At 40.9% G+C, this 72,089-nt stretch overlaps 1 protein-coding gene across 1 annotated transcript; it reads left to right on the top strand.

The window, feature by feature from the left end:
* Positions 1-13,965: 13,965 nt before the first annotated feature.
* INO80C (INO80 complex subunit C) lies at positions 13,966-47,689 on the top strand. Its single transcript, XM_069853395.1, has 5 exons — positions 13,966-14,146; positions 36,382-36,492; positions 39,421-39,532; positions 41,256-41,323; positions 45,978-47,689. The coding sequence occupies exons 1-5, from the start codon at positions 13,994-13,996 to the stop codon at positions 46,107-46,109; spliced, it is 576 nt and encodes a 191-aa protein (XP_069709496.1). The 5' UTR covers positions 13,966-13,993; the 3' UTR covers positions 46,110-47,689.
* The last annotated feature ends 24,400 nt before the right edge of the window (positions 47,690-72,089 follow it).

Raw genomic sequence — 72,089 nt, 5'->3', positions numbered from 1 at the left:
CCCCTGGACTGCTTTTTACGTACAATCATTCATGCACTTCTATGTAGGTATATAGAAGTTTTATTTTTATATGTATATGTGTCTGTGACTTCCAGTTACATAAGTAAACATTAAAATCTCTCTGTATTCATATATAAATACTGAAGTTGAATCTATCACTGCTGTATAGTATAATATGAGAACATGCAAGCTAAAAAAAGCAAGGGGGCGGTTAGAAGACAACATCTTTCATGTAGGTTGCAACTTAATTCAAATAAGACATTGTAGGTCTCAATTCCACTTTTAGAATCACATATTCCTCTCAAGTATTTGAAGTAACTCCTTTTTCTGGAAGAATTCTGGTGTCTGATATGGTCAACAAAGAGTCTTCCTCTGCTTCCAAGAGGAATCAGCCCAGGCTATGCTGCATCCCTACATAAATCATTCAGACAAGCCTATGGTGTCCCTGCTGATGCAGATGTTGGGTCTTGTGGTTACATATTTTAAATCACTGGATAAATCATGATCACCTATTAAGAGGTAAAAAAAAACCAACCCACAACTCCCCACACCCAAACTTATCTATTTCTTATATGGACTGTTTCAGATGTAGCAAAATATCCTCTTTCCAACCTATAGTACAGTTTAAGAGATCAGTTAAGAGTTTGATGAAACCAGGAAAGCAGATACTGACCACTGCTTTGGTATTAGGTGGTTTAACATTCTGGCAAAACAAAGTATTAAACCTAAAAATGACAAGGGATTATAATCTGCAGGAAACCCGTACATCTCACCATGGCATTCAAAACTGTGTCTGGTATTAATAACGAGCTCCTATCAGGCTGGGTTTTTCTTTTGTTCTTGGGATTTATACAAACATCCCTGAAATAGGACAAACTTATTATATCTTTTAAAGTATGAGACTGAAAACTGCCCGCATGCCTACAAAATCTTGCTCTATCAGTTTAAATTGCATCCCATATTGCTCTAATTTAATCAAAAGCCAATCTTCTTAAGTTATTAAAAAGAATTGGCTTCTTGACCTTAGCTAATGCCAACATTAAACAAACAAACAAAATTAATAGCTCATCCAAAATTTAAGGCAAGTGTGAAAAGGCAAAAATATTTTAATATAATTGGAGTAGACTCCTTTCTTCAAGAAATAAAAAGAAAATATTGGCAATTTTCAACAAGCATTAGCAGAGTACACATTAAGAAAAACCACTTAAGATTTCATCAGGATAAAAGTAAGATAGCATCAATATTTTAGATTTTGTACATCTGTTTACAGTCAAGATTTTTTATTTGAAGTACTATAAATTGGCAATTGTTTATGTACAGTAATGGACTCAATTACTGCTTCCCCAGATTATGCAATGAGCATATTCAGTAACTCAGATAATTAAGCAATAAACATATACTTTGAGCTACAGTAAAGCCTTGCCAGCATTAATTCTGCCAAATCAGAAGACATGTACACATTGTAATGCCATTTATTTACACTTCATTTTGCAGTACTTTAGCCTTCACTTCTGTAATGCTAATGTGCTATTGCTTTGAAAACAGCTAAAATGATGGTCTGACCACGTGCAGTTTGAAGAACTAGGTGTGTAACCTTCAATACCACACAGAAACACAGATTTCCATTAGTTTCTCATGCTTTTTTTGTAGGCCCAAAACTTAAGTTGCTGATGATTGCCTCTGAAGGCCTAAACCTCCTTAACTTTACTAAAGCCCATGGGAGAACAAAAATGCTTCACACCAAACTTGCATTATCTAACATCTCTTAGAACTCACTAATTGGGAGAGACAGAATGTCACTGCAGATTAATGCACCTACTTTCTCTTTGAGCACCTGAGTTGAATCTAATCTGCACGAAAGTGACTAAAAATCAATCTAATCTGACAGTGGTGAAATTATTAGGTATAATTACATGCATTCTCAGATCCTTAGCTGGAGAAGACAGGTTCCTTGAAACCTTTCAGGTATTTAAGTGATAGCTGTAGAGCTTTTAAAAATCAAAATAATGCAGAAAACATTTGCTTTCAGTCTTAAAAGATGAAAGGTGATAAAGACAATATCTTCTGTTGATATCAGCCCTTAATATTTGCTACAGGAAACAACACAACCCCATGCCAGACGCTTGTTGGAGGAGGAAGGAAGGAATTGGGGGAAGGGAAAACCTTGAAAAGTACTCAGATGCACCATTTTTAATTACACAATAACATGCACTACGTCTTTAATGATGGGCTCCTCTCCATTAAAGGAGCAGGAATCTTAGTTTGCTCACATAATAAAATAATGAGCAATGTTCCTCATTTGCACAGGGCTGTACGTATCCATCTAATGCAAGCAAGCAAACTCATCCCTTTTGCCAAACTCCGAGGAAAGGACATGATCAGGGGACCACAACCCTGACTTGGAGCTACCTTTTCATTTTCCTTTCACTCATGTTTGCTGAGCCTTATTCAGCTACAAATTAGGAAATAAAAAGAACAGTTTAACAGGCTGACACACTTATTTTTTGTCCTTAATCTCCACAATAATATAATACTAAACAGTGCTGAAAAGGAATCTAGTTTGTTTAAATACTGATCATGCCAATTGAAAAGTTTAAATGCATTCACAAATCTTTTTATTGTATAATATGACATACTAAACAGCACACTGCTAATGTTCCTCATCAAAATCTTTCTTCCAGCAGTAAAATTCATCCATTTATAATTCCAGTATTTCAAAAACGAAGACACAGATTATGATATTGTTGCATTCTGAGCATTCAAAGTCTGTGTATCCGAACTAGAAAAGTAATACTGTGATTAAAATAACAAATTTGTATTTGGTGAAAAGAATAGTTTCCCATGTGAAAGAGAATCACATTGTTTACTACAGTGATATTTTTATACCCACAAGCATATGGACAGTGGAAATCCAGCTGATACACTCTATCTGCTTAAGAAACCTAAGCACCTACCAAAACCAAAAAACCCGAAGGTTCTTGCACAAAACTTGCCAAAAAATAGGGTACTATCACCAAAAAAAGTTAGGGAAGTAAATAGTCCTCACACAGATATGTCCTAGGACTTCTGCTGCTCATTGTATTTATAAGCAAGCTAGAAAAGGGGTGTAGCAAGGTGACAAAAGTTGCTGATGCCACTTCATTATTTAGGATAGTGAAGGTGAGGGCTTATAATGAAAAACTGCATACAGACATTAGGTAACTGAGTAATTAGGCAATAAACCAGCATAGAAAATTCAATATAAATTAAGGTAAAAAGATGCACAGGAGAATAAAGCTGTCCAAATTTCAAATATACAATGAGTTGACTAGTATTACTCACAAGAGAGACCCTGAGGTTATGACAGATAGATTATGAAACCATAAGCTTAGTGCTCAGGAGCAGTCAAAAAAAGAAAAACAATTGTTGGAAAAGGAATTGAAAACAGAACATAACAGAACATGTCTTTGCAACCGATGGAGTGTGTGCATCTTAAATACTGTGCAGAGCTTGTTCCCTCCATCTAAAGAATATACAGTAAAGCTGAAAATGTTCCAAACAGGACAACAAGGAGAATTCAAGCACCATCTTCCACGTAAGAAATAGCTAAGCAAACTAGGACTCTTGAGTCTTGAAACAGAGATATTTAAGACTGAATAAGGTAAAGTTCTATGAAGTCTTTAGTGGCAATAGAAGGACCATATGTCTTTAATGTCTCTCCAAAAAGCAAGAGCCCAACTGAAGCTAGAAGGAAGTCAGGTTTGAAACTAAGAGATGGGTATTCACACATGGTTTACCTGCAGGAACTTTTGGTTGTGGGATACTGTGAACACTAAGAGCTCAGGCTTATTCAAGGGCGGCACCAGATAATAGAACTGGAATCTACTAAGAGCTACTAAATACATGGAAAACATCTACAGAACAAGTATCATCCTGTGTAATGGCCCTGTTTGTACAGTATTCCTCATACATCTGCTTTCAGCTCCCACAAAGATGGCATACTGGGCTAAACAGCCTGAGCCTGGACAGCCAGCCTCACATTCTCATTTCTCTGTGTGAAAGCACATGCCTTTTACAAATAACGATGGAATTTACTGAATCACAGAAAACAGAACCTGAAAAATTCTTGAGAGGTCATCTAATCTACTCCTCTGTCTCTTGGCTGAATCAGTTGTGTGTGATCCTTTGCAGCAGATGTCTAACCTGTTTTTCAAAACCTTCAAAAGCGAGCTATTCCAGTGCAAAGCTGGCCTTCTCTGAAAAAAGCTCTTTGTAATATAACCTGAATCTTCCTTGCTGCAAAGTTAATCCCTTTATTTCTTCATTGTTACAGACATGGAGAGAGATAGTTCCTCCTGTCTTGCAGTGGCCTTTTATATCCTTGGACTTATCTACCAAAATGCAGAAAGAAAACACAAGCCCTCTCAAACTGCAGTCAAATTATCACTGAAAGAAAATAAACATTTCCCTCCCTCCCCCAATTCCTCTACATATTACCCACTTGAGAGTATCACAAAAAGTAACAGAACAGATTAATTGAGGAGTAAATAGAGCTAATCTCCAACAGGCACAGAAAAGAGTTCTTCCTTTCCTGCAGAAATCTCCTCTAGCTCCCTTTTCATCCTCATGCCACACATGTAACCCAAAATCTCAATCACTCTTCACAGATCACACTTCCTAGATCTCAGAGCATCCTCTTATTCTCTTCAAGAAAGACAGGAAAGATTTGGAAAGAGTCCAGAACTGTAATGCCGAAAGCTAGACATAGCATTCAAATTGAGCCTAACCAAAGCTCTGACAAGTGAGAGGATTACAGCATGTGCCTTGCAGGCTTCCTGCTCGTGTGACGTTTATGGTTCAAGGCACTGCAATACTGCTGGTTCATATCCAGCTCATAATTTACTCAAGCTCTGCGACGACTTCTACTGCAACTGCTATCCACTCATTTTTACCCCAGCCAGTGATTTATGTTGTACCAATCATTTTCATTTTTTTTCTGTCTTATAGACCACTTTACCCAAAACGAGATAATCTCTTGTTGAATTTCACAAAAATTACACTGATGCTAAGCAGTTTCAATCCGCTTCTCTTGGTCACCTCACATAGTCCCTAAAGATTTCCCAGGGTGAACTGACAAACTCTTAAACATAACTGGTTGCAAAAATAAAGTATGAACTTGTGCTTGTCTGTGTTGATTTATATATACGTATATGTATATCTATTTTAAAACAAACAAACAACCAACCAACCTTTTCTCTAAATTTGGATTCTCCAACCTCACTCTCCTCTTGTTTAGTATCATCTGCAAATTTAGTTAGAGGGTTAGTTTTTTTCTGTCCCATCATCTGTTTTGCACAGTAGCAACTCAGCAGACTCTCACAGACCTTGGCTAAGACACTGGGCGCAGTCTGACTAATTCTGCACCCACAGGGGTGGTTCATCTAGCACCTGAATTCCTAGTTTGCTTTTGAAAAAAAAAAAGTGACACTGACAAACAACTACCTAAGTCAAGATGTTATCAAAGCAGATGCCACATATTGGTTGCACTTTGCATCTCCATCTTTTGTTCTTTTTTTTCCTCTCATTGAGAAAATACTAGTGAGCAAAGCAGGTAACACTCACAGATTGCCCACTAATGCTTAGTGATACTGCTGGCAATATTAATACTTAAATTTATATCCTAATTGCAATAAAAATACAACAGCCCTAATCTACAAGCAAATGCAAAATTGCACAAGAACTGAAAGTGCTACAGCACCTGAAGACTTGCTCTAACAGCAGAGATGCGTGAGCTAGTCCATGTGAGCACTTTATTCAGTGACTTCAACCCCTGTTCTGTTAATGAATTAAATGGGACATTTTTATTTCTACAAATTTATTCTTTATTTAGAATTACTAATAAATTAATTATATGACCATGCTCAATCTCCAGATTGCTCACAAACTATTTGGCATCCCAACAAGATCTTGTGTTCATAAATCAGCTTACTTATTCAGCTAATCCACACTTTTTTCAGTCTACAAACCTACAGCATTTTCAAGGTGGTTACTGCATTAAAGATTATGCAAATTATTACCATGACAGTTTTATCTTTCTCAGCTGAGCATTCCAGAAATCAAGAACTTATTCACATGAATAACTGCAGAAACCATTTATCAGTATCTGAATGCAAACTAAACAGGCAAGTTCTTAACCCATTTTCACTCTCAAAATGGTTATGATACATTAATTCACAAATTTTTGAGACAGTGGGTAAACATCTTAAATATAGCATAATGAATAATTACCTAGGATAGCCAGAATGCAGGGTTCCATTAACTACACAATGGCAAGTTTCTTCCTTTCACAGTGTATGCAGAGAGATTAATGTTTAAAATCAAAGTCAAATACTACATGTCATAATTTGTTCCCGGTGTAGATCTGTATTTTACCACAGTGAAATCTGTATTTAACTTAACCTTTTGGTTAGATTTCTCTTGCCTACACAGTATTTTGGTTAAACTTGCCAGGCACAGCACACACAACTTTTGGTCAGAAGTCCACACCTCAGGTAGCAACACTGATTAACAGCAAATGTCCTGCCTACATAACTTTACTGAGTTAGTAGGAAAAAAAATCAATTAAAGTACAGCTAAAATGCAAACAGAATGACACTTTGACTCTTCTCTTACTGCTCATTTCTGATGTGTCAAATTCATCACATTTTAAAATAAACTTTCAGAAGGAAAGGCTACTAGGAAAATGCCACAAAAGGCATTTCTACAGACCCTGCTTCTCTTTTTGTATTATGAAGAATATAGAAATGGCTTTTTCAAAACTTCTAACGGGAAGATTGCATTGAAAGTTAGATATTTGATGTGTGCAGTAAAAAAGCCTTTAAAATTACAAAAGTAGTCTCCTTAATCCAAAGTTCAAATACCTATTTTAAAGGCATTCAGCATTATATTTAAACAAAGCTAGTGCAGTGCCTGCAGCTGCAAATTGCAGGGAACAAATGCAAATCACAAGAGTTCACACTGTAGGCTCTGAAAAGTCATCAAAGCCTCCAAGCACTTTTAAAGAATAATGTACAAAATGCCACCAGACTTCACAAGCTACCCTACAGGAATCCATTGCTTTTCACCTGATAGAGTAATGAAACTAAGAACCTCAATCTTTTCTTTTTCCAGAGCCTCTATAAAAATGGAAATGACATGCAGCAGACACATACACAACTAAATTTTTTTTAAGTAAAACTTAAGGGTTTTTTTATAGAGTTTAAAACTTGTCAGACAACTTTTCTGTTAATTTATCCATCTTTCACAGCACTGCACAGATGCAATTTGTGCTATATTTTCTTCTACAATTGCCAGGAAATTGTAGTGATACAAATTACTATATAACCATCATTATTTATATTTTCCTACTGCTACAATTTCATCCACCGAGTTCAACCTACCATCTAGCAAAAAGTTATCCCTGCTTTCTAGATATAAAAATAAATGCAGACAGAGGTTATGTAATAATTTAACTCAGTGGCATGCAGTGGGATAACGTATATTCTCCTGCACCATTTTAGATACCTAACAATTTTATAAACTACAATATGGCCAATGAGTGAAGTCACAGACAATTTCATTTTTAATCCCTCTCCTCATTTTTCTGGCAGTGCAGAAGTAACAATAGCAGGAATATTGAAAGGTAAACAGCCAGGTGGGATACAAACTACTGAGAGAGAGAGGGCATTTCAAAGCTTGGAACAGAATCCATTCACAGTTGTGGAGACTGGCCTTTTCCTTTTGATGGAGCAGAAGTGTACCAGTGTATGGTATCTGCTCCCACAAAGCCTGAAGATAGCAGTTGTGTGGCGTCCCACTGCAATCAGCTGCTTTGCTGGGCCAGTTCGTCTGCACCAGTAGGAATGGAACCTGCACAACCCTCTCCTTGCTAGGAAGCTGCTCCTGGGGCTGGGACAGGGACCAACTCTGACAAAGCATAAGCTGCCCCAATTGCTTCTGGCTATGAATCTTCTTCATCAGCTGTCCCTGCACCTCCAGACAGACATTACTGATGCTCATAATGGTAGGTCATCCTCCTTTTCCACTTCACTGAGACTAAAAGGCATGAGAATGACTGCTCCCATTAAAGAGTATGCAGAATTACTGCTGAGCTGTATTTAATTTTCTTACTAGCAAGGCAGCTGAGAGGGAAGTGAGAGGGAAAAGGGTGTTCACCTCGAGCAACGTTCAAAATGAACATGAGGAAGAGCCAGGTCACATCAAGCCACTCTAACAACTGCAATTTGCACCTCTTCAGGCAAGCCCTTGTCCATGCCACAAAGCCCATTTAGGTATGTAGCAGGAACCTAGCAAGTTACATATTGCACTTATTCACCACAACATCACTCCTTAATTTTCAGCAGGGCTGGGTGTGAACAGCCCCTCAAGGAGTGGGGAAAAGGCAGCCTTGCAACTCCACAGCCCTTCCCAAATCCCTAATTCTATTACTCATCCCCTGTGGACACTCTCAACATTTGTATTAGCATTATTGCTTTTTTTTCCCTATGAGTTATGAGCCCTCTAGGATTCGAAAGCATTTGGTACCATGTAAAATTGCATTGTACTTAACATTGGTGCAGTACACATGGGCCTTCTGATTTTGTTTTTAGTAAACCAATTGATAAAAATGGGTACAGATAAGAAAATGTTTGGCTAAGTGCTACTTAAACACTTTCACTGATGCAGCACATTAATTCTCTGCAAGATTCACATGCAACATCTACTCTGCAGCAGCATTAAAGATACTCCTCTCCATAAAAAAACATTGCTATGATAAGGTATGCTTTCTTTTTAATTGGGCATGAGGGCTGAGCACACAGCATGTGCGTGGGAAAGAGATGGGAACTAGCCCTGGGAATGAAGAAAAAAAAGCTGACTAAGACAAGAACAACGCTTTGAGCACACAGCAAAGCAGATTTGGCTTTGTCAGGGGACACGACTCCCCTGCAACTCCCAGTGCCCCTGCTACTTTCAAACTTGGGTCACCACAATCAGAAAAAATGCATACCACGTAGCACACATCAGCCTAAAACAATCACTAAGGGCAAATGCAATCACGTTTACCAGTCTGCTCTGCAGTGCTGCTGGCAGCCTGCATGCTCAGATAGAAAGACAGCAACAACAGCCGGGAAGGAGAAGATGGGGCTTGAATGTTTGTACAAGGCCTTGCTTATGCCCCTGGAAAGCAAATTTTGTCCTGCTTTTCTATTACATACACAGGTGCCTGGAACACAGCCTGGAAGTCCAGGCTTTTGTTCTCAACTCTCTTTCAGGCCACCTTCAAAGCATTTGTTTTACACAGCACTGCCTGGCACCCCTACTGTGACCAAGCTCAGTCCTCATTACAGCACCATCTATAAATGTGACCTAATTTTTATGCCTGAATATCAACTTCTTGGACCTCCGCCCCTCCACAAGGCACACACTGGGGCAGGATCTCATATAACTGCAGCTAGAAACCTAGTAGTCAGGTATTGTATGAAGGTAGCTCAAACAAATAGGGTAATAAGTTGAACAGTATATTGAATGCAGGTGCATGCAAGCATAAAGAAGCTAAAAACAGTTTTATCAGCCATCAAGCAACTCGAGAACTATCTGCAAGTCCATATCACCACCAAACGGTTCTCTGGCATAGGGTATGAAACAGCACAGACAGAAAGAGGACTGTGAAAACACACTGGAGAACAGTCCGAATCACCACAAATCTATTCTGATATGTTGCTCCAGAGCAAAATTACTCCAGATTCCAACAAGAGGAAAAATTGCTGGGCTGGTGCCCTAGCCACGTCAAAACAGGGTGAAAGCAACCAAATCTGTAACTGTACAAATTACCCAGAAGGACATTCACTATCAGTTGCCTGTAATCATATTCTGAAAACTTTAACGACAACTGTAATGACCTGCAACTCACATTTAAAAAGACTATATAGTTTAAGAGTGGACAAAAATACAGAATACTTATCAGTAGGCTCCTCAGAGCTCATGATCTTAGAGCTGAAGGACACAATTAAAACCAGCTGCATGTTTTATCTAGCCAACTGGAAAAAGCTGACATATTTGAGAATTTGACACCCTTCTCATGGTGTGAAAGCGTTTTGCATAAACTTTACCTCACTTAGGGCAGACTTAAGACAACAATTGCCTGCAAACACAGCACTGTCCTCCAGTGTTCACACTGTGCATGAGTACAGTCCCCCCAACTCTCAAATTACAGCTTGTATTCAGTTGAGTCTAACAGCTTTTGACTTTACATTTCCCAAATGACTGCACACGACAGGACTCAAAAGCCTCTGTGACATATGGGACTCAGCAACAGCATTCTTTCCAGCCTTCACAGAATCACAGAATGGGTTAGGTTGGGAAGGACCTTAAAGATCAGCTTGTTCCACTCCCCTGCCATAGGAGAGTCTTCCACTAGATCAGGTTGCTCAAAGCCTCATCCAGGCTGGTCCTGAACACCTCCAAGGATGATACATCCATGACTTCTCTAAACAACCTGCTCGTGTGCCTCACCACCCTCACAGGAAAAAAACATCTTCCTAATATTTAATCCACATATCCACTCTTTCTGCTTATAACCGTTCCCCCTTGTCCTGTCACTACATGCCCTGATAAAAAGCCACTCCCCAGCTTTCTTGTAGGTGCCCTTTAAGTACTGGAAGGCTGCTACAAGGTTTCCCTGGAGCTTTCTCTTCTCTAGGCTGAAGAACTCCAACTCTCTCAGCTGGTCCTCACAGGGTAGGTGTTCTAGCCTTCTGATCATCTTCACGGCCCTCCTCTGGACTTGCTCCAACAGATCTGTCTTTCTTGTGTTGAGGACTACAGAACAGAATGTACAACTCCAGGTGAAGTCTCGTAAGAGCAGAAAAGAGGACCAGAATCACCTACCTTGGCCTGCTAGTTACACTTCTGATGCAGGCCAGGGTATGTCTGGCTTTCCTAGAATCATAGAATGGTTTAGGCTGGAAGAGACCTTAAAGATCATCTAGTTCCAACCCCCTTGCCAATAGCAGGGATGCATCCCACTGGACCAGGCTGCTCAAGGCCACATCCAACCTGGTCTTAAACACTTTGAGGGAGGGAGGATCCACAACTGCCCTGGGCAATTTGTTCCAGTGCCTCACCATCCTCATCGTGAGGACTATCTTCCCAACGTCTAATCTAAATCTTCCCCCTTCCAATTTAAAACCATCCCCCCTCATCCTATCACTACATGGCCTTGTAAAAAGTCCTTCTCCAGCTTTCTTGTATGCCTTCAGGTACTGGAAGGTCGCTATAAGGTCTCCCTGGAGCCTTCTCTTCTCTGGGCTGAACAACCTCAAATCTCTCAGACCATCCTCGTAGCAGAGGTGCTCCACTCTAAGCAGCCTGATCTAGTGGGAGATGTCTCTGCCCATGGTAGGGGGCTTGGAACTGGATGATCTTTAAGGCCCCTTTCAACCAAAACCATTCTATGATCATCTTCATAACCTTCCTCTGGACCTGTTCCAACAGCTCCATATCCTTCTTATGTTGGATATATTCCAGAACTGGACACAATGCTCCAGGTGGGGCCTCACAAGAGCAGAGTAGAGGGGCAGAATCACCTCCCTCAACCTGCTGGCCATGCTTGTTTAGATGCAGCCAAGGATATGGTTGGCTTTCTGGGCTGCCAGCGCACGTTGCTGTTTCATGCTGAGCTCCTCATTCATCAAGCGTGCAGCCTTGCACTTACTACCTCCTATAGTTACCAAACCCAAAGCCTGCTGCATTTTGTAACCTCCCATGCACGCTGGGGTCAGGCCAGGCCTGAGGCCACACAGCCAGGCAAGGTGAGTCACAGCCACCCCCCTGGCTTGCTCTGCCACCACCGCCAGGCCTCCAAGAAGCGGAGCAGAAGTGCGGAGCAGAAGTGTGGAGAGACACACACCTCCCCCCCACCCCCAGCGGAAGCAACAAGGAGGCAGGCTACTTCCTATGAGCTTTGCCCCAGCTGCTAAAGCACCAGGCTTGCCTGCCCGCAGTGGAAACTCTTACAGGCGGGGGCCAAACCTGCTGTGACCAACATACCCACTTGCTTACAGCCTCCCTGACAGAGCTTGGCTGGGCAGTGAAAGGACAAGCAGCAGTCACACTGATAACAAAAGTGGCAGCAAATAAATGCTCTAAGACTCATTTAGGAGTTTTAGAAAGCAAGCATCCTTTAATCAGGCCTAGGCAACATAGAATCATAGAATAGTTTGGGTTGGAAAGGACCTTAAAGATCATCTAGTTCCACTCCCCTTGCCATGGGCAGGGACAAGTCCCACCAGACCAGGCTGCCCAAGGCCCCATCCAACCTGGCCTTGAACACCTCCAGGGATGAGTCATCCACAATTTCCCTGGGCAACCTGTTTCAGAGCCTCACCACCCTCATTGTGAAGAATTTCTTCCTAAGATCTAGTCTAAATCTTCTCTCCTCCAACTTAAAGCCACTCTCTCTCATCCTATCACTACATTCCCTTGTAAAACATCCCTTCTATCTTGTATGTCCCCTGTACAGTGAGACAAAAGCTGGTTACAGAACATATTTCCCACTTACATGCATACGTATAAATATTCCCAGAAATTTTATACATATTCTATTACTTTCCAAGGACTAATTTTAATGTTATTATGAACTTCACAAGGCCAAACCTCTTGCTAATTTGGAGCTTTCGTGCCAGCACTTTGGCTGACCTTGCATTTCAGATAGAAAAAGGCTGCAAAGAGAGATGATTGAAGAAGACACGTCTGTTCAGCACAGAGCTTAACACAAAACACGATCACAGAACCACAGAATAGTATGGATTGGAAGGAAGCTTAAAGATCATCCAGTTCCAACCACCCTGCCACGGGCAGGGACACAACCTAATAGACCAGACTGCCCAAAGACCCATCCAACCTTGTCTTGAACACTTCTAGGCAGGGGGATCCACAACTGCCCTGAGCAACCTATTCCAGTGTTTCACCATCCTCATTGTGAAGAATATCTTCCCAATGTCTAATCTAAATTTTCACCTCTCCAATTTAAAGCCATTCTCCCTCATCCTATCGCTACATGGCCTTGTAAATGTCCCTCCCCAGCTTTCTTCTACACCCTCTTCAGGTACTGGAAGGCCATATTAGGTCTCCCTGGAGCCTTCTCATCTCTGGGCTGAACAACGCCAACTCTCTCAGTTGGTCCTCACAGCGGAGTTGCTCCACTCCTCTCAGCAGCCTGATCTAGTGGGAGGTGTCTCTGCCCACGGTAGGGAGCTTGGAACTGTATGATCCTTAAGGTCCCTTCTGACCCAAAGCATTCTATGATCATCTTCACAGCCCTCTGGACCTGTTCCAACAGATCCGTATCTTCTTATGTTGGGGATTTCAGAACTGGACACAGTAATCCAGATGAGGTCTCACACGAGCAGGGTAGAGGGATAAAATCACCTCACTGGCCTGCTGGCCACGCTTCTTTTGATTCAGCCCAGGGCACTGTCGGCCTTCTGGGCTGCGAGCTCACACTGCCGGCTCCTGCTGAGCTTCTCATTCACCAAGCACGCAGCCTGGCTCATTTACTACCTCCTACCGTTCCCAAATCCACAGTTTTCTAGAGAAAGCGCTGGCCGCAGGACGTATTTCCCACTGGCACGCACACGTACCAATTTTCCCAGAAGCCTTACCCACAGCCTATCACTTTCCGAAGGGCTAACTTCAAAGTTACTACGAGCTTCCCAACAGCCACACCTCTTGCTGCTGTGGAGCTCCGGCGCCCACTATGGCGCTCGGCTTCGCCTTGGAGGGGCAGGAGAGGCGCCCCCCCCCCTCCCCGCCCCGAGCCAAGCTCGCGCCCTGCAGCACGAGGCGCGCGCGTGTGCCCGGCCCGCGCGTGCGCGGTGCGGCGAACCGGGGGTGGGGGGAGCCGGGCCTCGCTTCCGCCCGCGTGCTCAGCGCGGGACGCGGGTTGTAGTGGGGGGTGGGGGAGGGAAAGAGAGACATGGCGAGTCTGATCCCCGCGTCGGCGTCTTCTTCTTCTTCGTCTTCTTCCCCAGCCGGCGCCCCATCCCGTAGCAAGAAGCGTCCGGCCAGCCCGGGCACCGGCAGCGGCCCCGCCAAGAAGAAGAAAGCGGCAGCGCCGGGCGGCTCGCAGGTAATGGAGGGAAGGGGGGAGGGGAGGAGAGCAGCGCGCATGCGCGGCCGTGGCCGCCGCCTCCCGCGCGGGCTCGTTACCGCCCCCCCGTCCCGCCTTCGGGGGTCCCCAGAGCCCATCCAGTCACACCCCCCGGCCGTGGGCAGGGGGACCGCCCGCCAGAGCAGGCTGCCCGAGGCCCCAGCCAACCTGGCCTTGGGCACCTCCAGGGATGAGGCAGCCGCAGCTTCCCTGGGCAACCTGGGCCAGGGCCTCACCACCCTCATCGTGAAGAAATTCTTTTCAGTGTCTAGTCTAAATCTTCTCCCCTCCAATTCATAGCCATCCTGTCACAACAACCCTTTGTAAACAGTCCTTCTTCAGCTTTCTTGTAGCTCCTTTCAGGTACTGGAAGGTTGCTATAAGATCTCCTCAGAACCTTCTCCTCCAGGCTGAACAACCCCAACTTTCTCAGCCTGTCCCCATATGGGAGGTGCTCCAGCCCCTGATCATCTTTGTAGCCCTCCCCTGGACCTGTTCCAACAGCTCCATATCCTTCTTATGTTGGATATTCCAGAACTGGACAGAATACTCCAGGTGAGGTCTCACAAGAGAGGAATAGAGGGGCAGAATCACCTCACTCGACCTGCTGGCCGTGTTTCTTTTGATGCAGCTGAGGATACGGTTGGCCTTCTGGGCTGCGAGTGCACACTGCTGGCTCATTTCTAGCTTCTTTTCATCCCAAGTTCTTCTCTGCAGGGCTGCTCTCCAGGGAACAGTTCGCTGCTGGATGCCTGCTGCTGAGGTAGTAGCCCTCAGGCTGGCAGTTTCTATGTGTTTGAACACGTGGTTACTCCTTGTATCCTTCTGTAGCATGGTGGTTGTGTCCCCTCTGTGTACCTGGCTAACCCAGCAGTAGAGCTCTCATGCCTTCTCCAGTTGGGCGTGTAACTAAGGACCAAAGCTTAATGGAGATTCACTTGAAGCTGTGTTTAAAATCACCTAACTCTCTGCAATGTAGTACATTTAGCATAGAGAAAAAGAGGCTGAGGGGAGACCTTATCACTGTCTACAACTACCTGAAAGGAGGTTGTAGCGAGGTGGGTGCTGTTCTCTTGTCTGAAGTAACAAGTGATAGTATGGGAGGAAACGGCCTCAAGTTGCACAAAGGGAGGTTCAGATGGCAGGAAAAAATTCTTCACTGAAACAGTAACCAGGTGCTGGAACAAGCTGCCCAGGGAGCTGGTTTATTCACCATTTCTGGAGATATTTAAAGAATGGGTAGATAAGTTGCTCACTGATATGATTTAGTAGTGGACAGGTATGGTTGGACTTGATGATCTCAAAGGTCTTTTCCAACCAAATGATTCTATGATTTTATGCATTGACACTTTTTTGTCAAATTGTTTTGTTTCCATGCTTACCTTCACTTTGTACCTGCCTGTTTGAGCCAAACACAGGCAAAGTGCTTGAACAACCACAAAACTACAGATAAAATGAAAAGAATATATTTATTCCTGTTACCTCCCAGTGCAGGGCAATTCCAAAATAGCACCCGAGCAGAGGATGCACAACTGACAATGCAGGCACCCCGGAGCTCACTCGGGCCTTGCTAGAAAGCATTAGAGTGACCTGCTGCTCTTCTCTCCTATTTGTCAGGGGAGAGCAGCCTTTTGATCTTTCTCCTGCCAGAGCTGGAATCTGAATGTGTTATAAGGCCTGGAGTTTCACAGGCCTATGTTACATAAACGTAAAAGCTCTGCTCAGCAAACACACAAGACTAAATGACAATTAGTATGGAATATGTGTTTTTTGACATCTCAGATGCAATGTCCCTTGAGAGTGTTGTAGTTCTTGTGTTATGTTCCCACACAGACATTATGCCATACCTGAGCTCTGTATGAACGCCTACAGACACCAACCTCTCATTGTGCATAATGGTGATTTTAATTTTAGGTGGTTGAGCTGTCTCAGAGGAGAAACTAACACATCCAACAAGCACATTTAACAGCTGCCAGTTCTATTGTGTGCAGCTCAAATACAGTTTTGCATTATGGCCTTCTCTCAGTTGAGTTAAGTGGACCTAATACTGAAATGTAAAATGACAATATAACTTAAGAACCCAAGTTTTGGAGAACATGGTCAGGGAGGGAGAAGGTCTATTAACGTGAGCATCTCCCAGTTGCAGTGGGTATTACAGTCTCTGTTTCTGCATTGTGCAACACCCATGTGTCCACAAACCCATCCCCAGCTGATGCCATCTGCCCCTTGGTCACGAGGTAACATCTCAACTCCAAAACTAAGCCCCGGAAGAGGTTTGGAATCAGCACATATATGACATCTATATAGACTTTAGATGCAGTATGTCTTGCATTACTTCTTTTAGAAAGATTTCAGCATCTGGAGGGGTAAAAAAGGGTTGGAAAAAATGGTAGTCTATCCCCCCCACCCCAGCCCCCACTCCCAAAATGATTCTTCACAGTAATATTTAATGAACTGTAACAGCAGCATAGCTACAAAGCATGCAGTACTGTCAGTTAGGTTGCTTATTTTCACAAGCCATGGGATGAGGTGAACGTTTCTGCATTTTTCAGCAGATCATCTCTCCAGACAATTGAAAGCCATTGTGTACAGGCACAAACCCTTCCTCATTGAGGATGATACTCTTGTAGCACTTGTTTTTACCCTGTGGCTGTTATATAGTTTCTTTTCTTTTTCTGGTGGGTTTATCCCTTGGAGAGGGAGCATGAGCCTTAGTGCTTAATGTAGCTAACAAACTGCACTGCAGCTGCGAAAAATTACTGCCTAGCATGATCACGTTTCACAACTTTTTCAAGGTCTAGTAGAGATAACGGTCTGGATTTTCTAGCATGGAGAGGACTGCTCTGTGCATGTGTGCATATATGTGTATATGCAGATATAAAACATTATATAATTACATATAATTTAAATGTGTATAAATGTTTTTGTATTTAAAAACCTTCCCCAAACCCTTCAGCCTCTAAAGCTGTTTTCTGAAGGTCACACTAAACGTAAGCCCTGTGGATGGCTTCCAGTATTGTGAGGCAGTCCATGATTTCTTACTCAAACTGGGTTTTGATACTGTGTGATAAACAGCTCTTGCAATTCTTCTCACAAGTGATTTCAGTGGAGAAAAGAGTAATTTCTCAACATTATGTCCAAGTCAGCATACGCATTCACTGACTTCAGCAGTGCAGATCAATCCCACAAGGAAAAGAAAAAAAAACTGAGTCTCAGAAAATGCGTAACCTTAGGAATGGGGCAAGAAACAGCTCGTTGATCTTCTAGCAATCACATTCAATGTTGCTGACTCGCTCTGGAGCAAGCCAGTTCAAACAGAAATGAAGTAGGGGCTTTGCATTCTTTTGAGTTAGAAACATTGATCATTGGGTACTTTCTTCTGCAGTACTTTATTAAATCTTGATCTCCAGAAGTCCTTATAAAGTCCTTAATTAATTGCTGACTATTGTACTTTTTCTGGGTGAGGAAACTTGTGACACAATGAAATGCGCAGTAATTCTAGTCTGCTGAGCTATTCAGAGTATATCCAGTCAACAAGCTCTTAACACTCTATTTTATAATTTATCCAGTTTTCAAATGGCTCAGCCATTCATCCATGAATTTTAAATGCTTTTCCTGACTCTATTATATGACAGTATTGAGTAATTGTGGGATTTTATTTTAATTTTTTACCTTCAAACAAGTAGAATTCCTCTGGCAGTCTGATAGGTAGACACCTTTAATACACACCACTTTCAGCACAGGTTTATAAGTAGCACTTGTTAATCTTCTGATTGTTCACTTCCCTAACGTACCCTTTCGATATTTTTTAACAGCCTTTTACAGCCTGTTCTCAGCTTTTCAGAAGCCAAATATATTGTGCCATAGATCAGCATGAAATGTTTTCCATTTTAAATATAGTGTATTAACTGATAACAGCGTATTAACTGGTAACTTCTGCTGAGATCTCTGTGACTGGCCTACATGAAAATACGCTTCACATTGTGCCAACTGTGAACTTACATCTGTGATTCCATCACTGTAAAATTAAATAAAAAGGAGCTTTTTCAAGTTCTGCAAATCACATATTTTGTTTCTGTTTTGCATGCTTTAATGTTGCACGTAGCTATCACAGTGCTGGCCCTGAAAGACTTTTGCATTTTTCCTATTTTTTTCACGTTTGAACTTCCTTCTGCCTGTCTTAACTGTCACTTTGAGTAGATGAAAATTCTATTTCTATTACGTTTCTGCTAATTACACCTACTGCTGCCATGATGCTTCGTAACTACCAGCAGTCATACTGCAAAAGCTTAGCACAACAGTCTAAAGTTACTCAGAAGAAGGTTTTCCATTTGTGTGCAGATACTTAAGGCTGTCATATCCAAACACAATGTCAGAAAGACAAACATTAGATCTGGTAAATCCATAGTTTTAAAAAATACGTTGTTTTTTAATAAAACAAATTTGCTTTAGTGTAGTGATGCGATGTAATCAACTAGTTCGAGTAAGCAGGTGTATCCTACAAGAAGGTGCTATTGTCATACAGAATATAGATTTTTATGAACCCAAATTTAATTATATTTTTCCAGCATATGAATTGCTACTTTCTCTAAGATACACCTTAGGGACGTTACCAAAAAATGTTCATCATTTGTATGAGTTACTGACCCAAAAGTATTGAGTCATGTTTGTTTTGGAAGCACATTGCACATGGGGCTTGTCAGTTGTGTCTACAGAAGGAGACGTACTCTTTTTGGACATAGTGCCTGTATTTACTAAATGAAAAGTTAAAAGTGCGTTTACAGGAAAGCATGATTGCAAATTGATTGCATCACTTTTATTAGCCTTACACAATTATTCCTCCCATGCAGTTGTGCCACTGAAAAATACCTGTCTTTGCTGCAGCAGCACATTTTTAATGCTGAGGGTTGCTATGTATATTAAATGGTGACATTCATGTGTCAAACCCAATGCTGTTTAGTGGTTTATATAGCACTGTTCAGTTAGATGTCCTTGCCCAATGATTCCCAATACTGCTGTGCTCATTCAGCTCCATTGCTGCTTCTTGTGCAGACTTGTCTCCAGGTCTCCTATCCTTACTTTTTTTAATCACTTGGCCTGGGGTAGAATCTTTGACACTGATCTTAAAAAGCCACTAGTTCCTCTACCTTAATGTTCACACCATTGTTTTTATTTTACAGCAACAGGAAGATCTTGAAAGAGTATATTCTACATCAAGATGTAATTGATGAAAGAAAATGTTTGCCCATGACAGCTGGCAAGCTTAAAAGACAGAATTTGCAGTGAGATAAGATAATGATTTGGGGAAAAAAAAAAAAAAGGAAGTTATTTTGTTGGAGAACAAGTAAAGAGAGAAAATATGCTAAGTATTATGGCAAATGTATGTTTGCTTACATTATTTATACTTTAGATAAGTGATGAACTACAGTAAGATCTTTACTTTGAGAATTGCATTATGGTTCATTTTACATTTTGAATTGATGTAAAATGTCCTTTAAACTACAGAAATCCACGGAGAATGCTTTTTGTTTCCTTCCTTTCCTTTATTGTAGTGGCAGCAGGTCTTGGTACCATTTGGAAAATAAAGACTGAACGTTCTCTTCTCCAATGGTATTTAAGAGTTAAATTATTAAATGTATTGATTTTATCTCTAATTTGGAATATTGCAACAGTGCTACTGGCAACTGTCATTTTATGTAACTAGCTGTTGTATGTATACTTAATACTTTCTGTGTTTCTTAGTCTGTACTTAAAAACAGAAGGTATACAAGAATATTAGAAAATACAGAAGTCAAAATGGTTTAAAGTTACAGTCCTAAAACTAAAAGGGGCAACTTTAAGTATGTTTGGAACTCTATTTTTATTTTAAATGTAACTGAACAATGATGTTTTATATTGTAAACTGAAGATCATCAGATCAGTGTTCTGGTAGACATCTGTATGTTCAACAAGGAGACTTCAATATATGCATATTAACATGGTTACTGTTAGGTATCCAGAATCTGTCCAGCACTAAAGCACTAAAGACAGAAAGCTTACTGTACTGCATAAATAGCATGGAATCGCACTGTAAACCATCAGTAAATTTAATCAGTTCTCTTGTAATGCTGTTTTACCAAGCCTATCACTGTAAGTAGGAAACCATCAAATCAATTTTAAAATAACTTTGTTTTAAAGAGTCCATTTGATCTAGCTGTAATTTCCTCAAAAATGAGGTTAGGGAGAGTTTAACTACAGAATGGGTGAGTACCACTACAACTGCTGAGCTGAACTGCTGCTCTCACCATGTTCTGGACAAGTACCTCCTTTTGTACATAGCGGTATAATAACTTTCTGAGTTGAAATAAAAATTACCTAGTTACAAATTCAGACCCTGCTTAAAGACTTCCTTCAATCAGTATAACACTAAACTTGCTCCAATTATTATCGCGTTATTCCATATAAGACTTTCTGTAACAGAAAAACATGATTTTCCTCTGTAAATGAAAATCTAATAAACAAGATGCGTTTCTACCAATCCTCCTGCCTTGAAAGAGATGGCATGACCCTGATGCAGCATGGTAGTAGGGAGATGTAAGTACATGTTTCTTTGCCAATTTATTAAAAAGCTATTACATCATTATGCTCTAGACTACACTTTTTTTTAAACCGTCTTTGATCCCTTAAGGTGATGATGGTGACTGAAGAATGCATGAATTTAACCAATGAAGCAGTAGCAGTCTGAAGATACTGCTTGCATGGAATAGTATCTTTAAGAGACATAACATGCTTCCAGGGGATGTTAACTCAAACCTAATTAAATTTATTTAAAGGACACTTTCATTGGATAAGATCTAGATATCCTGATACAAGTGCAGTCAATTGCTAATTACTTATGAGAACTGCTGAGATGAGTTCTTCAAGTTCAGCCACTTGCACACTTATTCACAACCCTACCCAAGGGTTTTGGCTCTTACAAAACCAGTTCAGCCAGTTTAAAACAAATTGCCGTGTCCCACCAAGAGTTCTAGCAGGTAGTGTTTAAGTTCAGATAGCTATCCTGCTGGTAGGTAACACATTCTGACTTTACACTGCCTCTCAGCAGACCACAGAATAATCGAAATCTCCCAAACTTGCAGTTCTCTGTATGAAGCGCTCAGAGGGTCACCGCTTACATCTCCTAATCCTTTCAAACGTGACCACAAAGATACTCTCTGCAACAAAGCAGATAGTGAACAGCTGAAATATTAAGCGTCTCTTCTTCTATGAGGTTTTTGTACTCTTCCCAAAAAACCAGCATATTTTCACACAGTCCACTAATGAGAGCCAGGATTATCCTGAGATACCAGTTTTTGTCACTTGCATGTTTGAAGTCAAATCTGTTAAAGAACTCAAATCCTCCTCGTCCCTGATGGGGGAAAATGATAATTAAAAGACAGTTAGCAGATTTTGCAGGGAAATCTGGCAAAACTTATGTGTGTTTTAAGTTTAGTTTTATTTTTTAAAAAAAGGAATTGCTTTTGTAGAACCATCTAGATTAAGAGAAGCTGTCAAAACTAAGAGCTAAGAATTGACATTGCTTGACATTCATCACATATTGAAAGATTTAGATGATCTGTAATCATAAAAGTATGTGAATTTCCAAACCAGTCTATGCCAGTCTCAGAGAATTACCGACTCCCCAACCAAATGTGATTAGATTTTAGATTTAGAGTAAACACAGATGTGTTATGTTGTAGCAAGGCAAAAGCATATGTGTATTGACTTCTACTACGGGTGTCAGTATGCTGATGTCATGCATTTTTTTACCCTTCTCCTTTTATCCTAGTAGAGAATTTTAATTTTCCACTTAGCTAACAGAAAATTGAAAGTCTTATGATCACACTTGATTTCAGGATTCATAATCAACATGCAAGAAACTTATGAGAGATAATAAAGATGGTTCACTACTTCTATCATAAGGAGATAAAGTAGGACAGGTTATTTTTTGAAATAGAAAGAGCTATCTAAGATGCTGCATGCGTGTACTTAAGCATGACATTTTGCCTGAGAGGTAGTGCTCCTTAAAAGCAATCTCAGAATCCATTTAGCGTATTAAAAGATTAATATTAACAAAATAAAACTTGGAATAACTTAACTGACTAGGTATTGCAGATCTGAGGAGCTGTCAGACTGTTTTTCACATTCCTGTCAAGAGTAATGCTTGTGTTAGGCAATAACTTCTGTTCTTGTTTTAGCAAGGCATTAGTAGTTGTATAAATATATTAATTTTGGATTAGAAAGGCTGAAAGAAATATTAATTAGGTAGCCTGGGATGGTTTTAAAAACATTTTCTAACCATTCCAAGAATACAAAATGGAGACATTGACTATTTATTTAGACCTACAGAAAGCTATAAAAGTTGTGACACTCTGTGTTGTGAAATATATCTGGCCCTCATATCAGAATTCTGATCCCTGAACAGCATGTCTTGTCTCACTGCAAAACACACCTGCAACTTCAAGAGGCACAGTTAGGCAATCTATTACCTTCTCAGGTCCCAAAAGGAGGGAGTCCCAGGCTTCTTCTATGTTCTTCACTCTTACCCACCTCCACAAGTCTCAGCTGTGTGCTCCTGCCCCTTTCATCGTGCCAGTTTTGGTACTCATCAGACCTGCTCAGCCACTGATAGAGGTTGTGAGTCAGAAGACTAACTAACCAAACCTTCCCTCTCTCCCAGGAAGCTGTGTTGTCTCCTGCTGCATTGATGAACTGGGCTGATTCACCAGGAGGTCTAACAGGTGTTAGCGGTAGCCCAAGGAAGAATCAGGACCACATGGCAAGGAAAACCACTTTTCCACGACAAGCAAGCTAGTTCATAAGCTTATGATTGCAGGTTTCATTAGTTTACCGTAACAAACTCAATGTAGACTGCAGCAGTTCAAGATCTGATTCACTAGTAGATCCAGCGTCTGTGCCTCTGGGAAGACCTGGAGAGTAACAGTTTCAGCTGTCATATTGCTTGTCTTTCAGTCTCTAAGTACCTTAGAACTGATTCTACAAATTCCAGCAAGCTCTGTGAGATGCTACTAAAATAAGCTAGCAGGAAATACTAAAGGCTAGTCCTAATTATGCTTCTCCTTGAAGATATGGGCAATTCTTTCCACCTGGGATTCAGAACCAGGAGCATATGCCTTTCTAAAAGCAGATATTAAACCCTTTCTTTTAAAAGTAGAACAGAAGTCAAATTTATGGCACTGCTACTTGCTTTTTATGTCATGTGTACTTGCAAGTACTTGCTATGTCCTCCACTTGAAGTTATTCTTGTTCCTGCCACTACCAGAGGGGGTTTAGACCCTCTTTACCCCACATACACCCTAACTGTCAGGCTGGAAGCCAGTCTGATGTAGTGGCAGGGGAGCATGGAAGTGTTTTCTCCTCCACAGTCGAGGGTGGAAGTTTGTTTCTAAGAAAATGACTGTAGTCTGGTCTTGAACACAGTTGTCAGAATGATCTGCTTATGTATTTTAGGTATTTAGTTGTGTTACGTGTTTTGTCTAAAGATAATTTTAATGCAGTATACACAGTTTTGCAAACAGGGATCAGAAGTCTTTTCCTTCCCTCCGAAAAAAAGCTATATAGTCATGCCATCTAATAACACACATATATGTTGTAATAAAAAATGCATCACTGTTAATTCAAGAAACAAATTTGAAATGGATAGAAGGAAACTGTTTTGTGAGTAATAGGTGTTTAAAATGTAGAGTCCATCATTCTGGGAGGGGTGAATATCAGTAGTTACGTGGTTTGTAATCATCCTGCCCCAGGATGTAAGTGCTGGGTGACTCATGAAAATAAAATTGTCCTTGCTGTTTTTAAGACCTTTTCTGTGCATAAGGAATATTTTGGGGAATTAAAAGAATAATCCTTATGTAAATCATTGCAGGCCAGTGCTGGGATTTATCACCTGAAGAGATACTTGTAGTATCACATCTGCCCTTTTATCATTTATTAAACAGAGAGAAATGATTTGTTGTGTATCTTATCTCCTCAATTTTCATGACAATGACAAAATATCACACTTTCATGTGATTCCATGCACAACCTGCATAATACGTGAATTACATAAAATCTGTCAATTTAAAAAGATAGGTAATTTTGTAAACATCTACAGGTCTAGGGCTGAAACCTCTACACAGTTTTAATCAAGTTAGGTTTTTTACCCCTTTTTTCTACCCTTACACTATTGGCATGCTTGAAGCACTACCTCCTCTGTGTTCATAAGGATGCAATGTGCTTATGACAACAGCCTTACTGCTTCTTCATATTTATGCTTCTCTGAGTTAGAGAAAGAACGAGACAGTCAGGAAAGGCTGAGATGTCTGTGATAGTTTGTGCATAAATTAGGCAAGGTTTACAGTAATGGATAGGGTCACTTAAGTGTTACAACTGGAAAAATCAAATAAGCTTTCAAGCATACAAATATTTTTTTAAATCTGAAAATGAAACAGCAAATTCCCATGCTGAATGCAGAACAACTGCTTAGAGTTTGGTTAGTTATGTATCAAGTACACCATCTTTGAAGAGAAGGTTAGTGGCATTCCAGGAGTACAGGTGTTTATCAAGGAAGGGAGAGAGCATTATGAAAATAGTCATCATCTAGGAGAAAGGAGAAGAGAGTTAAAACCCTGTAGGAAACTGCATGAAAGTTATGTGCCATGAAAACAGTCTTCCTGTTGAGTCAGTGGTGTATTGGTATGCAGTACATCCAGAAGCTTGTCTTAATTTTCCAGAAAAACAGTACACTTAATGAAAGATGACCCCTCTGCCTAGAAACTTTGTTACATTTATGCCCTGAAACCATCAGGACTACAAAAATACTGCTGAAATGGAACATGCAGAAATTAGGGCAGTAATTAACATGAGTTATATGACTGTTCATGACCAAAAGAGCTTTTTGTTAATAAAACCTGTATTTTCTATTTTATAGGATATTGATTTCTAACTAGGGAGATGGAGAGTTGCCCAGAGAGCTATGGAATCTCTGTCCTTGAAGGTGTTCAAGATTTGCTGGTACAAAGTCCTAAGCAGCCTGGTCCAAGGTCAATTTTGACCCTTCTTTGAGCAGAAGGTGGGATAGTGATGTCCTGAGACCCCTTTCAGCCTCAGTGATTCAGTGTTCCCATTTCTCATTTCAGACATTTGATTTATGTGATTAAGATAGGTGGGCCCTCCCCATAGATTCCTACCATGGGCCGATCAGGGTACATCAGTTGGGTACTTTTCCCCAGAGTTTATTAAGGAAGCACAAAATTCAGTGTCTGCACGTAGACAGTATTAATTCTCCCTGCACTGTCACAATGTTTGTTTTTTTGTAGAACTGCTTTTCCCTGGGAGGAGCAGCACAATGTTGTTACAACAAAAAGTAACTCTTACTAGGATGGAAGGCCACTTTTCACGGAATTTTTCACGGAAAGGGTCACTGGGCACTGGAACAGGCTGCCCAGGGAGGTGGTTGAGTCACCTTCCCTGGAGGTGTTTAAGGCACGGGTGGACGAGGTGCTAAGGGGAATGGTTTAGTGTTTGATAGGAATGGTTGGACTCGATGATCCGGTGGGTCTCTTCCAACCTGGTGGTTCTATGATTCTATGATTTTCCTTGATACATGCACAGTGTGTTCAGGCTCCTCCAGCCAAAGCAGTTGGCTGGAAAGTCCTTATTCATTCAGTTGACCATCTTTTTTTTACATAGTTTAGAGCTCTAATAGCGATGCTAGTTTGAGTGTCACATTAATGACCTCAAATTTTCTCAAATCAGGAATTGCATTTTCTCCTTATTTTTTGTTAAACCTGTTTGTTGCAGCCACAGAATTACCCTTTTAATCCTTCTCCTTTCCATCTGTCCAAGAAGTATTTTTTTATTTGCAAAGAATTCATTGTTGGAAACTTCTTAAAATATCCTGTTAAACCTTTCACAAACTGTTAAATACTATGTTTCCCTCTCATGTGCAACCATGCATATGATACCAAAACGCCACTAGTTCTAATTTAGTATAAAAATCAAATATTTTAATAGTTCTGTTCTGTTTCAACTCCAGCAAAAAAGGCAGTCAGGATACAAGTTGTTATGGAAAACGCTGAACTGTCTGGCTCTTTTCAGATGTGCTGCAGTTTCTCAATTTCAGTATACCATCAGGGTGAAGTGTACGAGCACAGAACTTACATAGTTGAGCAAAGAACCACATACTTGTATGAATATTTCTGCAAATATTGCAGAAGTTTCCCTTGAAATTAGCATCGATATACAACTCTCTCCTCCATTTTCCTCCTGAGCAACCTCAAAACAGTCTTCAATAGATACTTTTACTACCTTATTTTCATGTAAATTAGAATTTACCGGATGTTTATTTTGGTTCAGTCATCAGGGTTTTTTTCATTATCCAGTTAAATGTAAGTATCTATAGGGTAATGCATTTGCAATTTTTCTGAGTACAGGAGACCTGGTGTGCTATTCAAAGCAGGAATTGAGTTTGCTAGATGGAGGAAAGTGGATGTAGTATTCAGGGCATGTCCAGGCAGATTTTTTTTTTTGTCCTGTAATATGAGGCAAACAATAAGGATGAAATGTGTAGTCTGAAGAATTTTAAAAACTTTCTCTTCCTGTCCTCTTTGAAAGACCTTTGGACCATCTGATACAATTACTACTCTATGATATGCTATGCCTTTGATAAACTTTCTGAAGGTTTGTAGAAAGAATATTTTTAGTCTCAATTGCTTTAGAAGTAGAATGTTCCATATGTCACTGCACCTAACGTTTGTCTTTCTGACATTTGCGTTGGGGTATGACAGTCTTAAGTACCTGCACACAAATGGAAAACCTTCTTCTGAGTAACTTTAGAATGTTGTGCTTAGCTTTTGCAGTACGACTGCTGGTATTTACAAATGTATCATGGCAGCAGTAGGTGTAGTTATCAGAAACATAATAGAAGTAGAATTTTTATCTATTCAAAGTGACAGTTAAGACAGGCAGAAGGAACTTCAAATGTGGAAAAAATTGGAAAAATACAAAAGTAAAGTTTTGTTTTCTGTATCTGTTTACCAGTTATTCCGAAACATCTGAATTTAATGTTTGAGTGTTCCAGTTCGGGTCTGTTAGTTCTAAGAAAATAGATAGAATAGGAGCTCTGGAGGACAGATAGACCCTATCTTTACTCAAAACTAGTTAGTTGCCTTTCCTTGAACAAATATTGGTTGGTTTGTTTTGTTTGGTTGGTTGGTTGGTTTTTTCACTTGAACATTGATTCCGGTCAAAACAAATGATGTTTTACAGAATAAACTAGGATCAGGAAACTTGAGTGTTTTTTTGCAGAATGGAATTCCTTTCATGTCAGCCATAGCAGCTGATGTCTTTTTGCTTTCCTTATCCCTAGTTCAGTCACACGTAGATGAATGGACTTGGATCCTTCTCCTACGTTGGCTGAAGCCTCTACTTTGACAACGGGATTTTGATATGCTCCCTGAGCAGCATTACAGTGTTAACAGCACATGAGCAGATTGCAACCCTCCAGTCCTTTCTCCTGAAATACTTTGACCTCAACTATTCTATATCAAGTAATGTATTTTAAACTTTAAGAAGCAGTTTAGCCAAAGTCCTTTATGGGACTGATTTTTTTCTGATAGAGAGAGGAATGTACTGTTAGTTTTTGTAAAAATTCAGTTGTGATTTACTCTAGTCTTACTTGCTACTATGCTTCCATCTATTTTCAGTCTTAAAGCCCATCAATTTAGAAAACTTTTTTTCCCTTGAGGAATCAAATATTCTGTTAGGTGGGCTCAGTTTTACCCTTGGTGAAAGTATGAACTAACACATGTTTTTTCATTCCAGATATACTGAAATCTTTAGCTCCAGAGCTGCTTCAACATGCCATTCAGCTCATGATTTTGTCCAAGTTACAATTTTCTTAATAAAGAAAACTGTCAAACGTTATAAACAAGGAATAGTCCCAATCCACCAAATGAAATGTGAAAGTGAAAGGTCCTTTGCAATTATTTAAGCCAAGGGGAGCTTTGTGGCAAATGCAAATTAAAGCAAGCTTTTCTGGGATAGTGTGAAGCTATTCACAGTTGCGTCCCAATTACATTTTATTTGAGGCTTTTCCCCATAGAAATTAGTAATTTTTTTCCTTAAACTAACTGTAAATTATAAAACTGTCTATCATAGTGCTTGAAAGTTTTTAAATGGAAGAACATATTTGACATCTGAAATCCCTTGAGAAGAAATCAGAGCTTTTTTGTTGAAGCTTGTTAGTCTCTTTCTGTGTTTGTCAGTTTAATAATTTTGAAGAGAAGAAAGTAAATTTGAGTTATTCTGGATTTTATTTTTTTTCACGAGTGGTATCAGTAGGAAGGGAGTTCTTGTGTCATGAATTTGCGAGGTCTTTTTCCCCTAGGTTTTTAAGAAATATTTGAAAGGTAGGAATGTAATTAATCCCTTATTCTCCCTTTGGCTGCATTTTTAATTTTGAATTCAAACCCTCACACAGCCTATTAGAGCTTTGCTTTAGGGTGTTTTATACCTCTATCAAAGTGACGGAAGTAATTAGTATTTTATACATTTTGGTAAGTATTTTGTCACTGGAAGCACCAGTGCAGGTGAATGATAATGGTTTGAAGCTCAGGCAGTGACGGGACCCTAAATGAGAATGTCGTCTTTTAATCAAGCGTACTTGGAGTCTATGGTATTGAAATGCCCTACAGAGAACATAGAAAAGCCATCCATCACTTTGTGACAGTCCATTCTTTTAGTGCATGAGTAAAATTTTATTCAGCTTTTCTAAGGTAGTTGGAATGTAAGGTGTTCTAAATCACCTCAAAACAGCAGTGTAAACATTCAAAAGCATAATGTGCAGATGGCTTCCTGGACATCTCCTGTGTCTTTATGTATTTATCTACATTGCAAGTGAAATGTTTTCCATGTCCTGCTTCAAACACCTCCCCCTTCCTTTGATACACACAATAGGCGAGGTTATTTCTAAATTTTAGTCATATGTTTGGAGTTAATTTGTGTAGTTAATTAACTCTTAATACTCAGTGGAAAAACTCCGTAAGTTAGAGGGAAAGATCTGCTGCTTTAGGAAGGGCAGATTTTTTAAGTCTCACACAGAAAAGTAGTTTGACACATGACTCAGAAGTCCTCTGGGGAATTTTTAGCAGAAGCTGACGTACATTTAGTGACATGTACTTGAAATTATGAACCATTATTATAATAATTCAGCAATCTATTTTCAAGATTGTGTTGTTATGTTTGTTTTTAACAACCCTCCCTCAGCTTTCTTTGTAAGTGAAAGCAGCAACTGAGGCCAATGTCATCAGAAGTATTCTGGTTGTCAGACAGGTGGGAGATTTACTTTTGTTATCAATGGAAGCAGAAGCCTGTACCAGGAACCTTGTCTTTTAAGATGACTTGGCAATGATGAAACCCATTAACTTAAGTGGATTTAGTTCCACTTTACACTGTATGCATGACTGTCTTGCCCACCCTACCAGCTGCCTGAATTGAAGGACATTGATCTGCACTGTACTTAATACCTATCTTCAGCTGGCTATTACTCAGGTTTTTTTGTTTAGTAAAGTGAGTTTTTCAGTACTCTGTGGAACTAAATTTGCTATGAATATGCAAGGTTTGGTTTTTTTCCTTCCTGGCATTTGAACGTTTTCAAGCTGAAATATTTTTTGTCCTACCCCAAAATAAGGTAGGACCTTCTGCAAAAGGAGAATGATCCTTAAATGCTGCTGTGTAACAGAGTGTCAGGAGAGAAAAGGTGGGGAAATTGTATTGGGCTTCATTTTAGTGAGTGGAAGGGAAGAGGGAAAAAGGTTTTCCTGCTGAATCCAAGAACTAGTGAAATACAACCAGATGGTTGAGACATGTTTATGCATGTTACTGAATAAGTCTTTCCAGCAAACTTTTCTGTCACTGACTTGGAGAGAGTTAATCTTGCTCAAGAGAGTGCTATTTCTTCAGTGTTACATTGTTATCGAGTCTTCAGTGAGATTACTTTCAGAAATACATGTGCTAATAATGTTGATGATGAGAAATTTTTTAGCCATCATTTTAACTGGAGCTTCAGCATGTCTAATTCTGACACCTTTCTCTGTGAATTGTTCCCAGCAATGTTAAGAACTGAATTTTTGTCTGACAGAGTGTACGTGTTCAAGTTTTAATGGCTCCTGTCATGTCATTATGCAAAGTTAAATGTATTAAATACACAGAATGTGCAGTAGCCTGTGCCAGTCTTGTTATACGATGAGAGCTAATATAATAATCTAACAGCCTAATATACATTCCTGCATGAGCAGTATTAGCTTGGACTCTGTTAAATAGCTGACATTCGAAGTTTACTCCCAGTTTTGAAAAGTCTGCTTGTATCATCAGTGCTGTCATCTAGTAACGTTCATGCTCTGTTTCCACATGGCATTCTCACTCATTGTAATAGGCTGCTAGTGAAAATACAGGTATTATCCATCTATTTTATAAATTACCATTTTCTTCCCTGGCTGCATGCCACAGCTTTGTCAGGATACCACAGAAGTTACACACAGCTAAAAGCTGAATAAGTTGCTACAAGGTGGATATAGCTGCTTTAGAAGTAACCTACCTCATGAGTAATTAGGCATATACCATTACTGAGGCTGAGTTCAAACAAGTCTGTCAATGAAATTAAGCGTGTCATTGTAGTATTACTGTCATTATGAAAATCAGCTGCTAAAAGTAAGTAAAAATAATTTAAACTATGTATTGAATTTCACATGCAAAGGTTGGAGACAAATGAGTTCCTCAGCAAGCAAAATTGTGTGTTTGGGACAAAGTTATCTCTCAGTGTGAGGGCTTGATTTTTAACCACACTTCTCTTATTACTTATATTTCAATATTGACATACAAACCCCTGATCATCAATGAGACAAAGCCAGAGTATCAGAAATACCAGATGCAGAAGTAAAACCACACCAAGAAAGTACCTATTTAACCACCTTCACCTACAATTGCTGTACTCAATATAGTGTTAAAACTGGCTAACAAATGAATGATTTGTAGGAAATAAAACAAAAAGGAAATCAATGTTTACAACAGTGGGTTTGCCCCTTTAAACTAGAAACTCCCTTTCTAGTTCTTAGGGAATTTATTTATGCATTTAAGTTTTGCTTTACCAACACACTGTTCAGTTTGCTCTCTACCTTTAAATTCTGTTTTACTGTGTAAAACTGTAACATCTGGCAAAAATGGCCACTAATGATTGTGGTGTACTTTGTGATGTGCAAATCCATTGTTTTCCTAAGCTGTAACATGCATGTTATGCAGTGATAGGATGCCAGAAATGCACCGATTTATGTCTTTGACTTTTATGTTTCATATTTTTTAATGTTTTTTATACTTCATAAAATCCTGTTCGTCTAAAATAATGAAAAAATATTACAGGATATAATCTAAAAGTAAGTAGGTGAGAAATGATACTTCAGCATGTATGATATGTGGTTTTAATCCTTACCGGGGAGGGGGGGAGGGGGAGAAAAAAGAGATGATTCAGACAAGCACTTTCATAATATGCTAATTGCACCTGGTATTTAGTCCTATCACAGACACCGATCCCAAGCCCCACAATGCTGATTCTACCTAGAAATAGCCAAAACAAAGAACTTAGCTTCCATGGTCTGCAAGTTTGGCTTGTCGTCTCCCTAAATAAAACCAGACAGATGGAGCAATCTTTGGAAATCATGCAAAAACCAATATGTCTGCGGTAGGGAATTTGGAACTGCATGTATTGAAAAAATTAATGGATTTACCAAAACCCAAGATTGAAAGTACTATGTGAATAGGCAGCGTCCCAATGTGTGTTTTCTCCCAGTACAGACGGCATATACAGTAGGGTCCGAAGTAGGCTCATTCCTGGGGTTTGGCTTTATTCAAAAGAAACCAGTGTTAGGGTAGCAAAGCTTAGCTCAGGTCTCTTGCCCAGACTTGGCTAATCTTACAGCAAACCTCTTAGGACTCCCAAGTTTTCGCGCTCCCTTGAATTTTTGCTGTTGCCTAACCAAGTGAAGTCCTTGGCCAGCTTACTCACTCAGCGACTGCCACTCCATCCTAGCACATAATGGGGAGGACTGTGTCCTGCCAAGCTGAGATGCACTGAATACTCGATGGATGATCTTGTGAAAAGAAATGCAAAAAAAGAAACAGCACTCTTTACTGCTGCTTCTGTCTGTCCCAGGAGGAATAGAGGTTGCAAACTTGTCACACTGTGGCTGTAGCTAAAATTCAGCTAAAGCACATAAACACAACTTTATTGAAAGAAGAATGATCACAGGTGATCCTATAAGAAGCCTTTGACCCACCGTCTACAAGTTTTGAAAGTTGCCATTCCAGTCAAGATTGCTCTTTGCCTGGCTCCGGAGGATACTGGGAAGAGGAGAAGGACAGATGGTTGTAATGTGAGAATTGGTGGCAGCATGGGCTGTTGTTAAGGTTAACAGCTGAAGGAAGAGTCGATGGGAAAGGATGAATGTAGTTACTGGTGGCTTAGCTGCAATCTTTACTCTAGTGTTTATGTGCTTTAGCTGAATTTTAACTACAACCACAGTTTGAAGGATACAATTTAGTCATAAATTGTACATTAAAAGCTGCTTCACTGTGTCTCTTCTTGCAGTGTATATTGAGCTCCCCATAAAGGTTGTTTACATTACAAGATCAGTTTAAAGGAAGCTTTAAAGAAGCTGTCAAGAGTTTCAGCCCATGGTTACAATTTCTTTCCAACCCTACTGCAAAGCATTGGGGATTAGACTAGGTTGCTGGGGGTGAGGGAGTTATCTAAGAGGCAGGCTTGGTAGAGAAAATGTGCTGGAGACTGGTTGTGACTTAGGCAGGAAGGGGAAGCTGGGTTACAGCACACACGCAGCAGGACATGTTCCCTGGTGACAGGCACTTCCTCACTCTGCTCACGAGACTCCCATTGCTTCATAGCACTACAAAGGAGATTTGAATTAATTCCTGTTTGTTTGCCTCGACACATGACAGTGAAGAATGAACTATCTTCCAAACTAAATGACCAAGCAAATGAGCACAATTGAGTGAGATTTGTTTAACTAATGTTGAAAGTTAAAGATTATCTATACTGTACAGTAATTGTTCACTGGGGGAGCCTCACTCAGGCTCTAAATAATGTTTTGCATGTGTCACTATATTTTCCACAGTCATGAAAGATGGGGTTTGGAGTACAAAGGTAGATCCATACTGGTTAAAATTCATTTGGCATTCTCCCCTACCACCTTTAAAAAAACTTTCAAAAAACAAACCTGAAAATAAATGATGTTTCTTATGCTTTAAATCCTGGCATTTTAAAACATAGGCTGGACAGATTTGTAGATTGCAGAGGCGCTTTCAGTTTGTGGCTGAAAAAACTGCTGAGAATATCAGCTGAGACTTCTGCAAGCTGCATGGAAAGAGCATTTCAAAGCTCTGTACTTGCTGGAGTTCACTCCTCTGTGCAGTAGCACATTATTCTGGAAGCAGTGCTTCTGCTCAACTCTTTAATGTTTTTCCAGAAAGAAAAGCGCATTAGCTGAGTATCTTTCTTCCATAGTGCTGCTGCCACTGCTAGAATTAGAATTTTCATACAAACAATGCTAAGTGAGGGAGCTGGCATGCCTCTACAGTATGTCTTTTTCTGAGTTCCCAGCATTTAACCGGGATCATAGTACTTAGTCTTATTTGCTTCCTAGTCTGTCACAGGGCTCTGAAATCATGGTATCATTTGCATACCACTGTGGTATGCAATCTGCTTTACAGTCCTGCACACCAGTCTGCACCCTTTGACTTGGGAGAGGAAATCACTTCTCTCAAATTGTCCATGACAGATCCAGAAGCTCCGGCTGGTGTTATGTCTCAGTGGGACCGGAGGGTGACTGGTGTCTACATGGCCCAGAAAAGCAGCTGCTGCTTCAGATCCTGCTGCCACTGCCACAAACAAAATTAACATCTGGCCTGTACCTACTATGATTTATTGTGTCTTTTAGCACTAATACCTGAAATCCCTTACGGGTTTGTCTAGAAAAGAAATGATGTGTAGAATTTACATTCAGGAGTTGTCCTGCCAGGAGCAGTCCTTACTTTTTTTCCCAGTGTACCAGCAAGATTAGCACTGAATCCACACGTTGAATGTAATATGTAAATATACCCAGCTGCAGAAATTAAGGACAATATGTATAAGGAGGCTTCTTCCCCTTTACTGATAAACCATTTTTATTTGCTCCGTCTCAAAATACTGGATACTATTTTGAGATATTGTTGAAATGCTACTCAAAACTTGTTTCATAAACAACAGAATACTTAGGAGAAGATCACTGATGAGGCAAAAGTAATAAAGTAATTTAAAAAATGTAGAATTGGATTTAAAACTGACCAAATGGTTCCAAATAGAAGGCAAGAATGTTTTGAAGAATAACTGTGAGGGCTGACTCCTCTACTTACAGAATCTATGCTGATGATGAGCAGTGACAGAGATAGTTTATTTATCAAAAATAATCTTATATCTCAAGTTTTGTCATTTTCAAGACTGACTTTAATGTTTGCTGCTGAAATCCAAACTGCTGTAAGCATGCACATGCAAGAATATGGTTTGGAACCTAGCAACTCGTTGTATAAAGCCACTTCATTCAGGATTGCTGAATATATTATTTTCTCTACTCACTGTCACATAATTCACATGCTTATAAATATCCATCTGCATTTCTTCTCTTTCTGTGACAGTCACTGCCTTTTAATGTTGTCCTCAGCAATGGAAGAATCAAGTTTAAGCTTCAGATTTCAATGTTGCTTCCATTGATGTTATTAGGGCAGTATCCTGTCTATTACAAGCTTACAGAGGTCTGACTGGTTTTGAAAATTAATCATCTCTATTAATATATTTTTATAAGATACCAGAAACATTTAAGTATCTTACTTAAATGCTTCTTTATACCATACTTTGAATATTTAAGACCTCTCTTTGCTATGTTAAAAACAGGCACCACTGAATAACTAATGTATTTCCCCAAAGAAGAGTTCAACTTGCCTAGTTCCTAATCCTGTAATTATTTATGCATGTAGTTAAGAATATAAACACTCACCTTGTAATCACATGGAGTAGGATATGCTGAATCATGGCCTTTGCCATATAGACTCTGTTGCTAGAAGTACTTCATAATTCACAAGTAATAATAACGATCCTTTTTTTTTCCTATCTAAAAAGAGTATTGTATCAACACAGTGCAGGTTTTTACAGGAAAACATTTTTTCTTCTGAGTATTACCTGTCTGAAGCTAAAGTAAAGAAACATTTTAACCACTCATTCAGTAAATATTGATTTAGCTTTTAACCGAGCTTTTTGTTCTTCAAGAAAAAAAGGATCAGGGTATGAAATCCTGTTGATTGAACTGCCACACTTAATGGCAAAATTCTCATTGGCATCCACATGGATCAGGATTTCCTGAGGAACACTTATGTATGTAGCATGGGCTAGTTCTGGTAGTGTGGAGACTTACAGGGTGGGCTCAGCCATGCGGAACTATCAGAAATTGGTAAGAATGCCACACAACTGTTTTAGCTTTCCAATCACATGCACACACACACCCCCCTTCTGCAATTGTTCTTACTGCTAAATAAATAAACCATAAAGAAAAGCCAACAAACTAGGACCCATGTAGATTTTGTGAGGCTTCTATGTGAAAAGCATGTATATAATGAAATCTTATTTCCCCTCAGTTCCTGCTCAGGCATGATACAAGCCAAGGGTGGAGGATAAACCAATTAATCAATTATTCTTTTTGAATCTTGAAGAAAACCTTTTTGTAATTTTTTTTAATATTCCTGTTAATACTCCAATATGGACTATTATGAAACAGATCCAATATACATTTCTGCTGTTTCTAATTTCATATGCTGTCTTGCACATAGAGATGGCTTTCATTAATACTGAAATGAAGCTGATGCTGTTTTTACTCCGCAGACTTTGGCTGCTCTGTTCCTCTCCTCCTCTCTCTCTGTCAGTTGTAAATTGGTCGACAAATATTTTGTTTCATGCTTCCCCACTGCTGGCATGTAACATCTTTAAAGATTCAAAAGTGATAGGAAGGCTAAAAGGACAACAGGTAGGTAATGCAGCAAGCAGTTCCTTCTTCAGATAAACTTGCTCACAGTAACAAGCAGTAAGACTGTTTTTTCTTCAGAGTGCAGGTGGAGAGGCTGTGAATGAAAACAAATTTCTGAACACAGACTCTAGTACAGGATCAGTGGAAACAACCGCCAAGCCATTACCATTTAAAGATCCAAACTTCATCGTAAGTATATTATTTTAACAATTTGAAATTCTAAACACTTCAAATGAAACGTTAACTAGGGTTATATTTAACCATATGGCTAATGTAGATATTAAGAAAGTCTGCTTAACAGCCAAATAAAAGGTCAACAATTTTTAAGAGATTCACCTAAAGTCCATGCCATGCTGTGGTCCAAAGTGCAGACTATATTATAGCATCAAAATGGCACTGGTCCAGAGACAGAGCTACTATCTTAAATTCTGGAACATAGTCAGAAAACCTGCTAGACCAAGGTAAGTGCGGAAGCTTTATGTTGTGGTGTCTCATAAACTATCCCAGTTATAATACCGCTGTGAACACAGGAATCCCATCTCCCAGTTCCTAGCCGATGCAGGCTGTAAAGCAATTGAACTAGAAATCAGCCAGAGAATTATTAGCAAATGGCATTTTGCTCATCTACCCATCCCTGAAACTCTTTACAGAGTTAAGACCTGTGGTATCTATTCTTCCAGGAATTGCTAGATTTAGAAGCAAATGCTCTGTTCTTCCCAGGACCCTGGCATGCTGGCATTCAGAAGTCATGTAAACTCTGACAGCTGACAAAATTCAGACTGCTAAAACGCTCTGAGGTTTAAATTGGGGGAGAAGGTGAAAGAAGACTACAGCTAGTAATGTTTGGTTTGTTTTTAATATCTTTTTATCTTGCTGTGCCAGGGCCAGCTCATTGGCACACTGTACAAATGCTTTCTAGACAAGCAAACTTCTCAGACTGCTGGTCCTAAGCCAGTCTTTAGAAAGAAGGATTTTATCCCAGATTTCACTCTGTATGGCTAAGATACAATATCCCACAGTGTAAAACCTGACTAATCGGGCATTGCACAGCTCACTGAGCACAGGTTTGGCAGGGAAGTATAAAATTAATCTGACTTGCAAGTTGCTCTGTGTCTGCTTTGCAAATGACTTCTGTCACAAGTGGGACATTCACACAACTGTGTACTTTACTCACTCTAATCCTCTAGTGAGCACTAGCATCTTTGAGAAATGGGCCTTATTGGAAAAGCTCCATTTGTGCCCAGGGGCATTCCATGTAGCTTCCATTTAGGATTTAAATAGCCAAGAGGCCTTGTGCTGATCCTTCAATTCTTAGAGACAAGTTATCTTTTCAAAGAGGTAATACTAATGTCTGCATGCTTGAAATAATAATGAATACACAGAGCCTTTGGCGACTGCTGCAGAAATAATAGGTAGTTATAATAAAAACATGAAATTCTCTTTGCCAATATAGTAACTAATTTCAGAGGGTATGTAATAAGTTTTAACTAGCTGCTTGTCAGTATGAACTGGTAGTAAGCATTTGGATGACTTTTGCATCCTTCCAGCCTAAATTGCCTTAAAAGGAAGAAAATAAATCAAATAATGTCTCTCTCTCATAAATATGCCTAAGTTTGAACCATTAACCCACTGCAGAGGACATGTATGAAACTAGAGAGTAAGGAAGAAATTGCCTTTCTCTGAGCTTCCTGAATGGAATATGTATCCCTTGACAGTGGGGAAGAAGACCTTCTGACAATTGTGTACAGCAATGAATAACTCCAACTGTCCTAGCCCCAGTTTTCCTTGAACTTCCCTAGTGCAGAGGTAGCTTTGTTCATTTGAACTTGGCAGTCATTGCTTTTTGATTGTTAGTATGTGAGATGATGCTTAGCCCCATTCCCAGGAGGCATCAGTTCGTATAAACCCAGTAGTTGCTTCTGAGAAATCAGATAACTGAAAAAAAATCATTATGCAATGATTCTGGGGAAAATTCATGTAATGAATTTGAATTAGTAATGTGGTAAGGACATCTATTTTCATCTCATTCCAGCAGTCTCTGTTTTACAATGACCTCTAGATTACTAAGTTTTACCCTCAAAGCAAATACTTGCATGTGATTTCTATATTAGATATCCATTGCCAAAACCCAATATAGCATCAGCTCATGAGCATCTTTTATATCTTAAGTCTACAGAAAAAAAGCTTTCTCATTGAATCTCTCCTCCTGTCATTCTCAGCAATTTAACAGGCTAATTTATAAACCAATCATAGCAGAAGTGTATTTGTAGAACTTTGCTGAGTTTTGCTGAGACTGTTGGGGCATGTAGTTATTTACAGAAATAACAACAACTCCCCAATTGTAAGAACATTTTCTTATCCAAAGTAAAGCTCTAAATTTATGTCCTTTGATCATTTAGAAGCAGTACAGTATGTTGTGCAGCTTCTGTCTCTGGAGGAACATAAATAAATTATTCTGTAGCAATCACATTTGATAACTGAAACTACCATTATAGTACCTGTGGCAAGCTTTCCATTAGTGTACCTTTCAAGATGCAAAATTGTCTTGGCAGCCAACATTCTATTTATTACTCTTTTTCTATTCTTCTGTCTCCCAGCCTTTGAAAGAAAAATAAAATTTCCAGAAAGTTTCTCGTAGTATTCATTGCATTTTGCAAGATTGGTTGTGTTTTCTACAGTCTCAGATAATTTACAAGAGCCTGAGCTGCACCTGTAATATGCCATAAAAAGGAAAGAGAAAATTTAGCTGTGTAATCACAATTTTAGACACAATTTCATAGCAATAAGTTCTAATACGATTGGAAGTACATAGAGAATCCTGTAATCTCAGGCTAAACCTAACCACATTGATTTTCTTTTTCCATGTAAAAAGCAGATTTTCATTTCCTTCAGTTAATCCTGAACATAGTAGCTTTGACATAGTCCAAAAACCTTTGTTTTTCTTGCAGCCAAGATTAAAGTGTACAGTATATTAGCCTGCTGATGAAATAAGTGAAGACGACAAATTGTTTATGACAGGATGAGACCTATCCAAAAGACTATGAAATACAAGTGTCATGCTATGAAATAGTATTCTTTAATATTTTTTTTTTCTAAACACCATATTTTTAATTCTAGCACTCCGGCATTGGTGGAGCAGCAGCTGGCAAGAAGAACAGAACTTGGAAGAACCTAAAACAAATTCTTGCTTCTGAAAGGGCATTGCCATGGCAACTAAATGATCCTAGCTGTAAGCTGCTTAGATGCTTTGCATGTATTTATAAGTAATAAAATCCACACAAATAACTTTCTTTAAAACAAACCTAAATTATTTCATCATTGCATGCAGTGTCCTGCTTGAACAGGGACGATTAGTACATTTAAGACTAGTCCAATCACACTTGCCAGCTCTAAGTGGAAAGCAGGGGGAAGCAAATAATTTGGAGTATTGTGACAAAGTTAAAATATATTTGGGGAGAGAGTTTAATAAAGTAAATGTATTTATCCAAACCAGGTCAGAAACCCTTTATTCCCATCAGGTTTTTGTCACCTCTTCACTGCTGAGGAGCGTCCCTCTCTGCGTACAGCCCAAGTGTCTTCTGACAAGTGGCTGCTGCTTTGTCAACTTTATTTGAAGTATTTTCAAATTGATTCTGCTAAGCCACATACCTGCAGTAGCTTAGACCTCTGCCCAAGCTTCCTATCCAGCTCCTTAGCCTAGGTTTTTGGAAGATTCTGCATACCTTATTTAGTACCGCACAGCTGATACTACACTATTAGTCACCCTGATTAGCAGTCCTAGCTGGTCTATATCTACAGAAGCAGACTTACAGCACTGATTGTAATCTAGATATACTTCAAGTCTCCTCATAAAGCAGGATACTACTGAATGTAGCTGGAGGCACAACGTGATCCTCAGATTTTACTTAAGCAAGTAGAGACATTTCAGAATTGAGCGTATGCCTATACTTTTTGTCAGACTTGGTGCTTTGTCCAGAATTAGCTTGCCATTTTTTGAAGTGTTTTAGGTTCAACTGTTATAGAAAAATACAGACTGCTGTGTGTTCCTGCCTATTGTAACTGGCAATCTGCTGACATTGCTATTTCTATTACATTCTGTTTGCAGCAGTAAATTTACAGGATACTTCTTTTTAACAAGATAGGAAAAGAAATTCAATTGCATACTTAAAACAGCTGTCTGTGGCATTAGTTTCTTTTGAATTATGAGATGATAAGTTAGAAATTTGATATGGATGGAGCATTTGAAACTATCATAGCATCTGAATGAGGTAGAAGGGAGAACACGAGGGAGGAAAGGAGTCAGGTATAAGATATTTTTGGAAATATCCAGAATTGGGGATTTAACTACTTAAGCCTACCAACTGTGTCTTAAAAATGTTTATGAATGAGAGTTTCTATCTAAAGGGCACCAAAGAACAGCAATTTCAATAATTTAATTTATGCTTTCAGACAATTTTCTAGGTTATTCACTGGGCTTAAAATGGTACATGCTTAAAGATTTAACTGATTTAAAAGATTATCTTGCTTTTCTGGATTATAGTATTTCAGGGCTGCAATCTTGAACAATGTTTTGTGGTCTTAACATACAGCATGCATATGGCAATGGCTATTCTCTGCAAAGATCTGACTGCAAGGGAATTCATTAAGACTTGGAAGAAATCAACACATTTTAAATAGCTTTTGCATTTTTCCTTTCGGGGATGGCAGTTCTGCTTGCTGAACTCATATTAGAGAGATGAGGAGAATCAGGCTGTTGTCCACACTGCTAACAGGCTAAATGTTTTCAGAGGTAATTCTGCTTCATATTTCTTTGCCTTAGTGCTGCTGATTAATAGGGACTTCAGAAAGTAAAGGCAGCATTTTAAAGAAGTATTGTTATCCACTTACATTTTGGTTTTACATTCTAAAATATATGTATAGCACGCTGAATTTATCCCTTTGTTTCTCTCTAGACTTTAATATTGATGCTCCTCCTTCCTTTAAGCCTGCCAAGAAATATTCGGACATTTCAGGACTTCCGGTAAGTATTTTATTTTCCTCTTCAAAACTGGCATCTTGCTTTCCACACTGAAATAAAGCTGGTTCATGCTTTTATAAAAGATGTACTTGCTGAGTTTCCTTCTTAGTCTTGTGCATAATAGTTTTTCAGTGACTTAGGGCCAAACTCCAAATACTGATGGTACATCACAAAAATCCTTAAGTTGCTAACAGATGTCAGGACAGATTAAATACCTCATTCTGCAGTGTGACTCCTATCACACCATTATTCCAGCTGTAGAGTCTGCGTTGGTCCCCATGATTTCCGATTCTTTAGATTGTTACTGGTAGCCCGCAGTCTCCATGACTGCTAACTTTGCCAAGCTTTAACCACACAGACTGAAACTTTCCATGCTGAGTGTTTGCCTAAGGCTGATCTATATCATTACATCTTTTAGAGAAAGTTTCAAAAAGATGGCTCAGCAATTTCCAAGAATGAGATTAGGCAAAGTTATATTGATTGGCCCTGACATGTTATCATAGCTCTTAAACTTTCCCTCAAACAAATCAGCCTGAGACAGATACTTGGCATGGACTTTTTGAGAATTTCAAATAGCCCTACGCTTCAGAGCTGGAACTTGGAGTTTGGCAGATGTATAGTCTGTGTGTCACAGATGGGCTTTTTTACATGGTTTTGTGGAAGAAAAAGAGAAAAGCCCTTCCTCCCCCCATCATGCTCCAAAAAGTCTTGGTAGTTACAATTTGGCCCCTGAATTCCCCAAAGATTCTATTGGCAGAAAGCAGGAGTAAAGTCATTGAATTCTGCTCAACGAAAATTTTCTATGTGCGGCTGACTTTGTTCCTATGTGACATGCATAATTTTACTTAAAACAAAACAGGTGTTAGTAAAAGCATATCTTTTCACTTTTCACCTTCAGCCCCAATGATTTATTTTGCAGAAGCCTATGTATTTATTACAGTTCAAGTGAATGTGAGTGTTTTATTTTGGACTATAAAAAGGGTTACACTACTATAACGAAAACTTTGTAATTCAAAGAGCCTTAAACAGAATTTCTGGATCCTTTCCCCCAGTTTAATCTGTTTCTCACCCACAAGGCTCTAGCCCACCTCACAAGCTTGATATCACATCACAGAGATGCCTGTAAATTATACATTTGTTATGTTGATGCAGGTTAACACAGCACCTTGCTTTCAGTACACTGAATTATGTTCAAGTCCCCACTGGGGAAGAAAAATGGGTGAATATTTAATTAAGGACTGCCTTATAGTGGATACGCAGTCAAAGGCATCAAAGAATAGCTATAGCGCCAACTATAATCCTGCACATCCTAACATTTGAGTTCCTGATTTGGCAGCATATGTTTTCTTCGACTTTTTTATTTTTTAAGTAACATATTTAAATAAGGCATCTAGGAGGTGGGATGTTTCCAGCCTGTGCCTTTGAGCCTGATTTGGAAATGAAGTAGGTTGCTCAGATTGAGGCTGGTAACCCTTGGTGTTCAAGAGGGAATGGGAAAGCAGCATCTCCCTTACAGACTCTCTGGCAGACAGCAAATGAAAGAGGCTGCTCACAAACCCATGGAAAATAATTCCCTCCTGCCAGGCAGACTTACAGTCTTGTACTACTAAGAGTATTGTTTTGATATAACAGCAACTTCTTTTCAGACAAGGAGCAGGGGACAGTTGAATAAGGAATTTTGTATAAATACCCCTACTCTATATGCAGTGGATGAAGGAAGAGGGGACAGGTGGACACTTGAAATAATTATAAGTAGGTTTCACCAAAACAGAAGAAAAATCCTAACTGGGTCACTTAATGGTATTCATATTTCCTATCCTCTTCCCTTAGACTTGCTTTGCAAGGATTAGTAGCATTCACACCAAGTGTTATTTGTGTTGCATCAACATCTCTGACCTTTGAGGGGCTTGAGGGGCTTATGTGGGGGCAGATGGCATAAGGGCAGAAGTCCCTTTCACTGCCCCATCTCCAAGGGACCAAATAATGCTTTCCAGTGCTGCCCTTTAATGCATTACAAAACGAGTCAGTCATTGCATCTATAGCAAGATGATGATGCAGGTTGTAAATGTGAGGACTGTGTCCCAACCATCTAAGGGTCAGTTTAGCCATAGGAAATTAAAGTCTTCCTTTCAGTTCCTCATGTTTTTTTTACCAGCTCCTCCTTTCCATCAGTGATTTATGTACTCTAACTATTCTAGCTCAGTATAAATACTCTCCTTTCTATAGGAATCCATTCAGTGCTGCTTTAATTTCATTTTTGTCTTTACAATTTCATTTTTTTTCCTTTCTTAATTTTCCATCCTCTAATTGCATTGTCAGTTGTTTCCTATTTTACCTGGCCTGCTAGTCTTCTTCAGACTACAAGAAAAATACCATGTTTTAAAAAATCTTTTTTTTTTTTAGATGACTGAGGCAGTGCGTCCTTTAATCTGCTAAGCCAGAAATGTTTCGTAAGAAGCACTAAATTTATTGTCAAGATCATTTCCTAGTAAGAAGATACGTGGGGTAGCAGAATATTTTAGAATCCTAGCATAAAAAAAATGTCCCTGTATTTTCTGTGTAAAACCTGAAAACGTTTGTGTAAGAATATATTTTCTATGGCAATACTGGATTCCCCATGAAAAACAGAAGTAAAATAAATTCCTTAACATTATCCACTTAGGGAAAAATTAAATGGTCTAGCAGGTACAAAAAAAAAGAGAAGTGTATTAAACAATCGCATTAGTATACCTGCAGTTATATTAAATGCCACAATTAAATTCTACTGATTCTCTTCTCTTTCTGTGTGTAACACAAATGGAATTAAATTTACCAATGGTCTAAGCAGGGCAGCTAATTTATATTTGTAATGCAGCCTAGAATTCAAAAATGATAGCTACTATATCGACACTGCAAAAATAAAACTTGCAAGATAAATATTTAGCTATTTTAACATGCATAACAAAGAAATTTATTGTAAAGCAGATAAAAAATCCCAAACCTTGAAACATTCATATTTCTCTTCCTTTCCTGAAAAATGGATCAGCCTTGTTACTATAGAAACAGATGGAGATAACTTATTTATTGCATTTGGAAAGCATGTATCTGTGGCCTTTGCCTTAAGTTTCTAAACATGATAGAGGTTCTTTGCAAAATCACCTACTTCATTTTGGTCATCTGTTTTAATTATTGCTGAAGTAACAGTAAAGTTTGTTTTCAGACTGAAGTCATGGCATAAATGACTGGTTACCCTAAATTTGTGTGTGCAAACAATATGGCCCAATATGAAGTATCAGAATATTGAGGAATTACCGTTTAATCTGGGTGGTACACAGCAGAAATTGCTGATTTTGCTTAGCTAGTTTATTTCAGAACCATGCGCAGTTGAAAAGCAGTCTGCTTGGGTGTCTTATTTTTAGATACACGAGGCCAGATTTAAAATGTGAAAGAAAAATAAATTTATACCTGCTGTAAACATTAAGTTACCACCCAGTGTAATTTACTCCTAATGTCCTAACTTTGCCATTTGTTTGAAAATTGATTGGTGGATTGACTGTTAGCTTACTACATTTAATTAACCTTGTAGCATTTCTTTCTAAAGAAATAAACTATAAATAACACTTAATTTTCTGCTAGGTCTTATCAGGCCAGATCACTAACCTGATTGTTACTGTGGTTAACAAATCCTTTGCAAGATAAAAATGATAAAGAGTTCTGCACTTCAGCAGTATGAATGGGGGGAATGCTCCAGCTCTTCCTGGTCTTTTCTGTTTTAGTAGGTCTTAAGGGATCTCTACTGCTTGTGCCTTGCAGGCTGCCACCATCTCCTGTTAAAGAAAAGTACAGAAAACACTTTCAGAGCCTTTGCAGGCACTTGGTAATTCAATGAGGAGCAGGTGGTGATTGTCCTGGAGGGAGAAAGTAGAGAGGTGGTACCCTGAAGCCTACCTTCTTCCAGTCGAGCCTCCTGTGCTGCCCCTGAGCTCATCTGAGCTCAAGGTTTCTGTAGCAACAGGGAAGGGGAGAGGATGGAAGGAAGCTGGCACCACTCCCAGGCACCCAGGGTCCAAATATAGCAGAGGCTACAAGCATAGCCTAGGGTTAGCTGGCCAGGCTGCTATCCTGAAAGCAGACGTCTGTAGAAAAGCACAATGCTGAGTTCAAATTTCTTATCAGTTCAGTCACAGAACCATAAGCTGAGACACCCTTGCTTTAACAACCACTTTAAAGTAAATTAAAACCCGAGTTGTATGCAGGAGGAGAAAAGCGGTCCAAAGCTATCAGGGCACCCATAATTCAGGCTCTTTGTGGGTAATTTATTGGCAGCAGCCTGACGGTTTGGAGAGCTGCCTTGTGAGAGACTGCACAAGGCACAGAGTTGCTAGGGTGAGTTTAGAGAGTTGAGGAATTTCTTTTGCACTGTGTTTTGTGTGAAACTATTTTAGCCCTCTGTTATGTTTAATGCATTTCTAATGTGATTTTATAGGGGTCTGTTAACTTCTCATAAGTTCTGACACAAGAAGAAAACAAAAAAAATACAGTTTTGGCCACATGGTAGAACAGCAGTGCTGTTACTGGGAGAATAAATTCACTATTTTGTGATCTTGCAATTAGATGGGTTTTTTTATCATTCTTGATGTGTTCTTTGAATGGTGTCGCTTCCATTGTTTTTTTTCAGGCAAACTACACAGATCCCCAGAGCAAGCTGAGGTTTAGTACTATTGAAGAATTTGCCTATATTCGGATGCTCCCTTCAGATGTGGTTACAGGATACCTGGCTCTAAGGAAAGCAACAAGTATTGTTTCCTGAAGAGACCAAATATCATTGCGTATCACTTGTGAATAGTGCTAATTTTGAGAATCGTGATGGAAACCGTCTGCGGGAGTGAGGTTCCTCCAAACTATCCATGGGTATTTACATCTGGAAGTAGTTGATGATACATGGATTTGAAGAACATCTGGATTTAATTTTGATAAATGCTGATATTTGTTAGTTTGCCAATTTGTAAGCAATTTGGTTTGGTGAACAGAATAACTTAGACCTTAACGATACATCTGCACTGTAATGTCTGAGTTATGTTAATTTCTGTACAGGCAGGATTTCATCTCCACCCTGTATATTTTATCTACTGCTGTGGCTCAGAATAAACAAGCATTTGAATTAAGGAAAAGGTACCAAGATATCCCAACTTCTAAACCTGTCTTGCTAGATGTGCTTGCTACTTGGCCATGAAGAAGTTTGTTCCATCTGTAAAAGGAGGCTAAGATATCTAGCAAGTGCTGCTATTGTGATGACTGTTTATAGTACTGAACACTGTGGAAATTAACAGCTTCACAAAAATATTTGCATTGAACAACCATCAGCATAAAATAAAATTGGACTGAAAGTTGTTTTTAAAATATCCTAGTGGATATGCATAACGGCATCAAATATGCAGGTAACTCTTAATCATGACACCTTGGTTTTAAGTGTTTCATTTCACAACCTGACTATTTTTCTACCTTTTCTAGTTAGTATAAAGTTAGGACTAATTAGAACAAAAAAGTACTAATTATGTAGACTTTTAAAAATGATGCTAAAACAAGCAAGACATCCACTGTCCAGTGGCATTCTGACACCCAGATGGTCTTCAGCAAGGCAAGACCTCCCTTGGCAGGACGCCGACCTTTGCACCATGAGGTAGCAGAAGAATAACCTATAGCAACTGAACGTTGTGACCCTTTTGAGGAAGGATACTGAAGGATTTCCTGAAACTAAGTGTGGGGCAAAGGGCAGAGGGTTTTCTGCAAATTCATGATGAGCTGCTGATTTGTTGTCTTCTCACTTCTGCGTCTCTGTCCCAGCCTTGGACTCTTGCATGTTTTAATCTGAATTCCCAAGTTCAGGCTCAGCCATTCCGAGCCTCCAGCCATGTGGCCTTCATGCTCACCCAACACCAACTGCCCCATAGCTGGAGCACTTATGTCCTTAGCTCTCTGAGCCAGTGGGTGTTAGCCAGAAAGGCAGCCAGGCCAAGATACCACTTGCTGTGGGAATGTTCTCCTGTGTAGAAAACTGCCAAATGAAGTTGTCCCATAGCTTGTTAGTCCTGGACTGCCCAGGTCCCTAAGAAGGAGAGACACTGATCACGGGACAGCAGTCCTGTCTCCATCATGGACACTGGGATCTTATGCAAGACACCTCTTCTCTCTGAGTGTACAACCAGCAGGCAGCGGTGACTAGTTAATGTCAAAGCTGCATCTTGAGTGCACATTTCTATGGGCATGATAATTATTTGAACTTTTTTTTTTTTCTCATTGAACGAATAAATATGCGGAGTGTTACTCATGCTAGTTTAATTTCTACTCCAAAACAGGAAAAACAATAAAGGGACACATTGTTTAATGAAATTCTGTGCGACTCATTCCTCAGTTTTTGTGATCTAATATTTACAAAACCAAAGTAATTTGAAAAGTCTTTGACAGGCTTACAATAGATCCTCCAAAGCCCTGGATAACAGATAATGCTACAACTGTATCACAGAACAAAAAAGAATAAGACAGGATATCTCACTTCATGCCAGTAAGTATCCAAACCACATTCTCTTTGCATCCGAGTTTTAGAATGGATGTTTTTGACTTACTTTACGTACTAAAGATGTGTTTATAAGATAAGCTTAACATTGATATGAAAAGAAAACACACAGAACTGCTGTAAGATCATTTGTGCTTTAAATAAGCAGACAGCTGTTCACAAAATTGTATTTCACCAACTTGTTCTCTCCTACAAATATTTGTAACATTCTTTGGGAATGACTGTTTAAGAAATCAGGCTCTCTCACCGTCAGAAGTGTTCTGTGCAGTCTTGTGCTGTATATTAAGATGCTGCTTCTCAGCTAATTTCTACTGCACAGTGTTCCATTTTCAAAACCCAAGCATTCTACTGAATCAAGCAGCATCAAAAAAGTAAATACAGCTTAGATGTGGCAAAACCTCATTCTCTCAATGTTTTCTGTCCATATGATGGCTGCCAGATTCCTTTCCCTTTCCTTGTTTCTTCCTTTGTTAGTGACTAGCCCTTTTTTCTTACTCAGTACTACCTCACTTTTACTAATTAGGCTGTGCAGTAGTCACGCCAAGAGTGATGAGTCAGCCACCAGCACCATTCAGCCTTACACTGATCAACAACAGCTTACTATGTGGAACAATCAAAACAAATTTGTTCTAGCAAGAAGCTGAGGACAGAAAAGATCTAGGAGCCAACCTGTACACTGTCATTCAATCTGAGTAGGTTCTTTTGGGCACAACACGTGGACCTGCTGCTCTCATCAGTGCCTTCTATGAAAGAAATGGGCAATACCTAGGCCATTGTTCTCTAGGCCTGGGTAAAGCTGGAAATTGCCTCTGCAGCAGCAGGGCCCTGGGCTGCAAAACTCCCGTAGCTGAACTGCCTCTCACAGCCAAAGCCCTGGTGCTGCAGGGACACTGTGCTGGAGCTGGGGCTGGGGCTGGGGCTGGGTCCCACGGAGCTGTGGGACTGTGGGGCCGGCTACTCCTCAGGGAAGGGGTGTCCTAAGGGTGATGAGAGGAGTGAAGCTGCAGCTACTTCCTCCACCTTCCCATCTTTTGTAGTGGATAAGAAGACAGGATGCTGGAGCTCCAGGGCTCTCGCCTTGATTTTTTACTGCTGGTTTGTCCTAAACACATGGAAACTTCCTGCCCCAGCCCTGCTCTTTCTGAATCTGTACTGGAATCATAGAATCACCAGGTTGGAAAAGATGCACTGGATCATCGAGTCCAACCATTCGCATCAATCACTAAACCATGTCCCTCAGCACCTCGTCCACCTGTCCCTCAAACACCTCCAGGGAAGGTGAATCAACCACCTCCCTGGGCAGCCTCTGCCAGTGCCCAATGACCCTTTCCATGAAAAATTTTTTTCCTAATGCTCAGCCTAAACCTCCCCTGGCAGAGCTTGAGGCCATTCCCCCTCATCCTGTCCCCTGTCACTTGGGAGAAGAGGCCAGCACCCTCCTCTCCACAACCTCCTTTCAGGCAGTTGTAGAAAGCAATGAGGTCTCCCCTCAGCCTCCTCTTCTCCAGGCTAAACAACCCCAGCTCTCTCAGCCGTTCCTCATAAGGCCTGTTCTCCAGCCTTGACCCCCTGTCCTGGAAAGCAGCAAAATTCAATCCAGAGAGGTCTTGCGCCAGCTCATTTTGGAGCCCTTATACTTCACTGTCCTGTATTTCCCTGCTTTCTCCCACCACAGAGTTCTGCATCCCTACGGAGCTGCTATATATGGTCTTCCATGAAGGACGAGCAGAAGATACATGCAGGGAGATGTGCCTTGAACTCCTTTGACAGAGGCCTGGAAGTGTCAAACCCCAACAAAGCTCAAGGAAATGAAAGTAAACAAAGGGGAGGGCTTTTTACTGGTGAATAATATCAAAGTAAAAATGAACTAGTATAAGGTTAAAAACTTTTTGTAAGTCCACTGTGTTAAAAAAAAAGCTCAAACTCCCTGCTCAAAGACGATCTTTTTCCTGAAGGGCTAAGTAATCTTTGATAACTTAATAAATCAATAATGTATTACTAGAAAACTTACCAACAGGTTTTAAGGCCTCTTACAGTCTCTTACAATGTACGTGATTTACATACTCGAGACAAAACATCAAATAGTTTTTCTTTCTGAATCACTTCAGGGGAGAAGACTCACAGACTTACATCAGGTTCTGGGAGAAAAAACATAGCTTGATGTGATTTTAAACAAGAAAAGTCAATCAGCACCTGTATTGCTACTGAATACTTCAGTCACACTAAGACAGTGGTACTGCTAATATTAGAATTCACAGAAATCTCTGCCTTCTTCTCATTTTAATACACATTCCCCAATTAAAAACCACCTTTCTCTAACAGTTAGAGAGTCGATGGGTGGGACTTAATAAGATAATACATCTTCAAGTAAGAAAAAGTGGTTTTTTAAGTCAATTTGGTGTCTGTAAGTATTGCTTAACTTGTATTATCTGAGAAGCTTCTCAAATCTAGTCTTTTCAGATGATTATGCTATTGTAAATCACAACCTACAGACAGCAACAGCAGCAATCTCTTGGGAGAGATAACAACAGCAACAACTAACAAACATTTCAAACTACTGGTTTAAACAGCACTTCTGTGATTGCACACAGTTTATGACCTATGAAATCCTGTGTTAAGCACAGGACATCACTTTCTCTGACACCATAATCTAAAATAAAAAATCTCTACATAAAAACCATGGTACTAGTGGACTTGACAATAAGTTGTTTCGAGGGCTGGCTGTGGTTCCTCTTTGCCAGCACATTCTCCTCTAAGCAAGAGCTCCCATCAGTTGCTTGCATGCTGCTCACTGCTGTGGCTCTGTTACTTGTTAACCAGCATAACGCTCCAGGAACTGTCATGGACTATCATGGACTCATGGACTATCTAAATTAGTTTCCAATGTCCCAGATCTGGGATGAAAAAATTGCACTTCTCTGAGGTGAAGAAATAATTTACACGCCACTAATGATGCACAGCATCTGTGAACAGTGTCTCTTTTCTCTCTGAGAGTTGAATCCAAAGCATGTGTAAAAGGAGAGTAGATGCCCCTCACGTGGGTACTTCTGTTTCAGCACAGGTCACACACGAGCAAGTTCTCAGCTAAGGGTTTGGAATTTCAGAAGACATCTGCCTACCCATATGTGGGAAGAAAATGTTTCCTGCCTCATTCTATCAAAATAAATCAGTATCTGTGCACATTCAGTTCCTCCATATATATCTGATAAAGCTACAGCAATTAACCCTTACAAGCAGAGGTGCAGGTCTGGCCTGCTTGGTTGGTATTTGGCAGACCTTGGGCACTGGGTAAGCAAAGGTAACAGGGAATGTCTGAATTCTGGCTGTGATCTCATTTATAACCCAAGGGACAGCAGTTTCACAAGACAGGTCCACCTAATTCTCTCTCTAAAAAGGACACCATAAACATAGACATACATTGCCTGTGCCCTGTGTCTGGTCACTAGTTTCATGACTAGTGCATAAAGATGATGTAGAGGGGACAGAATAAAGGATCTTTTAGTATCATTGCCTGTTGGCCTGAAGCCTTCTCTCTCACCTACCAGCTTAGATAACTTGGTTGCTGGTAACTCCTGTGTGCTCTCAGAATGGCCTGAAGGAGTGACCCCACTCAGATGGAGGAGGGCTCCTTTGGGCTGAGCTACAGCCAAACAATAAAGGGGCTGGAGAACACATCTTACAAGAGAGCTGGGGTTGTTTAGCCTGAAGAAGAGGAGGCTGAGGGGAGACCTCATTGCTCTCTACAACTACCTGAAAGGAGGTTGTGGAGAGGAGGGAGCTGAGCTCTTCTCCCAAGTGACAGGGGACAGGACAAGAAGGAATGGCCTCAAGCTCCACCAAGGGAGGTTCAGGCTGGACATTAGGAAAAAATTTTTCACAGAAAGGGTCATTGGGCACTGGCAGAGGCTGCCCAGGGAGGTGGTTGAGTCACCTTCCCTGGAGGTGTTTAAGGGACGGGTGGACGAGGTGCTAAGGGGCATGGTTTAGTGTTTGATAGGAATGGTTGGACTCGATGATCCAGTGCATCTTTTCCAACCTGGTGATTCTGTGAATTAGAGCAGTTAGTTGTGTGAAACCTTAAGGCCTGCTGCTTACCAAGACTGTGGAGGGCTGGCCATACAGCATGTGTTTCCGCTGCCTAGTGTCTTCAGTTCCCTTCACTATGTGGCTAGGCAAACAATCAGAGTGGGGGTGAATGCATGCAGGCAATCTCACAGTGGGAATCTGCCTTCCAGCTCAAGACCAAAAGCAAGCATCTACTTTCAAACAACTGGAAAAAGCCAGCAGACTCTAGGAGTGTGCCTAAATATCAGTTCTTGCATGTGGGGCTACAGAGGCAGTGTGGGGTCTGCTAATAATCACAAAAAAGAAGAGATCTCAGGAATTTCAACAAGTGCTGGATTCAGAGTAAGGTGAGAAGACTGGAACTAGGACTGCAGAAGCAATTGCCCTGGCAATATAAAGCTATACTGAAGAGAAATCATTTATAAAACACTCTGTGGGTGATTCTTACTGCTCTGAAATAACACAAATGGCATTATGGTGGGTTTATATTTGGAATAAAGAACATAAATAGAGCATAACTCACTACTTTAAATTGTGCCTTTCTCAAGGCATGTCATAGCTGGTGATCTGGAGTCAATGGCTACCACCAGTCTTGTGTGCGAGTGACAGCAGCTAATAGGCACAAGCCTCGTTCTCCTCATATTGAATGGGCTTTTGTTACTGAAGCTGATGGTGAAGCACAATTATCCAAATATTTTTGGCCTCTAACAATCAAGGATTTGTTTGTTGTGCTTCATCTCTTGTACCAGACTGTACAAAATCAGAGAGCTAAGAAATAAGTACTAGCAACTCCTTTCCAGTGTTACGTGAGCCCTTCCCATGAGATTTGTAAATTGAGAATTATTACCATGACTTCAGTGAAGTATGAGGTGTTCCATGTCGGTACTCTAGTTTGGCCCCGTGCTTCCTGAACCCTTGGGAAACAGCACGTTGAAGCCCACTGTGACACCACCCCACCCCCTGAAAATGCTTTATTTCAGCAGCTGTCTCTATGTTCTTGTAATTTACATAATAATGAATTGGAAGCCAAATTCTCTGTGGTCCTTGAGACATCCTGAAGGAGCACACGGGGACAGAGAGTGCGAAAGCCGTTCTTCCTGTACGTTTCCTGTGTATAATGCCACTAGGACACAGACCTCTCCAGAGCCTTTGCGCAGTGGCTCTCACCCCAAGGTCTGTTTATATCTTTCAGCAAAAATATGCATAAAGCCGCATGGGTGATTTTTGGCATAAGCAGCGAAATCCTGCTCTTCCACCTTTCAGAAACATGCTTTGCTCACTGTGCTTAACAATCACAGAATCATAGAATCATCAGGTTGGAAAAGATGCACTGGATCATCGAGTCCAACCATTCCCATCAGTCACTAAACCATGCCCCTCAGCACCTCGTCCACCCGTGCCTTAAACACCTCCAGGGAAGGTGACTCAACCACCTCCCTGGGCAGCCTGTTCCAGTGCCCAATGACCCTTTCTGTGAAGAATTTTTTCCTAATGTCCAGCCTAAATCTCCCCTGGAGGAGCTTGAGGCCATTCCTTCTTGTCCTGTCCCCTGTCACTTGGGAGAAGAGGCCAGCTGCCTCCTCTCAACAACTTCCTTCTAACCCTTCCAACTTTATGAATTAAGGGATTGCACACACCTCAAAATGGTTAGACAGCACTAGTGTGGAAACTGTCCAGAGAACGGGGGATGTTCTTCAAATCTGTTAGGTTAAGGAGGAGACAAAGCTAACAGCAAAGAGTAAGGAAGATGCATTCTCATCCTGGGTGGCTGGATCAGGAGAGCAGGAACTGCAGTGGCATCCCTGCTGTATTTCAAGTGAAGGCAATAGCCTACAACAGCCTTTTTGCAGAATCCACTCTGAAAAAGCTGCATTTGCTGCAGGACAGAACATGGGCAGCAGGCTGGTACCGAGCTGCTCGGCTCTGTTGAGGCTGACATGTCTCTGGGCACAAAGTTGGAGCTTTAGATGTCTGGTTTATCAGTGGTGGGACTCGATGATCCGATGGGTCTCTTCAACCTGGTGATTCTATGATTCTATGATCATCCAGGATCCAGTAGATATGGAGGACTGCATGGAGGTTTGGGCATAAACTATGTAAACTCAGCCTGGATCTCTGAAGACTTGGACAGGAGTCTTACTGACTCAGTGGATTTAGAGTCAATATCTGTACCATCTGACAAGCTCACACAGCACAGACTTGTCACCAGTACTGGATCTGTGGTGGTGAAAGCATGAGCATTAGAATAGGTAAAAAAAATAATCAAGAGCAGACAAGGGCCTTCTTGTCTTTCTCCCAGAACTTCTCTGCCCTTCAGGCCATATCTCTATTACCTTCGTGACATTTTTAACTCCACCCTTAACTTAGCTTTTCCAAAATTATGTCACAAGCTCAAACCAAGATACCAGACAAGGTTAAAAATCCTGTCCTACAACATACATTTCTAAGCAGTTATCAAAAGACATAACCAGAATCCAGGAGTAACAGGTGTCCTAAAAGTTCTCCTTTGCATCTCTGTACTAGGTGTAGGAGGCAAGGTTTTGTTAGGAGGGGGGCCTGCAGATGTGGCCTCTATGGGAAGAGTTTCAGGGGCCCTAGGATAAGTGGGAATTACACAGTGGTTTTCTGACCACTTAAAAATGAATATTAGGAGTAAAAACTTGTTTCTTTGGGTCATACAGAAGGAGAGGCTTTATTTTGTCCTAAATAATGCATAGAAATTTCATGAAGTAGCAATCACATCTGAGCCACTAAAAATAATCTCCAAGGCTTAATTGGTAACAGTACCTTTCCTGGGAGCTGTGATTACCTCCACCTCCCACTTCCCCTCTCTGCTCTGAAAAACCCAATAACCAACCAAGCAAAACCCCTTAAATCTAATAAAAGAGGACTGAAAAATAAATGACCTATTCAATCAAAGGAAGTTGTTTATGTATAATCAGTAGCACTCACCTGGAGATCTGCAGAAACTGCTTACTGAAAACAGAAAAGCACTGGAAGAAGAAGAATCCCGGTGGAAAAGCAAGAAGAAAAACTGAAACCACAAGAGGAAAGCTAATGGCCCATGCTGCCAAAAAGGCAGCCTCCTGCAAAGGATAATCAAAACCCAAGGGTGGGCCAAAAGCAGAAACATCCTTCGCAATCCTCCTGTCAAAAGGGCCATTGAAACAAAGCTTAAAGCAGAATCAGTTTATTCGAAAATAAAATAAAAAAAATGCCTTGCCGTGGAGCCAGCCAACTATCCTAATATACAAAGCATTTTCCATCAGCAAGCATACTTCTGTTTCTCAAACTGTATGGATACCCAAGGCTCACAGTTACCACTTGAGGAACTTAAAACAGCTTAAGTAAACAAAAGAGACACATGCACGCACTGAGACCTTCTAGATTTCTCTCAAGCAGGCACACGGGCATTTCTGTTCTTAATAATGTTTCTTTCCTGCCAGTTTGTCTAGATGAGGAGTATTTGCCACACTGTAACTCTATCCACAAACCCTGAATGTAAATCTATGTACAAACTCTTAATGTAAATATTTGCATTGGAAAGCTTTTGCCAGGAACCTTGAGTGTGTGAGCACTTCAGGCTTATCACTGAGTAATGACTTCCATTTGTTTCAGCTAACACAAATTTTTATCTATATGAGCCCACATCCAGGCAGGCACCGACCTCAACACCTTGGCCTCAGGCTCCTGTTGGAAGCAAGACCCATGTAGGAAGCAGCGCTGGGGATGGCACAGTGATCATGGTCTCAGAAGCCCTAGGGTTTACTGGGAGATTCCTTTTTTTTTCTTGGCTCATACTTAATGTATATCTCTATACAGAACACCCCCATGAGCATGCATTTTGAATAATACTCTGTTATAAAAATAGCACAACTGGAAAAACTATTGTACCTGCACACACTTGGGGGTGCACCTTATAAATAATTCATGTAGTTCAGCAAAAGCTAAAGGATAAACTTTGATTTCGTTGGCTAAAATACAAACCCTAAAATTGCTAATGAGCCACTAAGAGCTATTCAACAGATTGTCTATTACAGGAAATCTTGCCAGGATGCTCAAGTGGTTTATGGCCATCTTGGATATCTGGGGAAGAGTGAAATGGGTCTAATGTTTTTGAAGTTTCGTGGGGGTTTCGAGAAGTCCAGACATCTGCATTTTAATCTTCAGAAAATCCTGAGGTCAGCAAGACTATCGTCTGCAGGATTTAACCACAAGTTGGACCCACTTCTTAGCAAGTCTAAAAGTCTTAGGATTGCTGTAAAAAAAAACCCAAACAACACTTTTTTTTTATTATATGTACACATAATAATGGGGTTTGTGCTATGAAACTTCTGTCTGTAAATGACAAGGTAATAACGTGTTAATTCATACTTTCTGCATAACTGAGTTGACTGGATGTGTCTCAGTGACTGATTTAAATAAGTGCAGCTATTCACCTGCTGCTTTGTCAGTGATGTTTACTGCAGCTGTGTGTGTCAGCAACACATAAAGGAGTAAGAGGCAAGACTCAAAGGCTTGCAGAGCACTCCTCCTGTCTTTTAAATAGTCCCAGCTACCATCACCTCTACCTTTTATGTGGGGGGAATGTTTTTTAAACACAGGGGATGTGGTTCAACGAAGAGGTGCTGTGTGCGCACACCAATGCATTTTGCTGACGGGCGTGCTTTTTAAAGTTTCACTTTCCCTCTCTTGTCACTTGTCCTTCTGTATTCGCAGGTCAGGAAAGATCTGAATGCTGGCCCAACTCTTCACAATATTTGAGATTTTGAGTTGAGTGGGACTTTGGAATAGCTCCAATGCCATCAGCAGGGACCTCCAACTAAAAATGTAGTAACGCAGTAACTTCCCTTTCAATGTAAAATCAATCATGTCAAGCACTCAGATATACACATCCCTTCCTACTTACTAATCTACATCACCTTAACTGCTTTACACATTTCTAGTATTTACTTTGGCTTCCAACATCCTCTGCTAATCAAGTCTTACTTTTCCATGACACAGGCAGCTATCCTTGACTTTTCCAGAAGCTGATACAACACACTCTCCTTTGGAAAATGAAATAAACCATGGGTGCACACCCAATGCAATAGCTAATTAGATTCTGCTCATTAAAAAGGGAAAAGAGGTGGATTGTGCCGTACAGTGCACCGGTGCTGGAGCAGTAATACCGTATTGCTCCATAAACAAGATTAAAAAACACATTAGAGTCATTTATGGCACTTGTTTCTAACAAGGACATTAATTCCAGATATTTGGAACAAAGAACACAGTGTATTTTATTCTTTTTTCATCTTTCTGCTTCTAGACTGTGCAAATTAATATTGTTTTCTTGCCACAAACCTCTGGAGACACTGTGGTTTAAGAACATTTTTCTGAACGCTCATGCTAAGAAAACAATCAGCCAGATACTGAGCTTTGGAGGAAGGCAGTGGCATCTCTGTTCATACACCTTGAAAATAAGTTAGCCTGCAGGGAGCCAGACTGGGTGAACAGGGGGCAGGCAGAAGCACTGCAAGACCTTCTCCCTAGCACCCGGAGCCAGCGCAGCTCATTAAAACCTCTTTTTGCACGTGCCAGAATGGTGATCTTGGATGAAAAGGCTTACACACTTCTTCAACATGCCTTGTCACTTTGTATACCTTTACGCCAATTTAGACAAGCTGAGAGGCATGTCATCCCTCTTCCCTCCCTCTTCACACGGGCGGAATGCAAAGGCCAGCTCCTGTCCCAGACAGCTCATCTGATGCTGGCTCCGCGAATCCAGCCCCAACACAGCCCTGCATGACTAAGGTTGCCCAAAACTGCTGTGATGGGAACCCCACCACAGAGGAAATGTGTGCACACTACTAAGAAAGAGAAATACAGAAAAAGGAAAGAAATGTGATTCTCATCCAATCCTCAATATATTTTTCATGGAAAGGGTCATTGGGCACTTGAACAGGGTGCCCAGGGAGGTGGTTGAGTCACCTTCCCTGGAGGTGTTTAAGGGATGGGTGGACGAGGCGCTGAGGGTCACGGTTTAGTGATTGATGGGAATGGTTGGACTCGATGATCCAATGGGTCATTTCCAACCTGGTGGTTCTATGATTCTATATAGCAAATCCATTTTATTATATTGACCATTATACTTTTATACCCTTTTCATGGTGGACAACTAATTAGTTTCTGAGAAAGGAACCAGAGGTTTGGTGCCTCTGTGGGGCTAGGGAAGGGGAAAGAGCTGAGAAAATATCTTTTTAACTTTTGCAATAGGCTCATGCAGGACTATCTGCCAAACCCACCCCCAGCCAAGCAGCTAGGGAGCTCAGCGTCTGAATCAGCAGAGTAACACATCTATCTGAACTTCCCAGGACACATGGATGCTGGGCTTGCTATCTGCCAGACAGATAGGTTTCCGGGGAAAAAAATGCTCCCCCTTCCCTGCCTTTCTCCTGTCATCAAGTACAGGAATGAGCCGTCTGCTGCCATTAGCTCACGGGAGTGATGCTTACATCCGAGCCGGTCACAGCGTGAGCTCCCCACAGCACTATCCGCTTTCCGCTCCAAGCCGTGACGCACCGCGACATTCCCCTCTGGCCTGGAACGCCAGGAAGTGACCTGTTTGACTTGGACAAGGGCACAGTGACACAGACACAGGTGGCTCAATGTATTGCGACACAGGGTCAAGCCTGCTGCAAAGAGTCCTGCTTTCCCCAGTTGTTTCCCTAGGGACCAGGAGAAAGGGTGAAAAGCAGGTCTCTTGCTGGAATTAAATGATATCAAAGTTCACTCTGTGAGTAGCTGTGCAGCTCCCTGCTCTTTCCTCATTAATCAGCTCAGGCCCCAACAACAGAGAGAGGCAAAATCTCACTTCTTTACCACATTTGGGGAAAATTATGACCCAAACTTGGAAGCCACTTTGTGGCTGATGTGTGTTTCCACTGCAGAATCAGCCAAAATGCCACCCCCAGCCGACTGCAGTTGCAGGATGTTTGGGTCTGGCACAAAGAAGCATATATAGCTGTTCTTTGCAACACAAAATCACTTCCTAAGTAGCTGGATGAGAGATGAACTCACTAGAATGAGGGAGATCTCAATATGCATGCAGCTTTGATTTCGAACTCCTCTTCTATGGCTGCTTTTTTCATATCTTGTTGATTTTTGGTATAACACCTATTTTAATGTGTTCACTGCCTTCTTTTACCTGGAGTTATTTTGCTCCAGTGGGAGAGTCAACATTTTAAATGTATTTGAGGGAAAAACAAAAGCCAAGAGTCAAACTCTCTCTCAAGGATAGAGGCTCCTTCCTTTTCTGGGCAGTCTGCGTGCGCTGCATTGTCATCATTTTATCCTGAATACAATTAGATGGAGACATCTACCCACCAGGTCTGAGGCCACCAATCCACTGGCTGACTTGGCCACCACGTCAGTGGCAGTTAACAGTGACTCCACAGTGTCAGCACTGTTTGATTTGGATGCAGGAGGGAAAGAGATATTCCAACTAGTGACAGTAAATGCTGTATGAGAAGGTGTATCTCAGAGAGGAAAATAAAAAGCATAGTTAATTCTAGCAGGGAGGAAGGGAGGCGAGTCCACAGAGCTTAACTACAGTTAAGCTCTCCCATTTACATCCGTAGACTCAAACCCTCCTTGGCCAACAGAAGCAGTGATTCACAACCTGGAACTCATGTCACTCTCATCCTCTCTCTCTTTTTCATCACTGGTCTGGCAGTGGAAAGGCTTCCCACACGACGCCTGAGCCAAATCCTGCTGGAACTGCAGTTGTCTCATGTTGCTTTCATCCCAAATAGCTCAGATGCTATGACGGCTTTTGCAGTTAGGAGCTGCTTAAATTTTCTGCTGCCCCAATAAGTTATATTTCTTGGTAGCCATAATGAATCTGGGACTGGGAGCAGGACTGTGGTGTGAGGAACAGAAAGCCCAGTACTGCACAATTGCTTCACAGCCCTGCTAAAGATCGCATTTGCAATGCTTTTCTGGACTTAAAGCAAATTCACTTCCAAGTACAGTAAATTAAGTGTTCACTAAGAGTGATGTGGTGTACTTGATGCTTTTTCTGACCACAAGTGTATAATGTTTTTTAAAGCCTTTTCTTATAACCGTGTAGTGAAGAAGTTCAATAAAAGCAATTTTTGCCTATGGGCTGCTGAATGGTACCAATATCTCCAAGCATTTTTATGCTGTGTGACTGGTCGCTCATGCTAAACAATATGGTTTCTGTTCTCCAACCAGATTCCCGTGAAGTCCAGGTTGAAAGGCAGTATAGAGATAAAGGCAAATTTAGAAAATTCATCAACCTTCTCTCTTCTTGCATAAGAAAATACCTCATATAAGGCTATACATGTGCAATTCAGACTTCCCATGTTCTTTCTCCACTTGTAGATAGACCTGTCTATATGGTGTTTTGTTCAGAATGTCTACACCAAGTCCTGCCTTGTGCATGTATGCCTTGAGTTTTTTATTGCAAAAGGTGTGGACAGGTCTCCGTTTGGCTTAGTTTACTGCTTTTGAATGCAAATTCCAACTTGAAGATTCACAGAGATACTTGCTTTCATATGTCACATATCATAATTTCACATATTTACTGATTTGATGATTGGGTCCCGTCTGCTTTATATCACGCCAGGGCTGACTAAGTACAGGATTCCAGGTATGTAAAGGGGACAAAATGGTCCAGGAGCCTGTGAACCTTTTTGGATCTTGGGAACTTCAGGCCCCACTTAACTAGAAGTCCACTTTTTGCCACCATAAAGAACCATGTTGAGATGGAAGTAAATGAGGCCCTTCGATGTTGTGTCTAGAGAGAAATCTCCAAACCTGTGAGAAAGCAAAAGAGGAGACCTGTGCCACACATGCTGTTTTCTCCCATGGTTCCTGTCTTCAGCATTTTGCTAAGGAAGAGCCTGTGTTTAATGCTTGAAAAAGAAAGGAGACATTCCATGTGCTTTTAGGCAGAACAACTCTTTTTCGCTCCTTCACAACCACAACTCCTTATCCTGCTTTTCTATATCCTTATACTCAGGAGAACATGTTTTAAAACACATTTTAAGATGTATCCGCTAGATAGCAAGATTAATGTTAAAATTCAAGCAATAGCAATGACACAATGAACTACACTGTCAGCCTGTCCCAAAATCCTTATCAAAACAAACTGCTTGCTGTCTGTGGCTTCAGGCAACTTTGTATTTCATTTCGTAATGTAAGCTCTATGACTTCTCATGCAAAAGACCACCTAGGATATATATTTAAACTCACAGGTTCCATTAGTGTAGGTGTTATGCCTAAATCCACCAGTCAAAAGGAAAAAAAAAAAAAGAATAAACCCAAGCAACTATATATTGAATGTTAAGGCCTGTACTCTGCATTTATGGCTCATGAATGTGTTGTTTCTTAATGTTGATGTAATATAAGTGGCTTTCACACAGATATAACATGGGTTTCAAAATATTTGAAAATTTGAGAAGTTCTGCAGCATGTGCCTAACCAGCTGGCACTGCAGCACGAGGTAAAGTTTTCTTTAACTTCCAGAACAGATAAGGAGTGGCTCATTTTAATATAACCCCTAAGAACATGGTACTGTTGTTACTGGTCTTTAAATGGTAGCTGGTTCTGAATGCTGACTAATTATAGCAATACTGCACCAAGCTCAGGGTGTACAGCTAAAGTTAAAAAGTCTATGTTTCTCTTACTTAAACTTGCATAAGCACGCTTAAAAAACGTACATCACGCTCTAATTTTAGCCACTCTTAGCTTTATAGTTTTTTTGCTGTGAAAAAATATTTACACTTCGCATACATACAGACCTCAAAATGTACATGCTGCTGCAGAACTTCAGCAATAAGTATGATACGTGCAACCCCTCAGAATGTGAGACAGAAAAACCCAAACTGAATGAGAAAAAATGCAGTGCAGAGGGTCAAGTACTGAAAAATATAACCTCACCAAACCTCAACTTATGTAACCAGCCGTTTGAGAGCATTTCCTTTGTAGAAAAGAGATTGAATAACAAAAGCTGAATCCTGGCTGCCTCTGCTACTCGAACAGGTAATCTTGGGGTAGGGGAGAGGGTCAGGTGGCTTAAATACTGTGTTACATAAATGCAACTGGAAGTTTAAACACCCTACACGGGTTTCAAACCTTCCATTGTTGCTTCTACAATGTTCAAAATGGTTTCTCTGGTAAATCAAATGGTGCTCCTAGAATATTATATCAAGTCAGAAAAAATTACACATTTTAAATGAATATTTGGTTAAAAGCCCAAACAAAATTTCTTTGGAATACCAGGTAATAGACTACATAAATTCAATTCTTTAAAAATCATGAAAGAAGATGAAACTAGTAAAAGTGCACATTATCAGCACAACAAATTCAGTAACAAAACAAAGTGCAATGTGAATGGATGTGCTGTTAGCAAAACACATTTACTGGGCACCAAAGCAGAAAATATTTTGTCATTTACTGGAATCAGCCTAAATAAATACCTGCCAAAGAATAGAACAATTTACCAGGAGACCTTCCTGTGTCTAATGGGGCTATTTCTTTAACACTTCTTTTCTTTGTATTGGTACTTGAACTGGATCACATACATTCCTCTTTAAGATGACATTTTACAGCCTTTTTATAGAAACTCATTCTGTCTGCCACACCTTGTTCCAATTAAAATTTGATCTTGAAACAAGATATAAGGATGCAAGATGGGGGACCCTGAGGTACCTGCTACTGATGATCTATTAAAAGTTAATGCTGCACTTTGAATGGAAGGGATAGCTTGCAGGAAAACACAAGCACACAGAAAGGCTGTCCCAAAAAATACTGTCCCAAAAACCTGCAAAGCCTCATTCTGTGACAGAGCAGTCATGGACACCTCCTCCTGTGCCACTGGCACACCACGTTCCCCCGAGCCTTCAACTGTTGGGAGTTGTTTCCAGGTCTGCTGGCCCTGCTGTTCACACACCTCTTATGATGTTATGCACTGCTTCTTGCCCCATTTCTCTGGGTTTTTCAGAGTGTGACACTACTGTCTAATTTAGCATAAACTTTCCCATTTCAGACTTCTATTTAAGCAAAGGTCATTGTGGAATTCTCTTTCGAATGTACTTCTGGGATACAGATAGGTTCTTCCATATGTCGCTGAACTGGTTTGGGATATTTAACCAACTTTTACCTCTCTCCCTTCCACCTCGGTGACTCCAGTTAATCTCTCCCATCCCTGGTGATCTCAGCCTTCATAGCATTTACTGCCACTTCTCCTTTCCACAGGTCTCTTGCTTGCAATGTTACCTCTGGCTGCCTCCCAAATCTCCTAGGTTCCCCCTGAGGAGGAATGAGCTCTATTCTACATTTCTGGCTGGCTGAGAGCGACGTGTGCAGACATGAGCAGAGTAAAAGATGAGGGAAAATTGCATGAGCGAAAGTTGAAAGGCACAAAGAGATAATCTGTGAAATTATAGCAGTTTCCTCCACTTGCAAGGGAAAATGCCTTACTTCAGGCTGCGTATGGTACAGTTTGGACTTTAAAATAGTTGTGCTCTTTTAAGAAAGGCAGAGAGATCTGCCTCAGAGCAGCTGGACCCTCCCTCTGGCCCACCTCCACTTCCACACGACTAGACAGTACCTTAAGATCTAGTGACCCTGTGCCCTCCTAAGCTAGACTGAAATGAGCCAGCTGGTTCAAACCCCACCAGAGAGATGGCAGAGAAAAGTTGCACTGTATCCAAGTAAAATAACATCACCAAAACGGTAGCTGCTGGTACCCTCACTCAGCATTGATAGTGGGAAGCAAGACAATTAGAGAGTATTACCCCAGGCTGCCAGGTCACAAGCCTGGTCTTGAAACCACAGCTGTAACTCATAACAATAGGCACTCAGAGCTGACTAAACACGTAATGCAAGTTTCATACCTGACACGAAGAATGGAAAGACATTTGGGAATTTCCACCCTCTCTCCTGGGACTCCTGCTGTCCTGAGTCCTGCACCTCTCCTCAATTTGTCTTACCCTCCAAAGGGAAAGCAGCCACCAACTGCTCTCCTTGCTCCCTGTGTACTCCATGTGTGTGGTCTCCTCGTCCCAACCCTCCTCAGCAACTGCGCCTACCATGTGTTGACCTGACACCCCGACCTCTCCATTCACCCTTTTACATTACCCTAGACGACTGTATTTCCTACTGCTTGCACACACACACTCTCACATCTCCTTCTTCCATTCTGCTGTCTCTGAAGTTAGACAATTTTAATGTTTTTATGTTAATTGATTTTGAATTACAGACTTTCTGGAAAACAAAAGGTTTCCCAGAGTACTGATTTCTTTGGAAACTTTCCATGGCCAACTACAAGCTGAAATAACAACAATAATAGGAAAATTTCCGCATAACTCTATAACACTTTTTTTTTTTTTTAACAACTGGTGAATAAGTTGTAGGGTTCCCTTCAGTTGTTTGGGGTTTGGGTTTGGTTTGTTTTTTTGACATTTTCAGGCAGTTTTCCCCTCTACCTTCCCAATCCTCCACTCTTGCCAGGAGGAAGGCATAAAGCAGAGTCTCGCTGCAGTCTGCTTCAAGACAGGGAGAGGCAGGGTGAGACCCTGCTCACCGAGACAGCCTTTGGTGTGTACAAGTGAGAAGCTGTGTGGAAAGGCTGCCTGCCTTGGCTGGCATTCCTCTGTTGTTGAAGAGCACAGGAAATTATGGACATTTCTAAACCGGAAAAATTTGCAAGCAAGCTTTGGCTAACCACAAGAAACTAAAGCACATGTCAAGAATCGCAACGCTCATGGCAGAAGGGAAAAAGCTGAAAACTTTTGATTTATGGGCTGTTAAATGTTAGGATTCTGCCATATAACAGTATGGAAATGGAACCGTAGTTTGAAACACTAAGCTGGTAGCTGCTTTAGCAAATAAACCCAGGTTTTTCTCTTTTTCCTTGTACTTATATGTGAGGTAGTGGTGAAATTGGGCTGGTCTCAAAGAGGCAATGACACTTGTAGGTGGAAAAAAGGGTCAGTGAAGGCCAGCTCAGTTCCAGAGCAGTGCAACCCCTAACTCACTCACCTGGAGCCAAGTTCTTAGGAGTGCAAGCCTGCTAAAGTCTGCCTTAACTTATCACCCATCTCCCTGATCTTCTGAAGCTTTCTAATGTCCCCTTCCACCTTCAAAAAGCGAGGGTCAAATCACAGTATATGGGCAGTGGTACAAACTGAGCCAACAACTACCTTATAGCCAGTGCAAACGGGCGTAAGATTAATAATCACATAAGTGTGATTCTACCTTTTTGCCTTTTGCTCCAATAGCCACAAACTTGAAGATTTTCTCTCAATTGCTTCTTCTTAGCTTGTCCCATCTTCCCCTGTTATGCTCCAGTTCCACAGACTTTTTTTAAAAAAATGTGAAAAATCCATTTAAAGGGTGCTATAAAGAATGACACACTACATGACACACTATATCATTTCATTGTAGGATTTTTCCTCACAGCATGCACATAATGTTTGTTAACTACTAAAATACCACTGAAAGTACCACCACCTCATATGTTGAGTTGGCAGCAAGGGAGGTAAAGCAAGTCAAAACCTAGCTTCAATCAGTGACTGTCACACTTAGGAGCCTGGCAAGGAAAGCCACTGCTAAACCATCTTCTGTCAGTGCAGAAATTTCCTCTGCAATGGCACTGGCATGACTATGCCTGGGGATGTCTGCACATGGAACTGCTGACAAAGAGTGGAGAAAGGGAAGAAGGGTTTGCTCGTGGGTCTATCTTCATACTGATGACCCCATGGTATGCATAGGCTAGAGGAAGGTAAAGAAGAAGAGCATAGCGGGACTTAGTATTTCACAAATCTTTACTTTCTGACAGGACCAAAGTTTTTCACAAAGGTTTCCCTGCACATTTCCACACAAAGGGGTGCTAGGAAGAAAGCTGCTGGAGTCCTCCATGTAACTCCTCTCATGACCAATTATTTTAAAGCATAGAGAACATTAAAAGAGAAGAAGAAAGAAGCCTAAAGTAACCTCAAGAGGGGAGAAAAGAAAGGAGTATTTGCAATCTGGAAGGGAAAGAGGCAGCTGTTATAAAATAAGCCCCAAAAAGCTGCAGGTGCTGCTTTCGTCTAGGTTTAAAGCAACAGCTCGCAGCAAGGCTGCTGAAGCTTGCAGGGGGCCTTAGAGCCAGACAAGGACCACCAGCTATTCTCAGTCTAGCCTGTTGGCTTGAGCACAAAACCCAGAAGATCTGTTTTCGGTCCTTTCAAAAAATATTTTCTGTGTTCAGTGATATCCTTGGTTTGTCTGCTAAGTAAAATTTTCATGAGGTTTGTGAAGCTGCCTATCTTTATTCTACCTGCAGGGATAAAGCAGCCTTTCTTGTGAGCCAGGTGAAAATAGAGTTCCTAAAATGGGGATCCATACAAATGGTATTTTAAGACTGAGCTAGATACTAGGAAGGAGTTTCCATTTCCTTACACGTACAGTACTTGCACCATGTTTCAAAGCAGACAAACAGATTGCCATGAGCACCCAGCGCTTATTTTACACCCACTGCCTGCACATGCACAATGGAGTTAAGCCACTGAAAGGATGGTAAGACACAGAAGGATCACAGCATCAACAGCTTGAACCTGTGTTATGTCAGTTCAGGCCCTGTTCTCATCTAATACACGGAGCTGTGTGTCCAAAGCTGCCTCCAAAAACCCTCAGAAAAATATTCCTTGTCCAGATCTGCTGACATATGTAGCCTTTGCTTATTCCAGTAGGCACTCGACACAGATGGACAGAGATGCTATAGGCAAACCCTGGTACTGGAATTCAAGCAGACCATGTACACAGACACCAGGGTTTGTATTCCCAAAGGTACTCTGGTGTTTCTTAGATGCTGCAGTCACAGGGGTGAGCTTCCTAACTGCTCTGGGACTTTACTTCTGTAGTGGCTTTCTCCTTTCAGATCCCAGAAAAACAGGGGGTGGTATCAGCATGTATCTGAATTTTATGTTTCTGAGTACCGCTTAGAGTAAAGGCAGGTCCCCAAGGTATGCAATAAGGAAGAGTCAACTGAAAAGATCAGTATCAGTGAGCTTGAGGTTGTCAGCCTACCGCTGCTCAGCAAAAATCATATATGCATTCAGAGATGGGAAAATAAACAGAAAAATCAATACACTGTCCCTCTATGCTGCACATACTCAGATGAAAATAATTAAAATGCATCTCACTGCCTCTTGTGCAGATTTAAAAAAGCATAAATGCACTGTGCTCCTCTGCTTCTCTGGGTGCATGGAGGAGGGGCAAATTAATATCAGACACTGAAAGGTGTCAAGTAGACACTTAGGCTTTGCAAACTAGCATGAAGCAGTGTGAGACAACCACCAGCCATGTGTAAGCAGCACTGCAGAGCACCGGCTGCCTTTTGACTGAGCCAAGATCCAACATCAAGAGAACACAGAGGGACAGGCTGCTCCTGCAGATGAATCTGCACAGTGGTAATATATGCACACTGCAAGGTGCGGAAATGTGGAAAGTGGCATTCATGCCTGAAGACGTGTAAAGATCAACAGCGGAGAGGAACTTCGGTGTAACAGTGATCACCACTGTAGGATTTTGCTCTTAATCTCCCCCACTCACCAAGAGAACCTGTAACCATTGCAAGCTTTTTCAGTTGAGGCTGTCTAGATGTTGTCAGCAAATTGTTTGAAGTTCTTGCTATTGAGGGATAAGCAGCTTTTATGCAGAAAAAGCTGGCACTTCAAAATTTTTACAAACTAAATTCAGACATCAAGCAAGGAAGTCTTTAAAAGCTGCCACTGATGCAGATTTTCTGTAAAGAGTGACTGCTTTTCCCTCAGACAGCGGAAAGGTAAAGAAACGGCACTTTCCCCTCCCAGCATGCTGAAAGCAGCTACGGGCTAATCCTGTCATTTCATACTCAGTTTAGAAGAGAAACTGAATATAAATGCACAAATGCAAAAGTGTGTTTGATAACACACCAAAAATAAAAAGGTTGGCAATATTTTCTACTAATTAGTGTTATATATGGCAAATAATGACTACACAGCTCTCTGGGATTGCCTTGCTGAATCGTCTTAGTGGCAACACCACCTTCTTTCCTTTACATTTCTTTTCATTCTGTTTGTTACCACTCATCTTTGCACTGTACAGGTAGAAGTGAGGTCCTTACGGCAGTGACCACACCTGGGAGTGAATGATATTTACCCTGCTTAAGGGCCTGAGTAAACACAAAAAGGGATTGTGTTACTCCTTCATGCAGGTTATTTTGTCCGGAACAGCTCTGGTCATCAATACAACAGAGCTTTACTAACTGTTTGCTACAGACAGCTTGAAGATTGCTACAGTGCATCTAATCCTGACCAGCTCTCCTGCATGTTCTTAAATGCAGAAACTGTGGAGTGTCATAAGCGGTGTCCACAGCACACAGTTCCATTACTGTAGCTAAACTAGAAATCAGTCCTTTATGGATCTGGAGTAAAAACAAACTTTTTCAAGGGCACATGTGAGTTATGTTCCACCTGTGTGCTGTATATGTATGCTGATATTCAATTTACTCCATTTTCACTTGGTATCACCGACATTCACATATTGCAAGTAGGAAGACAGAGGCAGGAAGTTCGGCAACTTCTTTTATTTCACAGGTTTTTAAAAAAAATACTGAAACAGCACGTCAGTTACTGTACTGAACACTACACTAATAAATTCTAGTATTGCATATGCTATATAGTAAAATTTAACAACCCCTTATGCTTTAGATTAAGTGTTTTCTCTCACGATGCACATCCTGAAGGACTCAACAACAATATTTTTATCATCTATCTAGGTACTTATATGGGTCCCATCACTGCTGTACCTGGGTTTATGGTAGCTGTGAAATACAAAGCTGTAGCATCTAATATGGAATCAAACCCAGGAAACATTGCTTGTCGAATACTCTATAAGCCGACAAAGGAAACTAAACAAGACTCCCAATGAGTTCCAGCCTCTTTTATGATGCTGAATCACTCTACTTCCAATTTATTGATAGCAAATTGCTGTTGTTAAGATTAAGTTTGAGCATCACCTGGAAGAAAGCCACTTCTCAAGAGATTGTGATGTGAGGTACAGAGGAGGATGGAAGAGTGGGATTCCCATTTCTTCTCTTATGAAACCCTCAAAAGAGAGAATACTTATCCGGCAACAGCCACTAGCTGGTATGAGTGGCTCTTGCCTTTGTTTCTGTAAGAAGAAATGAGAAGTGCACAGCAGAACACAAGCACGTACATCTCATCTGTTATGACCTGCCTCTCAGAACAAAATGACACTATCTCCTCAGGGAAGACCCATATTTATTTCTTTTGTGAACATGGTTTACTTGCTTGGGTATTTTCACCTTGGGTAGAAGCAGGAGCAGGTTTATTTTTACTTCTGAGGTAAAAACCAGCTGGGACTATGAGCTTAAGCAGATGTCAGCTGGTGTGCAGTATAGCAGGCAGTGACCTGCTACTGAGCGCGGCGGTGCACACAGATCCCAAGTTGGGAGACTTTGAGTGCAACAGCACAAGTGCTTTAAAAGTTGAGGACAAACTGGAGGACAGGTAAAGCAGACAGGTGTTCAGCAGGACACCCTTTGGGAACAGAGGAGTGTAAGGAGAAGTAAGTATAAAAGGAGGGAGAGAGTCTAGGCAGTACATGGATGTGATATAAAACTGGCTCAGGAACACTCTTGACTGCCTAGACGAGAACAGCTGCTGTGTAAATGGATATGCATTAAGACCTTCCCCTGGGAAAGGTTCCCCAGGAACCTCTACAGCAGGAAGGTTGTAAGCTGGCAAGCGTCTTACCAGCAGGTCAGTGGAAACACAGAAGTTCTCCTTCCAGTTTCATCTCACTCAGCTACAGAGAAGTCCCACAACCTCATTATGTTGTCAGGGATCTGGCTCAGCTTTCATGAAAGCCTCAAACAAACTCTTGGTCTGCAAGACACAAAAAGTCTAGACATCAAGACAGTGACAGGGTTATCCATCAGAGAAAATGTGGTGTCTCAGCCAGGAGATGCTTGGCAGATATCATTACAGCTGACCAGAAACACACAGAAGCAACTGTGGGGCTTGAGACAGAAACAGTGTTTGTGAAGTCAGTGCTGGATTTAGGTCTCTATTTCATTCAAGAGATGTCTTTGTTTTCTTTCAAGAGCTTCAGAACAACCACCTTGTACCTGAAATCTGCATTATTTGATTAAAATACAAAACTTTCTCAGTTCATCCATGGAAATGTCAAAGTGCAAGCAGAAAATGAGGTGTTTCTTCACAGAAAAGACATCTCTCTGAGGCTGCTGTTTCAAAGCCATAGGAGTGACACAGGAAAACCACCTGCGGTGCTATCTGTTCCCTGTTTCTGAGGCAGAGAGGAAGAGAAAGGGCTGCCAGATGCCATTTTGAAAGCAGCTTTTCTGTGTCTGGGGTTACTAGACTTTATCCTTGGATAAAGACCCTGCTGTCAAACCAGAGAAGGAGGCACAGATTCTGCAGCACCCAGGATCACCCAGAATCAAGCACTTGGGATGGGGGAGCACGTCAAAAGAGATCTGAATCCACTCTGGATGTCACTTTTCCCTTGTCTGGGGAATTAGTTCTCACCACTGCTCCAGGGCTTTGGAGGGTTAAACCTAGAAATAACCCTGCACAGTCAAGGTGGCATTCCATACAGTTTACATAGACCCACAACTTCTCCATTATTAATGCTTGCTATTCCTTAATCTGTTTTTTTTCTGCTGTATTGCAGGACCCAAGGAGGCTGTAGAGGTGTCCTTCTCTGATTCTGTAAGACCTGGTGTGCCCATCCTGTTTACCCCCAGCTTTTGGATGGGTGCACTGGAGAATTGCATCTCCACTGCAAGGTGACCATATGGCATCAAAGAGGTAGAGGGAGCATAGGGATAATAAGACAGGGGAATGAGGGCCATGGGGCATCAGAGGGTCTGGACCAGGTAAGGAGTGAGTCAACGCTTCTAGACAAGAGCGGTTTCAGAGGCGGTGTGACCCCCTGCCCCTTGCTGAGTCTGGCAGCTGTCTCAGCCATGCTGACTAGGAGCAATCTTTTTCTGACCTCAAGTCTCAACTTAAGTGACAAAGAGCATGTCAGGTGAACAGGAGTACCTACTGAGTCTCCTGCCATCTGATGCTGGGCCCACTCCTCCCTAAAGAATTCAGGGAGGAAAGAAAAGATCAAAATGGTCTGGCTAATCCTGTGTGTCTTTCTACCGCAAACACCTTCTGTTCTGGCCTATGCAGTTGCTTTCACAGCTGGAAAGAGAATATTTTTTTCCCTTAAATAAAAGAAAAAAAAAAGGCAGGACTGTTTTCAGTGTGTTCTGGGGAGCTTTGGGAAGCCACATGAAACTAAAATGCTCTCTATCACACCTTTGGCACCTCTCCACATCTCCCTGGGTGTCACTGCGAATTAAGTTACATTGGCTACACTTACAATCTTTTGCTGAACATAACTCATCCAAGGTAAACCCACGGAAAACCTTTGGCTTTGGTAGCAATTATGGAGACATCTTGATGATGAAACCACATGTTCCCCGAGGGCTGGCCCCAGGCATTCTGCATTAGCATGCCTGCACCAGGCTCCAAATTTTGAAGTGACCCTCTAAAGACACTTTCTACTGCCTGCTTCAAAGGCTGGTCAAGAAGATCTAAGGGGAAGATAAAACCTGTTGGAACACAGGTTCTGCTTTCATAGGCGGGGATAGCAGACTCAGACCCCATACAAAGACTGGGCACAGGTGGTAGGGAACAGAAAGCTGGTGCCATTCTCTATAAACCACTTTTCAGGTATTGAACATTTCCTCCAATGTCCCACCAGAGTAGCTAATCTTTCCAGCAACCTAGGTGACCAGCACAATCCTTTGAGCCAGCTTCCGCTCACCAACTCTTCCCATATGTAGCCCAGCTCTTCAGTCTGTCTTCCTCCTGTGCAGTGGCCAGAAAAGTTTGTTTGGGTTTTGTTTTCTTTCGATGCCTCTCTGCACAACTGTTACTAGCTTTCATGCCATAAGCCACCCCAGCCCCAGGAGCAGCTTGGGTGGGAGCACGCACAAAAACCCTTTGCAAGGCCTAAACGCTGCACAAAGGGCCTCTGAAGAAATGATGTGGCTTACTCCTGAGGGAAAGTGAG

This window comes from Phaenicophaeus curvirostris, chromosome 3, assembly GCF_032191515.1.
Source record: "Phaenicophaeus curvirostris isolate KB17595 chromosome 3, BPBGC_Pcur_1.0, whole genome shotgun sequence".
In the NCBI taxonomy this organism is placed as follows: domain Eukaryota; kingdom Metazoa; phylum Chordata; class Aves; order Cuculiformes; family Cuculidae; genus Phaenicophaeus; species Phaenicophaeus curvirostris.
The sequence above is the reverse complement of the archived record's forward strand: the minus strand, read 5'-3'. Positions and strand labels throughout refer to the sequence as shown.

What these genes read in the sequence shown, in the direction of transcription:
- INO80C (XM_069853395.1), top strand. Translation starts at nt 13,994, where the DNA reads ATGGCGAGTCTGATCCCCGCGTCGGCGTCTTCTTCTTCTTCGTCTTCT. An exon ending in CAGCGCCGGGCGGCTCGCAG is followed by an intron (nt 14,147 to 36,381) that starts GTAATGGAGGGA and finishes TTTTTTCTTCAG; the next exon opens with AGTGCAGGTGGAGAGGCTGT. An exon ending in CGGACATTTCAGGACTTCCG is followed by an intron (nt 41,324 to 45,977) that starts GTAAGTATTTTA and finishes GTTTTTTTTCAG; the next exon opens with GCAAACTACACAGATCCCCA.